Source organism: Thamnophis elegans, chromosome 3 (genome assembly GCF_009769535.1).
Source record: "Thamnophis elegans isolate rThaEle1 chromosome 3, rThaEle1.pri, whole genome shotgun sequence".
Classification (NCBI taxonomy): Eukaryota; Metazoa; Chordata; class Lepidosauria; order Squamata; family Colubridae; genus Thamnophis; species Thamnophis elegans.
This window is the reverse complement of record NC_045543.1, coordinates 42,986,382-43,058,470: the sequence shown is the minus strand read 5'-3', so window position 1 is coordinate 43,058,470 and position 72,089 is coordinate 42,986,382. Positions and strand designations below refer to the sequence as shown.

Here is a 72,089-nt window from a genome sequence, read left to right as displayed (position 1 = left end):
TTTTTTTTCAACTACTTTACATAAATAACTTCCTTTTGTTACCTGGACACTGCTGCGACTCTTGGGAGAGGTATCAAATAATGAGCATTAATCTGTAAACAGGCTCCAAGGGATGGAGAGAGGTAAGAATTTGCAAAATGCACATGCATTTTGACTTGACCTATAAGAATCTGAGCCTTATTCTGACTGATTCTGTGAAGCTGAAATGAATCCTGAAATCATCAAGTCCAAATGTTGATTACATGTGGAATCAACCTAAACATGTAGATAATGATATATAAGTAGCAAAACAGAGTTGATGACGGTGATGCTAAATTAGGCACAACATAAATGACTCTAGATTATCCACAAAGGCAAGTAACTCAGTAATTGCTATCATTCAAAAGATGATAATATGCCTTAACATAAAAAAGTAAACAACCTAGCCCTCTCATACAAGTAAGATGGAAGATTAAAAAAAGACGTCAGCTGGGAGAATCTTGGGTGAAGTTTAGGTTGCTGTTACTTCAATTAGGTGTAATTTAATATGATTCTGCTGTGATTTTGTTGCAGCAATAAACACGCAAGCCCAGGTAGTCCACTGGAAAAAAGCTTCCTTCTCCTCTTTCACATCATTTCCTTCTTCCACCTCAAACAAATGTTGAGAAACTGTAATACAAAACTGAATAAGAGAACTTTCTGGCATCTTAACAAATTATAAATTTATTATGGCCTCAGCTTTCATGGGCTGTGCAAGGCTGTGAAAGGTATAATAAATAGTAAGGTGTAACAAATAATAAGATATTATAAATAATAAGGTATAGCAATTTAAAATCTTTAAAGTTTCATAAAGTTTTCTTGCAATAGATTAATGGCTCTACAGAAAGAGCAGATCCTTCTCTGGAGCTAAAGGGGCTAAAAGACTAGATTTTCTCTGGAGTTCAAGAGATCAATACTGGAAGGAGAAAGACAACATTGAATTTTCATTCCCATCTTTTGACCAGTCTCTGGGGAAAAAAGAATAAATCATATTTATTTATACAAGCAAGCTGGGGCAGGACTGAGGGACTGCTGGATCCTATATCTCGGTTTCAACTCTGTTATTCTATAATTGTTGTTAGTTGCAAAGTTGTGTCCAACCCATCGCGACCCCATGGACAACATTCCTGTCTTCTATCAACCTCTGGAGTCTGCTTCAGTGACTCCATGCAGCCACCTCATTTTTTGTCGTCCCCTTCTTCTTTTGCCCTCAATCTTTCCCAGCATTAGGCTCTTCTCCATTGAGTCCGTCCTTCTTATTAGGTGGCCAAAGTACTTGAGTTTCACCTTCAGGATCTGGCCTTCTAAAGAGCAGTCAGGGTTAATCTCCTCTAGGACTGACCGGCTGGATTGCCTTGCAGTCCAAGGGACTCGCAGGAATCTTCTCCAGCACCATAGTTAAAGGGCCTCAATTCTTTGGCACTCAGCCTTTCTTATGGTCCAACTTTCACAGCCATACATTGCAACTGAGAAAACTATAGTCTCGATTATACATACTTTTGTTGGCAGGGTGATGTCTCTGCTTTTTAGTATGTAGTCTAGATTTGCCATTTTATGATACAATGACCATATATCCATTGTTATAAAGGACCACTATTTATTTCAGAAAGCTGTCCTTTAGATGTATTTATTTTTCAATAACTCACTTTTGTCCTTTATTTTGGTCATTTAACTTTTATGGTACAAATGGCAGCACTTAAAGCAGCTTTTCATATTCATGTGAAAAATATGTAAATTGAATTGTCTTATTAAAATAAATCTCTATATATTGTTTCATATTTAGACATCTTTATTAAAATATGCATTTTTCTAAAGGTTTTGCTCCTGAATTAAAGCAAAATTATAAACATAAAAAATTGCAATTCTATGAACTTCTTTATTTGTCTCTTTTTCAAGTTTGTCTTTTATTTTTTCAAGAAAATATGATTGCTGTACATACTGAGCATAAGGTTGAAATGAGTTTTTGTCATTTTGGATTAATAATTTATATAAATAATCTTCCTTCCTCACTGTCTAAATAAGTTGCATGATTCTAAGAGTCTTCCAAAAGATTTGTATGAGTGTAAGAGCCTTCCAAAAGATTTTTTTAAAAGAATAACAAGCATTTACCCAAGAAGCAAATCTAAAAATAATAATAATAATAATAATAATAATAATAATAATAATAATAATAATAATAACAACTGATATTCATGACACAACTAAAGACACTATAGTAGAACTCCCAGAAGAAGCTCTCGGGGAGGAAATAACATCACCACCACTAGAACCAGTTATCATTGAACCAACTGATGAACTAACTCAAAAACAAAAAGAATTGAAGGATAAGATCATGGAGCATTTTCTGCTTAATGAGGAAAGGCAACGTTTACCATCACTAAAAACTGTGCCTAAGAAAATTTTGGCCCCTATCATGAAAATGGTTAATGCAGTGTTTTCAACAATTGAACCGGGATCCATCTTGGAAACAAACCAGTTAATGTACAGCGCAGCTGTAATAGTCACTAATGAACTAGGCATTAAAATTAAAGTACCTAGTCACACAACAGAAAAAGCATCAAAGCCAAAGTGGAAAATCCGTTTAGAACAAAAAATCAAAAAATTAAGGGCAGATGCTAGTAACTTAAAGAACATGCATGAGCAACGGCTTAAAAACAACAAAATCATAGATCGGCTAATCAGAAGATATAGATTGGATACAAGAAACATCAATGAAGCTGTAGAGATTGTAAAACAGCAGATAACAGCAACAGCTAGAAAAATTGAAAGATATGAGGCACGAATCATCCAATATAAACAAAATCAGCAATTTCGATCAGACCAACGGTGTTTTCATCAAAGTCTTAATGTGAATCGTGACACCAAAAGTGAAAAACCAGAAAAACAGGCCACAGTTGAATTCTGGAAAGAATTGTGGGAAAATGCAAAGGACTACAACAAGGAAGCAAAGTGGATACATGACTTTGAGAAAAGCATTGGCAACAAACAAATGCAAGTATTAGAAATAACAACTGAGATGATCAAAAATCGAGTTAAAAAGGTAAAGAATTGGACATCACCTGGAAAGGACCAATTACATGGTTTCTGGCTCAAATATCTGACCAGTTTACATGCAATATTAGCCAGGCAACTGAATGAAATTTTACAAAAGGGCCAAATTGATGTATGGTTGACAACTGGAAAAACATACTTGATTCAGAAAGATCCAACTAAAGGAACAACACCTGAAAACTATAGACCAATAACATGCTTGCCAACAACCTTCAAATTACTCACAGGCATTATTGCAGATAACATGATGGATTATTTGGAAACAAACAACATCTTGCCAGTAGAGCAAAAAGGCAACAAAAGAAGGAGCAGGGGCACAAAAGATCAGCTTCTAATTGATAAAATGATATTAGAAAATTGTAAGAACAGAAAAACGAACTTGAATATGGTCTGGATTGATTACAAAAAGGCATTTGACTCACTGCCACATAGTTGGATCATAAAATGCTTAGAAACAACTGGCATTAGCAAAAATATTACATCCTTTACTGAAAGGCAATGAAACAATGGAGAACTGAGTTGGCAGTAGGGAATGAGATCTACGGAATGGTTAATATCAAGCGAGGAATTTTCCAGGGTGATTCACTTTCACCTCTTCTCTTCATCATCGCAATGATCCCACTATCAGTAATCTTAAAAAAAATGAAATTAGGCTACCAAACAGCCAAAAAAGCTGAAAAAATTTCGCATTTACTATATATGGATGATTTGAAACTCTATGGAAAGTCAGAAATAGAAATCCAATCATTGACAAATACAGTCCGAGTATTCAGCACCGATATTTCAATGCAGTTTGGCATGGAAAAATGCGCCACTGTATCCATAAAAAGAGGCAAAATCACTGCATCTGAGGGAATTGAAATGCCCAATGGCCAACTAATTAAATGCAAAGAAAATGAAGCCTACAAATACTTAGGCATTCTGCAGTTGGATAACATCAAGCATGGAGAAGTAAAAACTATTGTCAGGCGAGAGTACACCAACAGAGTTAGGAAAATTTTGAAATCTAAATTGAATGGTGGAAATACAATCAAGGCCATAAATACCTGGGCAATACCAGTTATAAGATACACAGCTGGCATAGTTAACTGGACACAAGCTGATTTGGACCTTTTGGACCGAAAAAACCAGGAAACTAATGACAATGCACTACAGTTTACATCCACGTGGTGATACTGATAGACTGTACCTGCCCCGAAAATCAGGTGGCAGAGGATTATTACAAGTGAAGCAAACAGTTGAAGAGGAAAAACATGCACTGGCTGATTATTTAAAAGAAAGTCAAGAACATCTATTAATCGAAGTAAAGAACAAAAATCTACTGAAGGCCCAACAGACAAAACAAGAATACAGAAAAGATGTGATAAAATCAAGAATGGAGAGTTGGCAGAACAAAGCACTGCATGGTCAATTTCTGGAAAAAATAAAAGATAAAGTGGACAGTGAACAAACTTGGTTATGGTTAAAAACAGGTACATTAAAGAAAGAAACAGAGTCACTAATCCTGGCTGCGCAAGAACAAGCTATCCGCACAAATGCCATTAAGGCCAAAATCGAAAAATCCTCTGATGATGCCAAATGCAGACTTTGCAAAGAAGCTGATGAAACTGTTGATCACATACTCAGCTGCTGTAAAAAAATCGCGCAGACTGATTATAAATTGTGGCACAATTCAGTAGCACAAATGATCCATTGGAATTTGTGCAAAAATTATAATATTAAAACAGCAACAAACTGGTGGGAACATCAGCCTGAAAAAGTCACCGAAAATCAGATGGTCAAGATCTTGTGGGATTTCCGTATACAAACTGACAAAATACTGGCGCATAATACACCAGACATCACACTGGTTGAGAAAAATAAGGTCACAATCATAGACATCGCAATACCAGGTGATAGCAGGGTTGCCGAGAAGGAACATGAAAAAATCGCAAGATACCAGGACTTAAAAATCGAAATTCAACGACTATGGCACAAACCAGCAGTGGTAATTCCAGTGGTAATTGGCACACTGGGTGCTATTCCAAAAGCACTGGAATTACATTTAAAACAGTTAAAAATTGACAAAATCACCATCAGTCAAATGCAAAAAGCCGCACTGCTTGGATCTGCACGCATATTATGAAAATACGTTACGACGTCCTAGGCCCCTGGGTGGGGCCCGACTAGTAACCAATGCCAAATCCGGCGAAACAACTGGCCGCTGTGATACAATTGTACAATAATAATAATAATAATAATAATAATAATAATAATAATAATAATAATAATAATAATAATAATAATAATACAACTCCGCCGTTGCCGGTCCCAAGCCCGGATGAGAAAGGAGGAAGGTTGGGGTCAGGTTGGCATCTGGTCCCGTAAAAAAAAAACCGCCAACCCATACAATATGGTGAAAAAAACAAATAAGAATTCCATACCGCATCGGTCGTCGTGCGGGTTAACAAGGGCCGCAGCGGATGTTGCGGTCCCTGGACATCCGTCGACAAGTGGACTACAAGTGGACCAGCCAACAAAACGTCAAAAATATAGTGCAGATTAAAACCGTGCCATAATGGCCTGTTACTACAACTCAGAGCCAGAAAAAAGAGGCTATTTAAAGCAAATGCATGAATTATGGAAACAACAATATCCAGATTCAAATGTTAGTGAACAACGACTAGCAGATCAAAGGCGATTTATTATACGGAATAAAGTGTTTAGTGAAGTTGAACATGAGGAAATTCAGGCAAATTGCAAAACCCAAAAAACAATATCACAAGCGGAAATAACTGATATTCAAGACACAACTAAAGACATTATAGTAGAACTCCCAGAAGAAGCTCTCGGGGAGGAAATAACATCACCACCACTAGAACCAGTTATCACTGAACCAACTGATGAACTAACTCAAAAACAAAAAGAATTGAAGGATAAGATCATGGAGCATTTTCTGCTTAATGAGGAAAGGCAACGTTTACCATCACTAAAAACTGTGCCTAAGAAAATTTTGGCCCCTATCATGAAAATGGTTGATGCAGTGTTTTCAACAATTGAACCGGGATCCATCTTGGAAAGAAACCAGTTAATGTACAGCGCAGCTGTAATAGTCACTAATGAACTAGGCATTAAAATTAAAGTACCTAGTCACACAACAGAAAAAGCATCAAAGCCAAAGTGGAAAATCCGTTTAGAACAAAAAATCAAAAAATTAAGGGCAGATGCTAGTAACTTAAAGAACATGCATGAGCAACGGCTTAAAAACAACAAAATCATAGATCGGCTAATCAGAAGATATAGATTGGATACAAGAAACATCAATGAAGCTGTAGAGATTGTAAAACAGCAGATAACAGCAACAGCTAGAAAAATTGAAAGATATGAGGCACGAATCATCCAATATAAATAAAATCAGCAATTTCGATCAGACCAACGGCGTTTTTATCAAAGTCTACCAAACCGCCAAAGAAGCTGAAAAAATTTCGCATTTACTATATATGGATGATTTGAAACTCTATGGAAAGTCAGAAATAGAAATCCAATCGTTGACAAACACAGTCCGAGTATTCAGCACTGATATTTCAATGCAGTTTGGCATGGAAAAATGTGCCACTGTATCCATAAAAAGGGGCAAAATCACTGCATGTGAGGGAATTGAAATGCCCAATGGCCAATTAATTAAATGCAAAGAAAATGAAGCCTACAAATACTTAGGCATTCTGCAGTTGGATAACATCAAGCATGGAGAAGTAAAAACTATTGTCAGGGGAGAGTACACCAACAGAGTTAGGAAAATTTTGAAATCTAAATTGAATGGTGGAAATACAATTAAGGCCATAAATACCTGGGCAATATCAGTTATAAGATACACAGCTGGTATAGTTAACTGGACACAAGCTGATTTGGACCTTTTGGACCGAAAAACCAGGAAACTAATGACAATGCACTACAGTTTACATCCACGTGGTGATACTGATAGACTGTACCTGCCCCGAAAATCAGGTGGCAGAGGATTATTACAAGTGAAGCAAACAGTTGAAGAAGAAAAACATGCACTGGCTGATTATTTAAAAGAAAGTCAAGAACATCTATTAATCGAAGTAAAGAACAAAAATCTACTGAAGGCCCAACAGACGAAACAAGAATACAGAAAAGATGTGATAAAATCAAGAATGGAGAGTTGGCAGAACAAAGCACTGCATGGTCAATTTCTGGAAAAAATAAAAGATAAAGCGGACAGTGAACAAACTTGATTATGGTTAACAACAGGTACATTAAAGAAAGAAACAGAGTCACTAATCCTGGCTGCGCAAGAACAAGCTATCCGCACAAATGCCATTAAGGCCAAAATCTAAAAATCCTCTGATGATGCCAAATGCAGACTTTGCAAAGAAGTTGATGAAACTGTTGATCACATACTCAGCTGCTGTAAAAAAATCGCGCAGACTGATTATAAATTGCGGCATAATTCAGTAGCACAAATGATCCATTGGAATTTGTGCAAAAATTATAATATTAAAACAGCAACAAACTGGTGGGAAGATCAGCCTGAAAAAGTCACCGAAAATCAGATGGTCAAGATCTTGTGGGATTTCCGTATACAAACGGACAAAATGCTGGTGCATAATACACCAGACATCACACTCGTTGAGAAAAATAACGCCACAATCATAGACATCGCAATACAAGATGATAGCAGGGTCGCCGAGAAGGAACATGAAAAAATCGCAAAATGCCAGGACTTAAAAATCGAAATTCAACGACTATGGCACAAACCAGCAGTGGTAATTCCAGTGGTAATTGGCACACTGGGTGCTATTCCAAAAGCACTGGAATTACATTTAAAACAGTTAAAAATTGACAAAATCACCATCAGTCAAATGCAAAAAGCCGCGCTGCTTGGATCTGCACGCATATTATGAAAATACGTTACGACGTCCTAGGCCCCTGGGTGGGGCCCGACTAGTAACCAATGCCAAATCCGGCGAAACAACTGGCCGCTGTGATACAATTGTATAATAATAATAATAATAATAATAATAATAATAATAATAATAATAATAATAATAATAGCAATAGCAGTAGACTTATATACCGCTTCATAGGGCTTTCAGCCCTCTCTAAGTGGTTTACAGAGAGTCAGCATATTGCCCCCAACAATCCGGGTCCTCATTTTACCCACCTCGGAAGGATGGAAGGCTGAGTCAACCCTGAGCCGGTGAGATTTGAACCGCTGAACTGCTGATCTAGCAGTAGCCTGCAGTGCTGCATTTAACCACTGCGCCACCTCGGCTCTTAATAATAATGTGAATGGTGACACCAAAAGTGAAAAACCAGAAAAGCAGGCCACAGTTGAATTCTGGAAAGAATTGTGGGAAAATGCAAAGGACTACAATAAGGAAGCAAAGTGGATACATGACTTTGAGAAAAGCATTGGCAACAAACAAATGCAAGTATTAGAAATAACAACTGAGATGGTCAAAAATCAAGTAAAAAAAGGTAAAGAATTGGATATCACCTGGAAAGGACAAATTACATGGTTTCTGGCTCAAATATCTGACCAGTTTACATGCAATATAGGCCAGGCAACTGAATGAAATTTTACAAAAGGGCCAAATTGATGAATATGCACACATATTACGAAAATACGTTACGATGTCCTAGGCCCCTGGGTGGGGTCCGACTAGTAACCAATGCCAAATCCGGCTAAACAACTGGCCACTGTGATACAATTGTATAATAATAATACAGAAAATAGATAGATATGTTCAAGAAGGTTCAATAGATTTATTCTGAATATTTTCATTTTATGGAACATGGACAGCAAACAAAGATAATTCAATGTTTTAAAAAATCATTTTGATCAAGGATATTGTTTATGCACATACTTGGGGATTACCGCACTAGGAGATATTTGAAACTTTCTAATTAAGGCTCCTGAGTACTACTGAATGAAATGATAATGCAGCAAAGGTTTGTTTTTTGAACTTTTTAAACAACGTGTGTCCTCTATGCAAGTTAGACATAAATGCTGATTTTCTTAAACAAAGCCTACTGTTAATAGCTTTAACATATTATAGATAGAATCATAGAATCCTAGAGCTGGAAGTTTCTTCCCAGGTCTTATAGACCAATCCTCTACTCAAGGCAGAAGCCTTATACCATTCCAGTCAAATGGTTGTCCAATCTATTTTTGAAAATCTTCAGCGATGAACTGCGGTGGGCTGCTATTGGATTTGCCTGGGTTCCGGAGAACCCATAGCAGTGGTGGGTTGCAGGCAGTACACCCCAGTATGGGCGTACCGGAGCCGGCCCGGTGCACTGGGTACCGTTCCGGTACAGTGCTCTGGAGGGGCCCCCGCCCGCCCCCGCTCCTTACCTGTTTTTAAAGTCTTCTGCGCTTCTGTGCATGCGCAGTGTGCATACAGTACCTGCACAATGCTCTGCCAAGCAGCTGGAGCATTGAAGATCTTTGCGGAGGTATTGTTGGATAGTAAGACGCATGCGCGGCTGCGCATGTCCATGTGAATGACGTACCGGTTGGAACAGGATCCGAAACCCACCACTGACCCATAGCTAACATTATGGCCAGTTTGGAGAACCTCCAAATCTCATGCCCAGCTGGCTGGCCCCGCCCACCCCTCCCCTCCTCTCCAGGAGTCTCCATACGGCCTGCTTTGGATGTGATATAAGTGCAGGGGCTGCGCGGAGGCTTGGAGGGGGGAACGGGCCTATCGGAAGTTCCAGAAGGCCGGAAACAGGCCTGTTTCTAGCCGAAGGGAGGGCCTCCAGATCCTGGGGGACCCCCCCAGAGGCTTAAAGAAAGTTTCTGGAGTCTGGGAAAGCTGAATAAAGAAGCACACCCGTGGTGATGAAGCATCCACAACTCAGGAGGCAAGCTATTCGATTAATTGTTCTGTCAGAAAATTTCTCCTTACTTTAGGTTGGATCTCTTTAACAAGGTTCCACCCATTACTTGTCTTGCCTTCAGGTGCCCTCAAGAATAAATCAATCCTCTCTATTTTGTGACAGTTGCCATCCTTCCCCCCACTCCTTCGCTTTGATACCTAGATTCTTCAACTGTTCATAGGATTTAGCTTCCAGACCCTTTATCATCTTTGTTGCTCTTTGCACACTTTCCAGAGACCCAACATCTTTTTTGAACCATGGTGACCAGAACTATATGCAGTATTCTAAGTATAGTCTTACCACTTCTCATTGTCTTGACTCTATCCCCCTGTTGATGCAGCCTAGGACTGCAGTGGCTTTTTGGCAGCTTGTAGCACACTGCTGGCTTATTAGGTGATCCACTAGGGCAGTGCCAAAATTGCTATTGCCCCCACGTGTGTGCCCACTCAATCCTCCTTGCCCACCCGCGCATGCACGCGTGACCCCTCACCAGGCTCCGGAAGCTTTCCAGAAGCCTAGAAAGGGTGAAAACGGCAGCCTCTGCTCCCCTGGAGGCCCTCCAGAAGCCGGCAATGGATTGTTTCCAAACTTCTAATATGGCCTTTCGTTTTTCGCCCTCCCCAGCCTTCTGAGGCCTTTCTAAAACTAGGGATGGTGAAAACAGCCTCCCAAGGCCCTCCGAAAGGGTGAAAAATCATCTGAGCTGACAGCTAGCGTGCCACCAAATATGGCTTCACATGCCACCTGTGGCATGCATGCCATAGGTTCACCATCATGGCACTAGGGTATCTAGATTCCTCTAACAGTTACAGCTAAAATAGGCATTGCCTATTTTAAACAAACTCGTTTTTCCTGTCTAAAGTACAGGACCTTACTTTTCTCACCACTGAACTGCATTTTGTTGGCTTGGGCCCAATGTGCAGGTTTATCTTTGAGGTACCCTTCTGCATGTTCCCTCCATTAGCTGTAGCTCCATTGGGGTCTATCCAGAATTCAGTAGGGCAGCCAATTATAAATCAATCTATAGCAATAGCAGTTAGACTTATATACCGCTTCATAGGGCTTTCAGCCCTCCCTAAGCGGTTTACAGAGTCAGCATATCGCCCCCAACAACAATCCGGGTTCTCATTTTACCCACCTCGGAAGGAAGGAAGGCTGAGTCAACCCTGAGCCGGTGAGATTTGAACAGCCGAACTGCAGTCAGCTGAAGTAGCCTGCAGTGCTGCATTTAACCACTGCGCCACCTCGGCTCTTAATCTGATGGTGGTACAATCTGATGGTGGTACTGTCTACCCCAAGTTGTTCTCTCTTACCAAGAAGTAGGTTGTGGTCAAATGCCTTGCTGAAGTCCAAGTAAATTAGATCCACCGCATTTTGCTGATCCATTAATTTATTTTGTCAAAAAAGGTAATAAGGCTGGTTTGATATGATGTTTTTAACGACCCATGCTGGCTTCTAGTAATCATCTTCTTTGTTTCTAGGTGCTATCCTATCCTCCACTTCACTTTCCTTCAGAAAGTACTCAGATGTGTTTGGCTGTTAAGATTCTCCAAATCTCATGTGTGAAATTGTGAGAAAGCTTGTTCAAGTCACACCAGTAAAATATATACGAATACTCACCAAAAAAAAACCCAATTGCATCATACAGAAAACATTGGATAAAGATCTGAGATTTAATATGAGATTTGTATTTAAAATGTACATATTGCTAAAAATTATGATGTAACATATATACAAATAGATAGCTATTTCTAAAGAGCTCAAATACACTAGGCTTTTTCATTGTTACTAGTGGCATTCAGAATACGCCCTGGCTTAGTTGTAAAGTTCAATCAATTGAAGGTTTTGAAATGGCTTGTGCAACATAGCAAAGCCTTTGGAAAATTGCTAACTCCTTAGCAATCAAATTATATGTGAAATCTTAACATGATTGTTGTAACTTTCTGATTTAGACCGCAATATGTTTTGTAGTATAAAATTATAAATTTATTTTGATTGAATCTCAAATTTTATTAAATGCTTTCAGCAAAGTGTAAAAAAATGTCTACATTAATATGACACAAAAGAGTAAGAACGTGCAACTTCAAACAAAATGAACTCAGAAAAACCTTTCTACAAATTAAAACAATTGTTTGTACTTATATTAGCTTAATTCACTATAAATAATTAAATTGTTGTGAACAAAAGGGATTAACAATATGTTCCCTTTAGACTCATCTCCCCTGAGAGCTAGTGATTGTTAAAACAATAGTTCTTCTAAGGCAAATCTTGATAAGCTTCAAGAGATTTACAATGTGATTTATATACATATCTTTCTACTTACTTCAATAAATCATATTTCCATTTAAAAATGGAAGCCTGAAATTTAGCTCAAAGCTGCTCCAAATTTACATTACATTGGACATCTTCTGACTTAATTTAAGATCTCAGCTCAATGTGCCGTTTTTTCTGGATTATGTTACTTTCGACTTGATTGTTGCCTTACTTTAAAAAAAAATCACCATTGATAAAATGGTGTATCTCCAAAGGCTGAATGATAGAAAGACGACTGAGCTGAAACTATGTATTTTATTCCTGTTAGGCAGCAAGCTTATATTCTAATTAATGAATATTCTGAAACATAATTTCCTGGCAGAATCCAGGAAAAAAGACCAACGCCATTGTTCCAAATATCCTGGTACCCCATTAATTACATCATAGATGAAGTGAGCCATGGTGCAGGTTCTTGTCTAGCCATGCAATCCTTGGGCTTGATTGTTTGCTTCATTTATTTTGTGTTATTGTTTCATAGTTGTTTTATTACCAGACTGGGTAACATCTTCAATCATTTCTTGTCCAAATCAATGTCCAAACTAATTCAAGTCCTTGTCTAATCACTTGGAGAAACTATAAGATCTATGCCACTAGAGAAATTACTAAACTACAAATAACCCCCTAAGGAATTTCTTTAGCTAATACTTCATTTGAGAGAATATGAAACCAGAATATTAAGGCATGAAATGAAATTACTTTTCAAACACCCTAAAGCAGCATAGATCAGTTTTATACATGTGCAAATTGTATTTTCACAGACATATAGTGCAAAATTCTACAAAGGAAATACATAAAACCATAAGTAATCAAAACTCGTTCAGTTCATCACAGTGATATGACAAATCTCCAACTTCAGCTTGAAGAGGTAGCTTCTGAACTTCATCCTTGGATAAAAAAAGTTCCTCCCCATTTCTTCTTTAGAAATCTTTCCCTCGCCCCAAGTCTGAGTTCAGAGTTCAGAGTGGTTCAGAGCGGGCAGAGAGGCATCTTCTGGGTTTGAAACCAATTTAAGTGGCACCTTCCCAATCCAACATTTAATTGGCCTCTGAAGGTATGTCTGAAAAGACTCTCATAGTTTTCTTTTCTCAAGCTCAACCAAGGGAAAGATCATTCGTAGCAGGCATAGATCCTTCAGGAATCCTTGGCCATTGTGACAAACCTTAAAATACAACGGGAAATTCCTGAGTTGCCAGACATCTGTGCATAGAAAATGCATTTTTGTTATGGAATGAGAATCAAGCCAGCTTATTCTTGAAGGCCAGAGCCAAATTTGGGCAATAGTAGATCAAGCAGGAATCAGACTGACAATGCCTGAAAACTGTCTGCATCATTCTTTGATGCGACATAGTTCAGGTGAATATACAAAGTCAATTGAAAGGCAAATATGACCAGCTAGAACAGTCTCTCACTGCTCCTGCTACAAATGAATTGGAGTAATTTTCCACTCAGCTGCTGGAAAGGCAGTAAGTCATTAATTTGCTTTAAGTGATGAAATATTGGCTTTTTCCTTCTGGAGTAAAGTTTCAAGTGATAGCTAAAGATAAATTAATAAAGCACTTGCTTTGTTTCACTTTATATTTGGAAGAATGATATTTTCAAGTTGGATCTGTAGGAAAGGCCATCACTTTGGAAGTAGAGACTATGAAAAAATCTTTTGAAACATTTCACTAAAATTAATTGCAGTTATTTTTGGCTGAGTAAAAATGTTTAATAATTACTTTGTATTCTACCTTAAACAAATCTTGATGCCTTCTCAAGGAAACACAATACTTTTGGAAAGTTCACCTATTAAGGTGACTTAAAGTTAGGGTTTTAGTTAATTAGGGTTTTATTTTTAGATTTCCTCTTAAGGAAAATTCTGGTCCTATATAATAGCTGTCAAACAGGTCAAGAGTAGTAACAGGCTTGATTCCAAGTCAGCAAGAATAAACAGAAGAGGCTGTATATTAATACAATTAAGTTAGTAAACCTTTTCGTTATTCCTCTCCCCAAGGGAAACATTAGCAGAATTCAATTCAGCCAAGAAAAGAAATCCTATCATAGTGACTACAAAACTTGAACCTGGGATAAAATTCCATGTCACCTATTTAACTTAAAGTGCACTGGAGTCCTATATAAAAAACCAGTAACTTTTTTTTCAGTCCTTTTGGTGGAACAATGGGAAAGCAATAAAATGATGCTCCATAACAAGGGAAGTTTAAGATTCATCCTGAATCCTGATATCACTGCCCCCAGATCCCACCAACTACTGGAAAAATTTGTGAAGCAGCACAAAGCACCAGTAATGTGACCAGTCATTCAACAGGCATATCAGAAGTGATAGATCTCTTCTTCCAAAGCATGATTGACTTCCCCACGAAGGTGGCTGAAGGTGTTGTTCCGCAGGATTTGCCAACCACGGTGGAAGCTACTTAGAGTGGAGCTTCGTGAGACAGATGGAGATGGAGTTTCTTTCTTGAATTGGAAAGGTTCAGGTTGGTATAGTTTCCCAGAATACTTATCAAAAACCTCTTTGTCTTGGTTTCTAAATGCCTCTGCATAGCGTAACATCTTGTGCTTGCTGATATCCAGACGCTCTTCCACCCTGTGGAAAAGAGAGCAAATAAACGTAATGATGACTCATTTGTTTATTTTAGAGACCACCCAATTCCAGGTGACCCTGAGGGGGTAACGTTATAAAATAAAAACAGAAAGTAATGAAAAAATCCTAAAAGAACAAATGCCACACACTGCCCACTAAAAACATCATGAAAAAACATGCCAGGTTTAGCCAAGATTCCTCATTATGAAAACAGGTTCAAGGCCAGAACTAATCAATCTAACTCTCCAACAAGCGTTAGACGCAACAGTCAGATTCCAGATTCTGCTGCGATTGATAAAGCTCTCTATTATTTAGCTCTCCAGGCTTTGAGCCACAAAAATTCTGGTTTGAACCAAGGACTCGGTTTTGATAACATGGGAATGGGTGTACACCTGGCTGTAGGGCATGTAAATCTGGACTTGGTAATAGTTAGGCAACTTGAATCCCGCAAAGTAGAAAGCAGTAATAGAATTACTGGACCAGGTTTGTATTATTATCCTTTGACTTCACATTTGAATGCCAATCTCAGATTCTGTCCTTAATTAGAAAACATAATTTTCAACTTGATATTTGCAAATAAGAAACAAAAAGCCTGTGTTTAAAAAGCTGGATATCAATTTAGCAGGAATTAAACAGGCTAGTGTTCTGTATCTGCTTGGTATAAACAGCTTTTTATTTTTCGGAGTATAAGACTCACCAAGGTTTTGAAGAGGCAATTTTTTTAAAAAAAAGTTTTTGTACTCTGCAAACCTCCCAAAAATGGGCCATTTTTCATGAAAATGGGCCCTTTAAAAAAAAAAGGGGGGGCATGAATAGCCCTTAGGTGGCTTGTAGAGTGTTCCTAGGGACCGGAGGGGGGATTTTTTGCTCATTTCTGTCCTCCCCAGTCCCCAGGAGCTCTCTGAAAGCCTTCTACAGGCTCTGCATGGCCATTTTGGTGAAAGGGGGGGGGTGTCAGGAGGCACAAAAAAGGCTGTATTCAGTGTATAAGATGCACCCAAATTTTCAGCCTCTTTTTTGAGGGAAAATGTGCGTCTTATACTCTGAAAAATACGGTAATTGTATTAACTATACTGGAGACTATTCCTGTAGGCCATACACAACTAGGTAAAAGGAGTTCACCTGAGAAACCACTTGTCTCCTAACCCATATTCTTGGCCACAAATACCAGACCGAGGCCAAAGACATCGTGGGAGTTTCCGTTCAAGCATGACTGTAGTAGCAACCACCTGCATGAAAGCAAACAGATTAGTTCAATCATGCCACAAAACCAGGTAAACGTTTGTATTCAAAAACAAAATAGAAAATTGTTCAAATACATCATTAGGTTTATAAGAATTCACTAAGTGGAACCAAAGTGGGGGGGAAAAAGACCCATACAAATGGGACCAGACACAAAATCAAAAGCAACCATCTATTTTATAGTGCAATCTTCTGCTACAGTTAGAGATAGACAAGTACTCAAGATGGTTTATTTGGGAGTCTTGATCATCATCTGACTAGGTGATTTTTTTCCCATGCTCTATAAGGCGCCAGCCTCTGGATCAATCTGAGGCAGCAACTGGTCCACAATGTGACAATAAGATTTTTGGTGGGCAGTCCATCCTTGCACAATAACGCCTCTCCTAAAATGGCCTCTGGACTCAGTTCAAAATGTTGATAATGACTTACATAACCTTAGCTATGTAGCTCTAAGTCTTACCAGGCACTGCTTTGTCTGAATTAAATCCATCCATCCTGTGGGAGGACTGGAGTTAGGGGACATGCACAAGAAGCAATTCTACATCCCCATAAGTTTATAAAGCTCTCTCCCTATGGGATTTTTAAGATGACTAGAGATAGTACATTTTACTAATTCTTCAATTGTACTAAATGCTAATGGTGTTGAGAGTCTTTTGATTTAATAAGGAATAAAACTGTTTTTTTAAATAACAAATTCTCTACTGTGGTGGAGGCTTCATGTGAATATAAACAATTCAGCTTTCATAAAGGAAAGCCGGATTTTGAGAGAAATTCCCATAATGCAATCTGCTCACAGCAGGTACAGCCAAGTGCACATGGCTTAAGGGGGCTCCTTCCACATCCCAATCATGTTCAGTGGCAAATGTGGTTATGCTTGAATTAGTTTATCTATTATCTCTGTGAAGTAGCTCTATCTTTATATATTTCATACAGTTCTTCAGATTTGTTTAATTTTGCATGCACTGGTACTCAGTTAAAACCACAAGCTAGCAAGTTATGTAAAATAAAGTTTCATGTATAAGAATTCTCCCTGACATAATTAGATTGTAGGCATGTGATTTCAAACTGTTCAGATTTCAGCTCAACAGCCATAGGCAAGAACATCCTGAACATAAAATAATCATTTTGTATGTTCCAAACTAACAAGATACTCCATGTTTTGAAGTTCCGTCTCGAGTGAAAGAATGATTTGTGATTGGTTAGTTTCTTTTTAAAAATCCTCCAAACAAAGAGGTCTGGGAAGCTAATACAGCAAAGGCTGCACCCCTGTTGTCTTTATCTAGAACTGGTTCAGGAGGGAAAGGGAGAAGTGAGGGAGAATTAGTTAGACAATGTTCTGAGATTAAGTTACAGTACACGTTATCCTATAGCAAAATTAATTGGTTGTTGGTTAGTAATAGAGTGCTATTGCTCTGGGTTGTCTTAGCATGTGCTACTGTACTATTTAGCTGTCAGGTTGCCAAATGGAAAAATTAGGTTGCCTTGATATTTGAGATTTACAATGGGTACCAAGGGCAAAATGTATACATTGCTCATGTGCATTAGGTTGTGTGTGTGTGTGTGTGTGTGTCTTACCCACTGAAATATGTTTTTTCCTTTGTTAATGCTGTTCATAGGCTTTGTTGACACTAATTTATTTCTCTTGCTTCCTTTCTTGAATCATTTCTGTGGCTGTTTGTGCAAGGGAGTCACAGCCTGCACAGTCATACTTACTAGGTGATTCTGTTAGGTGCTATGAGAGGGTTTTTTTAAAAAAAAAAAATTAAGTGGCCAATTTTTCTGTAGCCTTGATGATAGGCACTCAGCGTGAATTACTCTGCTATCCAAATGAGTGTTTCCAAGATGAAAAATACGGGATAGAAGAGTTTGCTTTGAGTTTCTTTGTTCCTTATGGTAGAACACCCAAACTGATTATTGGTTTTTGAACATAGCCCTCTTAAGCATACTGATAGAACATTCTTATAAAAAATGTTTCATCTTCTCAAAACAATTTCTCCCCTTTCATGCATAGGACAAGAAATCAAATGATTTTCTAACATAAAATAATTCTCCATATTTAGGGTGGGGGGGACCCAATTTTTTTGATGGGAGGGGAATAAGATAGATTAGACTTTATTTTCTGGATAGTTAATTAATCTGTAGCAGAAAAGAATTTGACTGACAAGAGCATGCTACAACAGGAAGTGGCATTTGCAGTTTGTAGAGTACAACATTAGTGCATTGGCAGGAATGAGAAAAAGGATATGGGGGAATAATCACAGTTGCATGTAAGTATCTTTCAAATTGTTGTACCTTATTTTTAGCTTTAACTATTCAAAAATAACCTCAACATTATATTGTGTTGTTATGAGCAATTCGAAAAGACTTTCCAGCTATTAAAACTGCACATTACCTATAATCAAAAGGGAAATGGATTGAATGTGATATAACATGTTTACATAGAGGTGAGTCCCACCAGGTTTGTTGTGAGCTCAATGTTTTACACAGGTTGCAGCCTTGATTCTAGAAACTAATTGTGAGGCCTTTACATTGTCTCTGGACTCAGTTCTTTAAACATGAGTACATTGTCATTTCTTCCTTCACTAGCCATGCACAGCAGATCTGAATCTGTAAATTTTTCATTCATATCTGCAAGCCCATATGCTGAAAAGTATGCATTCATTAAATGAACTGGAATGAATTAGAATTACATATTAATTTAGCAACTGCTTCTAGCTGAGTGTGATGATGGTATTGTCAATAGTGGAAAATATAATTATTTGGAAAGAGTTAACGTTAAATTAGCACCCAGCTAATAGTAGTGAAATCGATAACAAAACTTTACAGCATAAGGGCATATCAGTATTATAATTTTATTTTATCTGTTGCCGTTCTACCGAATAAATAGCTGTTCTCTTACCTCAGCTGCCTCACGCCTCTTCAATTAATAACGAACTTAACACTGGGAACTAAATCAGTTGTAAAGTGATCTAAATTTCCACTGCACACATGTCCAAAGCAGCAAAAATAGATGACTTCTCAACAGACTGCACTGCAGGACTATAATCTCACCTGTGCTCGCCAAAGCTCATCCCGTTCATTGGCTACTCTCCAATGAGTGTCACCCATCATGGCAATGAGCAGGTTGAGCATGAGCAAAGCAGCAATGATAGCAAACGCAGCATACACCACACAGAACACGAATGGAAGATCCACATCATAGTTGGCTGGTCCATCTATAATGGTGAGGAAGAGCTCAAACGTACTGAAGAGAGACATGGGATAATTGTAGAACTGTCCCAGATTGCTTGGATTTTCTGTCTGAAAGATGATGTAGAAAGCTGTTGATGAAACAAAAACGAGCAGTCAGCTACATATACATAGTATATACACTCACACACGTACAACCAGATAATGGCATCCTCATCTTATGCTCTTCCTTTCAACTACTCTGCCACAAGAATCTTAATTCTTTATCTCTCTTTCTGCTGAGGTTTTCTCTATTAGTTTACTTGTCCTGAAGGTTAAGATTTTTCTCATGAAAAATCTAAGGCTGGCATGTAAATTCTTTTCTTCCATAACGTGAATAACTGGATACTGATATTCAATGTTACGGAAGTCCCACAAAAGCAGATGAGAAGCAGGCAATTTTAAACATGTGATATGCAGTTATGGATGAAAAGTTGCAAAATCAGTCATTAGGTGTGTTCGATAGGCAACAATGTGAAATAATATATTTTATAAAAAAATATATGGGGAAGCCAGAATAACAGAAGGCTCAGGGTAAACCATCATCTAAAATAATGGCTTTTAGACTTTGTATCTTAAGAACATTCTGTTCTTAAAAGGTTGCACAAGAAACCTCAGTACATTTCCTATAGAATTTCCAAACATAAGACTCATGCTAGATTAGAGCAAAGGATCTGTTCTTCTCTGTTTTAACAATGGCCATAAGACTGATAACAATTTATTCTATTTATTCCTCCATTTCTTCCACTAATATTTAGGAGCACATTGCCCCCAAATAATTACACATTTTGGATGAATTCATTTTAACAAGGGCTCCCAACAGACTGATAACAACATTTCCTGCTATTTATTCCTCCATTTTTCCAATAATATTTAGGCGCATACTGCCTCCCTCTCCAAATTATAAGCATTTTATTCGAAGAAGACACCAGTCAATATTGCTAAGCTGGTATACTGGTCACATTCACTGAACATATGTCTAGCACTCCCACGTGCATGACAGTGAAATACCAAATAATTTATGTTTTAGACTGCATTATCTGTTAATATTATTTTCTTGCTATGGCACTCCTTAAAATCCCAAGGTTTTTAGGAAAGCCATTGCTAATACAAAAACATGGGTACATTTTTTTTTTTAAAAAAATGGAAATATAGAGGATTTTTCCCCCCCACTGGAGAAATGATTCTCAGACTGCATATGCAAAGAATACTGGAATAATCTTGGAAGTTCACATCTTCCTCTAGAGCTTACCTGAGGCAAAGCCAAGTATGACAACAGCCATTAGACCACAAAAACGTATAAGGTCACCAAATATCATCTGTAGATAAGATAAAACAACAATATTATTATGTCTAACTTTTCTCCAGCTCTCCTTTGCCCTCTATTGTCTGACCTTTAAATTCTCAGTTCCAATTATCAGAAAAGGTGTACTTCTGAGAAAAATCCAAGTAGCTCTCAATTTACAACTAGTCATTTAACAACTATTCAAAATTACAATGGAGCCACCCAAAAGCTACTTACAACCTTTGAAGTTACAATAGCCACACACAAACACCCTTGCAGTCATGTGATTGCGTTTTGGCTGCTTAGCAACCAGCTCGGTTTTATAGCCATATGCAGCATTCCTTGCCATTGTGACATTTCTTGCGAGTTTCTGGTGTTGAATTCCAGTTTCTGACAAATCCCCACCCACTCACTGGGGGAAATTGATTGGTTTAATCACTGTGACATTTGCTTAACAAGTACCACACAAACTATTGCAAAATCGATTCGTTCATGCAATGACTTGACTTATGACTGCATCACATCCGTTAATTGTAGGCTCACTTATAGTTGTAAGTTGAGGGCTACCTGTGGAATTCTTTCTCAGTTTGACTTCAGTTTTTAGCTTCACTTTCCTTACCTTCTGTATCATGATGGTGAAAGGCCCAAGCATCTGAAATCCTCGTGCAAAGTACATGACGTTGCACCAGCCTAACACCAGGGCAATGGACATGGGGACCACTTCTCCTTCTGTGCTGGTCAGTCGCATTACCATGGTTACCAGAATCACACAGGCATAGGTGATGCTGTAAATGGACAATATAACTAAGTGAGAATGAGTAATTAATACAACATAAAATTAATGAAGACAGAATTGAGCCCTAAACATACATGAGCAGACAATGCATGTAAATATATGCTGATGTGCATTCATAGAAAATTATGTCTCTTTGTTCCCTTTTGCTGGAACAAGGGATTTCTTGTGAAAAATTGTTTGTTATCAATTTTAATGCATCTCAAGTTGAAACATCTCAGGAATTTCCATTTTTTTCAGGAGATTTAGCAGTCAAACACCCCCCCCCCACCAGACAGAACATAAACAGATGTTAAGAGAGACAAATCTGCAAAGAAAGAAATCTAGGTTTGAAGCAAATAGAAGTGGAAGAGAAAAATGGTGAAAGGAAGATCATAATGGCAGAGTATACATAAGAAAAAAAAGAGCATTTGTGAGTTTTGGAACTGTAGAGTCTCACATTATTATGTGAAAAGGTCCTCCCAGGATAGTTTGTCCAAAGTACTTTGTGGCTCCAACTCTTAGAATATCTGGAATCTATTAAAAAATGAAATATGTGTCAAAAGTTTATAACCAACTGAGGACTGAATTCACCAATGTGCTGAGTCTACCTCTAGAAATTGACTCAACAATACAGAGAGTTCACAACGTATTTTGTGCCCAAGTCAAGGAAAACAAGCCGTTATGAGGATAATGCTGTTAATTGTCCTTATGATCACAACTGAGCTCAAAATTTATGTTGTTAAGTGAGACATTTGCTAAGTGAATTTTGCCCCATTGTATGACCTTCCTTATTATGGTTGTTAAATGAATCACTGATAAGTTAGTAACCCAGTTGTTAACTGAATCTGGCTTCCCCATTGACTTTGCTTGTCAGAAGGTCCTAAAGAGTGATCATATGACCTTGGGACATACCAACGGTCATAATATGAACCAGTTACCATTACCTAAATTTTGATCATTGTGATCATGGGAATGTTGCAAAGGGCATAATTGTAAAAAACGTTCGTAAGTCACATTTTTTCAGTGCCACTGTAACTGAATGGTCACTAAACAAACCGTTGTAAGTCAAGGACTACCTGTACTTGACATGATTTTATAAAGAGAAACCTATACACTGCAACTATTAGCAATCAAAAATGTCGTCTAGTAGCAACACCTTGATAAGTCAACAATCTAAACCACTTCATGTTAGAGTAGTAATTTTGCAGAATAAAGATATTAAAAAAATATTTTAATATTAGTGATTAAGCAAGCAAAATGTGAAAAGATGTTAAAATGCTCCAAACTGGGTACAATTTAAAATATGAAATGCCTTAAGCCTGTAAAATTTAGTAAGACAGGGATTTAAAGAAATTGATTCAAATTGTAATATTGATCAATTATTTTATTACAGTATATGCAGGTCCTGCTAACAATTACTGGCTATATTCATCCACAATCAGCTCATCTATTACTTTAACTATTTCCAAAAAAAAAATTAACTCTGGATACTTCCCAACAGGGAAGTCAGAAGTACAGGTAGCATAGGTAACATCGTGTTTTTCAAGACAATTATATTGATTTCAGATAACATATGATTGCTTAGGTATACAGTGTCTCTCCAATGGCAGATAGAACTGCCAATCTGATGTTGGTAAATTTTAATGAAGATCAGTTTAATATAACTTTATTATTTTGCCCTTACCTCTAGGAGTAAAATTGCCATGGCTCCAATCACTGTAATTAACTCTCCCACAAGCCTGAGTTGATCCTCATATGTCAGATATGATTCCTAAAAACAGGAAAATATCCTAATTAAGGAGATGATAGAGATCTGAAAAACCTGGAACTTGTGTCAAGACGTTTAATTTATTTAGTGTATTATAATTTAATTATTTCTCTTTTGGCAATACTGATTTGATAGTGAAACTGTTATTGGAAAGATGAGCCAATAGATGACTTTGCAACAAGTAACATTCATTACCAAATATTTCCTGAACATAGAAACCAAATACTGTAGGCCAGTGAAAGAACAAGAGTAGAATATTTCCCCTGGTACCTTGCTTTTATAGCAGGGAGTGTTGTAAAAAAATGCTAATTTCCATTTACAGATTGAAGAGATACAGTTGAATCCAAGGTAAGATCTTTCATTTTTTAATCTTTCATCTAAGAAATGTGGATTATTTGTCCTTGGATCAGGTGAGAATGACTCATTCAAGAGAGGCTAGTGAAAGCCAGAGCCTTGCTGGCAAATTCAGTGATTTCTTCTTATCTTTAAGCTGTTCTCACAGTTGTGGCAGCCTTTTTCTTCACGGCCTCTTGGAGCACTTTCAAAAAGAGATTTTGCAAAGTTTAACATTTTATTTAACTGTGTTGTTGATTCTTCTGCACTGCATTATGAAAAGTTATTTTACAATTTGCCTAGATTCACAGAGAAGCCTGTAGTTATACACCAATATACCTGCAATGTTTTCTGCACAATGATGGTGTTATCCCGCTTGTGTGTTTGATTCTCTGAGCGACTTTTCAGTGGTCTATAAACGCAGCACATGGTGAAGCAAATCATATAGAGGACATAAAACAGAGCCAGGAAACAGAAATAAGGACGCCCGTATGTATTCCACTTCAGGTTCACAAGCTCCTTCACAGGAGTAATATCTAGTATACGGCGAGCCTGGAAAGAAGAGGCAGGAAGAAAAAAAAACCTAGGAATTAACTCTAAAAGTCCCATATTTCAAAAATTAGCCACTGGTGTGGTCCTAATAAAATATTCTTACAAATGTATCTTTATTTTATATATTGGGGGCACTTATATACTTTCTTTCACAAAGAACTGCAAGGCAGTATTCCAAGAAAAATAAAAATAAGATTAAAAACAGGAGAAAGACATGTGAACTTTCAAAAGAAAGGGCATTCCCTAATTGGAGAGCAGTTAGAGAGGGGAGGGGAGTTCTTCATGCACTCCTGAGAAAACTATGCATCTTCTTTCAAAAGGCCTCTACTGCATAATCAGCAGGTTTATACATTGTTATATGTTCCTCATTCGTCAGGCACTCTCACTGTTTTATTTAAGTTAATATATATTTAAGGTCTCTCCCTTTGTTCAAATCAACTGCATGACTATATATTGCATTGATTAGCCAATGATAAATAAGGGGATTTTTTTTAAGAATCAAATACTTTATTTGATCAAGTGTGGTTAGATACACAAGGAATCTGGCCTTTGGTAAGATTAGATTGAACAATCTTGGCAGGCCTGGGCCAGATAGCTAGCTCCTCTAAACTCTCACAATTTATTTAAAAGATTAGATACAATTTATGTCCTGAGTCTCATTCTGTCTCTGCCTCCCAATCAGAATTTATTCTTATTATTTTCTTTTGCATTCAAATGTCTATCTATTTGTGTTTCGATTCATATAACTTTCAAGATGGGTAATATTGTAGGGCCCAGAGTTTAAAATTTGTAAATTGCAATCACAGATTACTTAGTATGATCCATTATTACATTATTCCAGGACTCCTGAGGGATTAGCCAGGATTGGGACATACCCAAGTTAATGTCCCTCAGGGGGTCACTATTGGTCCTGGGCTCCTCATGCGCTACCACCTGTTGTAACACCCTACGACCAAATGCCGCATCAGCCGATGCAAACGCGTCTAACCTGTAGTGCCTGATAAAGGGAGATGGGGAGCTCACGTAGCTGCCCCGCAAATCTCCACTATAGGCGCCTGTGTGGCCCAGGCCACCGAAGTAGCCGCAATCCTGGTGGAGTATGCTGTGATGCCCTGGGGTACCGGAAGGTGCTGAACCTCATAGGCCAATGTGATGGCCAGTTTGATCCACCTCCCTATAGCCGAGGAGGGCACCCTCTTCCCCAGGGAAGAAGGATAAAAAGAAACAAAGAGTGCCTCAGACTTCCTGAGGCTCTCCATGTGCCTCAGGTAAATGCACAAGACACGCCTGACATCCAGCCGGTGCCAAAGGTGCTCCCTATCATGAGACGGGTCCAGACAAAAATCCGGTAATACCACCTCCTGTGATATGTGGAAAAGGGAATTAACCTTGGGAATAAAGGTTGGATCCAGACGACTCGATTATTGTGGAATGTGGAAAGAGCCGACCTGGAGGACAACGCTCCCAGTTCAGAGATGCGATGGGCTGAGGTGACCGCCACAAGGAACACTACCTTAAGGGTTATGAACTTCAGGTCAACCGTCCTCAGAGGGTCGAATGGTGCTCCTGTCATTGCTTGGAGAACCGTAGTGAGGCTCCATGTCGGAAAACTGTGGACAACCGGGGGATGGAGATTCCCTGCACCCTTCAAAAACCTCTTAATTAACAGGACCTGGGAAAGTGGAAGGAGCTCCTCCCCCCGAATAATCATGGAGAGGGCTGCCACCTGTCTCCTGAGGGTGTCATGTGAGAGCCCCTATCCAATCTGAAACCTTGCAAAGATTCGCTCCCAAGATCCGGTACCACTCTGCAAAGACCCACCAGGTAGAATCATAAATCCTAGTGGTGGAACCCTTGCGTGAAGCCTCAATTGTGGAGATCACCCTCTGTGAAAGCTGGGCAGCCCTTAGATGCTCCCGCTCAATCTCCACATGGCTAGTTGCAGCCACTGTGGCTCAGAATGCACCAGGTTCCCCTGTCTGAGGTCCACATCCCTCCCCGGAATCCTCCATGGGTGTGACACTGACAGGCACATTAGGTCCGCAAACTACGCCTGGCGCGGCCAGTAGGGTGCCACTAAGATGAGCTCCGCCTTCTCTGATATCACTTTCCAAACTACCCCAGGGAGAAGGTGAAGGGGAGGGAAGGCGTAGAGCAGGTTCTCTGGCCATGGAATCCGAAGCTGTTGACTCCCTCCGTCCCCCGAGCCAGGAACTGAGAGAAGAACCGATCCACCTGAGCGTTCTGCGGTGTGGCAAACAGGTCCACCTTCAAATGGCCGAACCTGGAGCAGATAGCCTGGAACAGTTTTGGAGAAAGGCTCCACTCCCCATTGTCGACTATGGCCTGACTGAGCCAGTCGGCTTGATGATTGTTCACTCCTGTGATGTGCTCTGCCCTGAGCAATTGAAGATGCTTCTCCGCCCAGGCGCCGAGTGCCATCACCTCAGTTCGAAGAGCCCTAGAGTGTGTGCCACCCTGTCGGTTGACGTGGGCCTTTGCCGCCACGTTGCCAAGACATCTTGATCCTGAACATGATCCTTGAAGTGCCACAATGACAAGTGAATCACTCACAGTTCCAGCCAATTTATATTATGTTGGAGATCCAACCAGGTTCAATGCCTCTGCGCCATCCAGGAGTCCAAGAGAGCTCCCCACCCATACAAGCTGGCATCCATTGTCAGGATGAGGCGCTCCGGCTCCCTAAACTCGCAGCCCTCGGATAGCGCTGGGGAGAGCCACCACCTCAATGACAGCTGCACCTGTGGTATCACTGGAACCTTTTCCTTGAAATTGCTGGAGTTTGACCTCTGATGCGGCAGGAGATGCCACTGGAGCGGCCTCGCGTGTAGACGAGCCCAAGGTACCATGTCTATGCAAGAAATGAATTTCCCCAGCAAGCTGGAGAGCACTACTACAGGAACAAAACATTGACTTCTAACTTGTCTAACTAAGGCTAACAAACTATCTTTATGGTCATGGAACAGAAACACCTTCCCCAGCTTAGAGTCTATGATGGTCCCCAGGTGAGGAATCCTGGTGGCGGGAATGAGGGAACTCTTATCTAGGTTAACCGAAAAAACTAACTGCTGTAGTGTGAATGCCACCAACGAAAGATCCTTCCTCACCTGCTCAAATGATGCTGCTTGGACTAAGATGTCATCAAGATAGCATTGAACCCTTACAGAGCGCTCACAGAGGTAAGCCGCCACTGCAGCTAGGACCTTAGTGAAGGTCCGAGGCGCCGACGTCAAGCCAAACGGTAGGGCCCTATACTGGTAGTGGCTACCTAAATAGGAGTACCTGAGATACTTTTATGGCCAGGGAAGATGGGGATATGGATGTAAGCCTCTGTCAGGTCGATGGAGGCCATGAAGTCATTAGATTTAGATTTAGATTTTAATAGCATTTATAGGCCGCCCTTTTCCCTGAGGGGACTCAGGGCGGCTTACAATAACAAGGAAGGGGAGTGAAGACAAAACATAAAAAGAAATGTGCAATAACTGAAAAATACTAAAAACACAACATTCTCTCAGCATTCGGGAGGGGCGGAAGAGTTTATCCCCAGGCCTGACGGGCTAGCCAGATCTTGAGGGCTGTACGGAAGGCCTGGACTGTGGTCAGGGTACGAATCTCCACGGGGAGATTGTTCCATAGCGTCGGAGCAGCAACTGAGAAGGCTCTCCTCCGGGTAGTCGCCAGTCGGCACTGACTGGCGGATGGAATACGGAGGAGGCCCGCTCTATGCGATCTGATGGGACGCAGGGAGGTTATTGGCAGAAGGCGGTCTCTCAAATAGTCAGATCCACTACCATGGAGCGCTTTATGGGTGGTAAGTAAGACCTTGAATTGCACCCGGAGATCCACAGGCAGCCAGCGCAGCTCGCGGAGGATAGGTGTTATGTGGGCGAACCGAGGTGCGCCCACAATCACTCGCGCGGCCGCATTCTGTACTAGCTGAAGTCTCCGGGTGCTCTTCAAGGGCAGCCCCATGTAGAGCACGTTGCAGTATTCCAGCTTAGAGATCACAAGGGCTCGAGTGACTGTCATGAGAGCCTCCCGATTCAGGTAGGGCCGCAACTGGCGCACCAGGCGAACCTGGGCAAATGCCCCCCTGGTCACAGCCGATAGATGGTGATCAAAACTCAGCTGTGGATCCAGGAGGACTCCCAAGTTGCGGACCCTATCTGAGGGGTATAAATTTTGTCCCCCCAGCCTGATTGATGGTACGGTGGTCAAATTATTGGGAGGAAAACACAACAGCCACATCTGACCCCTGCCAAGATGGATTTAAGCGATGCCATCTTGAATCTTCTATAGACTAAGTGAAAATTTAGCAGTTTAAGATCCAGAATCGCCCTCCATCTTTACTCTTGGTGACCGAAAACGTCCCAAGTGGTTTGGCAGAATGGAGAGAAACTCTAGGCGCAGGCCAAATCTGATGGTATTCAGAACCCAGGCATCAGTTGTAATCTCAGCCCAGGCATCGGCAAACAGAAGCAGTCTGCCGCCTATGGGTGGGGTCGCTATTGACCTATCTGCCCCAGTGGTAGGGATGGCCACCTCCCCCGAAAGGGCCTCTTCCCCTGGGGTTGGAACCTAGGCCTATCCCTGGTGTAGTGCCTATCCGACTGCCTATCCAATCTCGGAAAATACCTGCTGTGCTGCGCCTCCTGATCTGACTGAGGATAGGACTGCTTACGAAAGTAAGGCGCAGATTTTTGCTCCGACTTCTTTGCGGGGGTAGGCATGACCTTCTTTTTATTCTTGTCCTCAATGAAGAGGTACCCAATGGGGTACCCAACAGGGTACCAAAAGGGATCCCACGGAATAAGGTGATGATGCCAGGTGCCACTTTGCGTTGTTCTCTGCTTGCCACTCCCTCAGCCACGGAGACGTCGGGAGGTCACCAAGGCCTCCATTGCCCGTGAAGCATACTTCATGGCATGCAAAGTGGCGTCTGCAGAGAATTGAGCAACAGCAAGCAGCTTGTTGAGATCTTGATGAGTATGCACCTCCTCAGGTGGAATCCTTTCCTGCATCTGTTGTAGCCAAAGGATAGCCGTGCGGCTGAAGAACAATGCAGAGGCAGCTGCCTTGATGGCCCACGTGGAAGACTGGAATGTTTTACAAAGGGTCAGCTCCGCCTTCTTGTCCTCAGCCTTCAAGTAATCAGCCACATCACCGGACACCACCGTTGACATGGACGCCAATGCCACCATTGAAGAGTCCACTGTGGGCACCTGCAATGCCTCAGAGAAACTAGATTCCATGTTAAAGAACCTCCTATCACTGCTGCTGGGGTTGGGAAATGTTCCTGGCTTTTCCCACTGCTTCTTAACTACCTCTAGGAACAACTTAGGGGCAGGGATGTCTTCCTTTGCTGGAGGAGGCTCTGAGTAAACTCGATCCTCCAGCTTTTTCCCCGGACCACTCTCCTTGGCACCTGACTTGGTGCCCTCTGTCTCACCCAGTTGCGCAACAGTGACTTGAATAAATCCGGAGGAAACAGACCAGAGAATGCTGGTGCCTCAGGTTTTGAGGGATCCTCATCATCAGACATATCTACCTCTCTCTAAACCTAATCCCCCGCCATGGAACCCTCGCTAGCCAGAGAAGGAGAAACAGGCCGGCGCACGTCCAAGGGGGAAGGCCTCAGCCTTGCCTGAGCAGTGGCACACACACCCCAGGGACCTTTGTCACCATTGCGGGTCGCACAGACCCCTTCTATAACCCAGCAGAAATTCCAGGTGAAATTGCAGAGGAGATAAACCTCTGAAAGCTTGCTGGAAGCTGCTCCATGTCTCTAATGAAGGAATCCTCCTCCTCCTCTTGTGCACAGCCTTCAGACTGTGAAGCCAATGATGGCCTAATGGGACTACCCTGGCCCCTTGCACTGAAAAGGATCCCTTAGATAGGGGCCCTGTTCCACCATGGAGAGGGGGGGGAGGTGAAATGTCTCTGAGATACACTGGGGAATCCCCCGTGAGGAGACCTAGACCTGGATCTAATGAGCAATCTAGATCTCAAGGGAGAACTAGACCTACCCCTCTGGACACCTGCTTCCAGAACCCTGTGCCTCCTTTCCTCATCCTTCTGCAAGGCCTTGGAGGATTTTCCAGCTGCTGCAGTTTTTCGCAGTCCCACAGAGTCTGTGGGCCTCCTATCGTTGATCTGGGCCTGCAGGGCCTTGCCGCTGCCACCGCTGTAGAAAGGATGGCCACCCAGGAAGTCAGGGATGAAAGCGAGACTTCATAGTAGCCTCTGTCCCAGCCCATGCGGCCTGCAGGAATTGAGGCCCCAAAATGGCCACCGTAGTGGCGTCCTGCCTCTAAAGTCCCAAGAAGCAACTTTTAAATCCCTTACCGGTGGCCGGGAGCGAGCCACACCAAGGGGAAGCTTCCAGGTATCAGATGGAGGCAAGGGGAAGAAGGTAGGGAGAAGAAATTTGCAGGATGGCACTGGATTGTTTTTGGCTTCAAATTAACTCTGTCTTGAGACCAATTGGACATCACAATACCCAATCCTTGCTAATCCTGCAAAATTCCTCTGGAAAATGTGTATTATTTGCCTGATATAAGAAGAAGGGGTAAACTGATTCTATTTTAAACACACTAATTAATAAATTTGCCTGCTTCCTTTAAAATATTAAAGAATATATGCTGCTAACTTCACACATATGCTAAGGAATGTTTTTTTTAAGTAAGCTGAGTTGAAATAAACCAAGGCTTATGGCAATCTATGAGTCTAACCAGTGTAGAGTTACACTCGTCAATGGACAGTATCTGAGATCTGTAATGACACTCAATGATCAGTCCTAAACCTGAAATTGACAGAAGGCGAGAAAGATTAAAAATTCTTTAAGATGTGGAATGAAACCCAGTGCAGTGTGTGTGTGTGTGTGTGTGTTTATATATATTTATTTATTTATCAGCACAAATACTACACAAATGTAACAAAAGCAACAATAAAATATTAGGCTTTCTGTCTGGATGGTCTCTTGTGACAAGCCGATGGACAGAGAATGGAAGCAGTTAGCTTCCTCCCATAATTGGGGCATACCAGAGGTTGTGACTTTAAATATATACCTTTCTCCCTGGCTCAGCTGATAATGGATCAGAGCCTGTGGCTTAGTGGTTAACACATCTGCCTAATATGTAATATAGCCCACGTTCGAATCCCAGTAAGGATATGGCTAGCTGATGAGAGCTAAATAGCTTGAAATAGATCTATACTAGTCTCCCTTTATTTATTTATCAGCATAAATATAACATACATACATACATACATACATACATACATACATACATACATATGTATATATATAAATAATTGTCTCATTACTCAGAGAGCTGTCATCTGTAAATATGATTTTAACTAAATGCAGTTACTTTTTTTCTGATTATGTTTATGGTTCAAAGAAGTCAAAAGTTGTCAAATGTCATATATAATCTTCACAAAAGTTGGAAATTGGTGTTGTAAAGTCAATGATGATCATAGGTTGTGTAAAAAAAAAAAACCTTCCCATACACCTCACAAGTTATTAAATTTAACATGATGACAGCCAGATAGCACATGCAAAATCCAGTAAGGTTAACAAGGTCTTATAGTAGGCAAATAATGTATCTTTCCAGGACAATTGACCTGTTTTGTCAGTTACAACCAGAGGTGGAACAAACAATTACAAGGTGGCAAAGTTGACTAAAAATGGCTTACTAAAATTTGAGAAAGCATAATCCTCAATGGTATCTCCATCATGCCAGGAATTAAAACCAAGAACTTTTGAATTCGAAGTAAATTATCTATCTCTGAGCTGCAGCCCTTGCCTTAACAATAAATAGAGGGGGCTACAATGCTTAAGTTATTACCAAACAAACTATAAAATAATGGCAGGATATAAATCTCTTCACTGTCTACAGTTCCATAAAAACTTGTGAAGATTTTTCTATTTTGGAAATTACATTTCAGAGACTAAAACTCTTTATTGTACAGATGCATCTCTTACATCCTTAAGTACAAGGCAAATTCAGAAAGTGACACAGGTGGGAATGGAGGAACACCAGAAGGTCAAAAGGTAAATTGCAACTTTGTAATGAGAAGTTAACCACAAGAAATAAATAAACTTGGCTTGTCTGTGTGTGTGTGAAGTAAGGCTAAATAATGGAACAAATTCCAGATTAATCTTTATCATATCACTAACTCCATTACAAACAGTAATACTGTTAATGTTTTATATACTTCCTGGGCCCTTAAATAAATTCAGCTTAATCGTAGCCACCCAAGTTCCGTGGAACTCTGCAACCTAGAGACAGGTTCAAGTCCACATTGAACTAGGGAACTGGGTGCACTGAGCCAGTCCTTGTTTTTCAGCCCAACCTACGTCAAAAGGTTGTTCTGAAGGAAAAAAAATCCGTAGGAGGAAACATTGTGTAAATCACCTTCAGCTCCAGGAAGAAAGCTGCTATATAAACAAAATGAACCAATTCACTATATTTTATTTGAAGGAAATTTTGAACTTTCTGGGATCATTTTCAGAGCTGAATGAAAAATAAAATTAGAAAACAAATAGAAGCCTATGCAACAAATCAACTTTCTATCAATCAAAGAATGATATAGTGGGCTCTTCTAAATTGTTATTTTTTTAAACATCATATAACATTCTGTAAATACAGGAGAAACAAATTTTCAAATAGTTGATTTATGTTATGAATATTTTGACTACGGTCTAATTCTTTATTTGAATGAAAAAATGTAACAAGAGTGCAGGAAATTTTGCTTATTCAATCAAATTCTCCACCTGTTGAATTAGTAATTACACAATTTGCATTGAAAGACTTTTCTCTTAAGACTGTGATGTGAATTCTATTATCAGAATCTCAGCAATCTTTGCTTCTTCATCAGCTGGACAAAAACTTCATAGATAATGCAATATATATGAACATCTAGGACAGGGGTGTCAAACTGGCAGCCCGCAGGTCAGATGAGTCACATGCAGGCCACACCCACCCCAGCTCCGCAAAGGGAAAAAAACGTCATGAAATGTCATGTGATGGCAACGTGATGCTTTGAGTTTGACACCCATGATCTAGGAGAACATTTGAATTCCTTGTTCAATAATAGAAGCAGTCATCATTCTACAAAGATTAAAAGTATCTGAGCTCCATAGTACCTCTCTTTTCTTTGTTGATACAACAAGTTCCAAAAAAGACTGGTCTTCACCCCAGGAATCAATTTCTGTAAGGTCATAGAGAATGGTAGTAATAGGTCCCAAAGACCACATTATTTGTTTACGCTTTTGCAAAAGATGCTGGAACATCTGAAAAAGAAAAAACAGCACAGGATTGTTTGCATTAGGTTGCTGATAAGATTCAGTACTAGAATGTATTAAATATGGCATTGCATTTCAAAATAATTCAACTCTGGATGCTGGAATTGGATGAAAGTGTAGAAATTCTGAAATACAGCCTGAATGGTTCAAAGACTATAAGCTTTTAGGATCCAGAACTTTATCCATCGGGATCCTGATTTATCCATTAGGATCCTGATTAAAGACTGATCTAGAAACCAGGAGCCTGTTTTCTAGATCTACCAAAACTGTTAGTCTTGCTTTAGATATGAAGTCAATGATATGACCTTGAGCCAGTCATTCTGTTCTCTTTAACCTCTAGGAACAAGGCAATAGCAAAATCATTTCTGAAAAACCATGCCTGAAGGGACCTAGTCCATCCACATAGTTGCCAGGAGTCAAGACTGAAACAACACCCAAAAGAAAAAGAAAAATCACATTTCCAATTAAGAGAAAGATGTTCATACTAAAAATAAATTTTAATTATATCAGAAGATAATCTGAAGGAAAAAGATTTGCTTATACTAGCATGAGTATCCTATTCATACTTAAATAAATACCAAGTATGTCATCATATATATGAGACTTGGTTGTATATTTTCCTTCCATTCCTAAGTAAAACATGAATCACATACATGGAACTTTAAATTTTGTTGCTTTGTATATGAAGAAAAAAGAAGGATCTAAATTATGACCCCAGCACCAAACAATAATCCCTAACAATCCAAGATTTAACTTCTGAATCTGGCTTTTGGTCTAATTAGTATTTAATGTCAGGGAGCCCAATATAAATATTTAGGACTTTTCTGAGGACAAAACAAGATATCAAAACTAATTATATTTTTAAAATTCTCCCTCCCCTCCCCCCAAAATATTCACATAGAGATCAACTGGGCCATGTGCTCACCACAATGTTACCCTCAACTCCAGCAAGTTTGAATGGAGTAAGACCTTCATTGTTGGGAATCAAGTCTAATGCTTCCAAGTTCCCTTCTTGTTTATCATAGGAAAGGATGAGATTATACATCTGGCATGCAAATGTCCTGTTTGGCTGAAGAACTAGAATGTGAAGAACCGTGTTTCCTGGAGATGAAACAAACAAGAAGAAAAATAAAACACCAAAAAATTCCTAGGAATTAAAGGTTATTAAAAATATATTAAATGCTGTCATATAATTTGTACGTAAGTGCCAAGTGTTTGATTACTCAATGGTCTACCTAATTCAAACCAGATATAGTTCCTCATTGTTTCTACCAAAAACAATCCATATTGTTACAAGTTGACTGTAGGCACCTTACCTAGAGAATCTTGTGCCCTGATATCGGCTCCATTTTCAATTAATAGACGAACAATTTCCTCATTGCCCACAGAGGCTGCAAAAGATAAAACATGCTCCCCTATGGAAGAATTTGTGAGGGAAAACAAAATTAAAACAAAGTTTCGGTAATGAAATAAAAAACTATTCTGAGACTCATAATTAGGCTTCACTATTTAGCTGATTCCATTTATGTTGGAGGATCAATGAACAAGTTGCCCTTGATTAATCAGTTTTCATTTAATAGTTTTCTTTTGTTTTGTACTTTTAGTATGACAGCAGCTGCCTATTTAGGAAAGCCATGCCTCTGCATACATGAGCTAAATAAAATAATCTGTAGGGCTCATGGTAGTGGGATTTAAGATGTTATTTCAAGGATCCTTCTTTAGTTACATGTTATCCTCAACTTTAAAAATTTAAATTAGGACATTCTTTGTAACTTAATAGTGATTTGTTTCCAATTATAAAATGCTAAGAAACCAACCATCATTTTAGATTTGTTTTTCAAATGGGAATTTAGAAAGAACATCTTTCATATTCTGCAAAACTTTTCTAACTTACAAGATCCAATACAAAGTTCAAACACTCAGATGGAAATGAAAGCCAAAGTTCCTGTATGATTAAATATTGATTCATCCCATTATATTTACTCACTTGCAGATAAAACTAGTCTAAGATTTCTTTACTAAAGTGACAGATCCAGCAGTAACAGGAGGGATAGAAAAGAACTTTTGAGGAGCAGAGCTAACTCTGCGGAGTACTGCCTTTCTTCTGCTAATCAAATTATCTCTGTCCTCTGGAGCAATCAATGGAATCATACCAAAATAGGAGCGATGTGAGGAGTTACGCCTGAAGAAGTGTCCTGTAGCTCGAGGAGTAGAAATGTGAGCCCTCTTCTTCAGCAGACATTTCACTAAGTGAACATTTTGATTAACTGATGCAATGTGGAGTGCTGTTTGTCCTGCAATTAATATTTTTGAAAATTCAAATTAGGATATTCTTTATAACCCGATAGTAGCTTGTTTCCAATTATGGAATGCTAAGAAACCAACCACCATTTTAGATTTGTTTTTCAACAGGAAATTTAGAAAGAACATCTTTCATATTCTGCAAAACTTTCCTAACTTACAAGATCCAATACAAAGTTCAAACACTCAGATGGAAATGAAAGCCAAAGCTCCAGTTATACTAGATATGTCATTAATGACATCTGTGAATCCTATGATTAGGATTCCCCCCCCCTTTTAAATTCACTGCATCTGAGACTGTAGGTAGAATTAATGGCTTTTTAAGCATTCCCTTCTTTACCATCTTCCCACTGAAAATCCACTTCCTAATATGGTCACTCTTTGCTACAAAACATAGGATTTAGCAGCAAATTTCAACTCTGATGCTTTAGCTTTTCAGACAGTAAATAGTTCAGAAAAAAAGATAAAAAGCCCCATTCTTACTACACACAAAACACTTTGTTTCTATTATCATTCAGTTTTCTGATTTGAGATCATGAATATTTGCAACAATAGCAAGTGTTGCATCAAGTGTTAAATCGTGTGTTACAATGTTTATTCATTAAACAATTTTTAAATTTTGTTTAATAAACTTACATCTAACTCACACATAGATGATTGCAGGTGGTTTACAACATTAAAAATCCACAACATAAAAACCCATTAACGCTACCCACCCCTTGGCAGCAGCAACAGAGTCAAATATTCCACTGGATTGGCTCCATATTCATTTGTGGTCCCAAGGCCTGCTGACAAAACCATGTCTTCATGGTCTTTCAGAAAAAATAACAGGGTGGGGGGTAATCATACCTTGGGGGGAATGATGTTCCATAAAGAAAAGAGCTAAATCATTATGTTGCATCATAAGCTCCACTTCTAACATATTTTTGTATCATGTGACACAAGGGTAAAAAAGCAGAGCTTATATCATAACATTGCTGTGGTGACACAGTGGTTAGAATGCAGTATTGCAGGCTAATTGTGCTGACTGCCGGCAGTTCTATTCTCACTGGCTCAAGGTTGACTCAGCCTACCATCCTTCCGAAGTTGGTAAAATGAGGACCCAGATTACTGAGGCAATATGCTTATTTTGTAAACCACTTAGAGGGGGGGTATAAAGCACTATGAAGAGGTATATAAGTCTTATTGCTATTGTATTATATGTCATTTGGGCATTGGACTTAGGTATGGAAGATCTCAATAACTATAATTAATTAACTAACACACACAAACACACACACACAAACACACAAACACACACACACAAACACACAAACACACACACACACACACACACACACACACACACACATATATATATATATATATATATATATATATATATATATATATACCGTATTTTCACGACCAAAAGCCGCACCGGATTATAAGCCGCAGTATCAGTTAACGTTAATTTTTCAAACTTTTTCCATATATAAAGCGCACCGGGTTATAAGCCGCACGTTTCCCGACGCTTCTGGACATCTGTTGCAGTCGCAAGGAGCGGAGAAGAGCGCGAAGGTTCTTGGCGCTCCAGGAAGCCGCGAAAGCAGCTGGGAGAGGCGCACGGCTTGGTTTATCCTCCCTGGACGTCGCAGCAGCAGCCCCAAGCACACCAATCTCTGTGTTTTTCGCATCGGGGCATGCTGCAAGAGAGAGTAAGTGAAGACCTTTCCGGATTGCTGGTGGTGGAGGTGCGGGCCCGTCGCCCTGTGCTCAGCAAAAAAAGTCCGGGGGAGTCCTTTGCGCTGGCTGGAAAAGGTTTTCACTCTTCACTCATTCCCTCTTGCAGCACACCCCGATGCGAAAAACACTGAGATCAGTGAGTTTGGGGCTGCTACTGCGACATCCAGGGAGGATAAACCAAACCGCGCGCCTCTCCCACTTCCCGGAGCGCCAAGAACCTTCGCGCTCTTCTCCACACTCTCCTCGGCTCCTCACAACTGCAATAGACGTCCAGAAGCGGCAGGGGCTATCGAGCTGGAAATCCAATCCCCATTAGCCCCAAAAGCCGCTTCTGGACATCTATTGCAATCCCGAGGAGAATGCGGAGAAGAGAGCGAAGGTTAGGGTTACTGGGCAACGTGGGGGTGGGGGAGGCTGGAGCAGTTTCGTTCTGAATGGAGGGAGAGGAAAAAAGTTGCGATTCTCCCTGCTGCAGCCTTTAAATGGCAGAGAGAAGCCGAACTCTTTCCCCTCCATTCACAGAGAAGCTGCGGCTCCCTTTATGCCCCTCTGGCTGGCCCCCTCCCTCCCAGGGGGGGTCAAAGTACCTGAAAGGGGCATGCAGGCTGCTATAGCTCCTCTGAGAAGACATTTCTGAGAAGAGAAAGGGCTCTGGTCAGGCTGCACCCAAGCTGATGGAGTGCTCGCAACCGCCCGCCTATCGCCAGGGAGACAGCCAGTGCAGGTGAGCCGCGCGATTGCTCCGATCGCAAGGGCGCTTCACCAGCTCGGGTGCAGCCAGACCAGAGAACTTTCGGTGGTGCACCGATTCCAGCAGCTGCGTTTTTCCTTGAAATTTGCTGTCCCGGCAACCCGAAGTGGACATTCTCCCAGCGGCGTCTCAGACACTCCCACCCTTAACCAGGACGAAGTGAGGATGGCTGGGCGCAGTTTGGTGCCTCCCGGCTAAGGAGGGAGGGAGAGACCCAAGGGACGTGTGCGTGCCTGCTCGCGGTCATTTGCTTGCGAGTTTCAAGTTTGAGCGTAAAATCGGGAGGGAGAGATTTTTTTTATCTTTTTCCATATATAAAGCGCACCGGGTTATAAGCCGCACTGCCGGTTTTTGATCAAATTTTAGGATTTTCAGTGCGGCTTATAGTCGTGAAAATACGGTATGTGTATGTGTGTATCCCTTTATTTATTTATCAGCACAAATAAAAAAAAACATATATATACATACATACATACATACATACATACATACATACATACATATATATATATATATATATATATGCGCTATTGATATAAACTTTGGAATTTAAAGAAAAAATCCTAGATCAGTTCCTTAATATAATCACCTTCATAAAGTGTTGATGTCATTTTCTCATTGATGAGTTCTGGAGCAACTTCCAGAAGAAAATCAGCAGCCTCTGTACAATCATGGAGGGTGGCTACATGGAGAGCCGTCTCCCCAATCGCTCCTGCACAGAACAATTAAAAAAAACATAGGTCACTTAACAATGAGTTTACAACCAAGCCTTGTGGTTGATTCAGACATCTGTCCCATACACATGAAAGATAAACAAAAATGCATGTTATCAACCCCAACAGCTAAATCGATCAACTACAGAATGAAAGTTTTTTTTTTTCTTGAGGGTTATGGACTACCATATCAAACCAAATCATACCCATGTATGATTTGATTGCTTATTTAGTAACCTATGACTATCACTATGTGTTGTATCTTATGATTCTTGATGAATATATTTTATTTTTCTTTATGTAAACTGAGAGCATACGCCCCAAAAACAAATTCTTTGTGTGCCCAATCACACTTGGCCAATAAAGAATTCAATTCAATTCAATTCAATTCAATTCATTTCATTGCAGGTTGACAGATATGTAAGTTGAGAAACATCTATCTATTGTCTTGTCTTTTAAAATGAAAGGGAAAGAGAAAAAAATGGCTTGCCTCACTTCTGGATATCTTTTAATATAAAATTTAGAGCTTTGCAAAGAAGACCAAAACAGAAGTAGGGCTCTGTGATGGCAAGGTAACTATTCCATCTTGCTATGTACTATAAGTCAGGGCACTATAGCTTGACTGTAAATTGTACACCATTCTTCTATCTTGGCATCTTCTCTTCTCATCCAATTGCAATAAGCATACACCTGGGTGTTTCACTAGTCTTGGGTATATACTAAAGAGTTGCAAAATGTTAAGTCACAGAACATTCCGACCCTGGAATGGACTGTTCCAAGTAATCTAGAAATGTTCTGCTTCAAAATATTGTTTTTATACCAAAATGTTTCTTGATGGCAGTTTTGGAACCCACCCTCACCCCTAGTGTAATGTTTCTCAATCTCAGCAACTTTAGGACCTGTAGACTTCAATCCCCAGAACTTCCCAGCCAGCATGTAACAACCACATAATGTGAAAGAAGAGTCACATTACTATATACATCTGCACATATGTACTGCAGATGATCAGAGAATGGAGAAAAAAATGCATGTAATTTTAATGCAGAACTTGATAGTTCAAGAAAATACTCTCTTCATAGTAGGTTTAATTACCTCTTTGATAAATGTCACAAGAACCATCTTCAATTAATTTCCTAAGACCCTGAACATTGTTCTCCTTGGCAGCCAAGAGAAGAGGAGATTCCCAGATCCTGCAGGAAAAAAAAAAGCCCAATAAGAAAATTACTCTTGAGGAACAAAATAACCCATGTCAACGACAAACAGAATTTTAATGAAAAGATAGGAAATGCATCGCCAGGAAATATTGTATGTTTGAGGACTCTGACAAAAAAAGGAAAATTAGTATCAAACTAAGAGTATCAAGATAGCAATAGCTATATACAGCTTCACAGTGTTTTACAGCCTCTCTATAAGCAGTTTACAGAGCCAGCATATTGCCCCATCATCTATTTGTTCCCTTGGAAATGGATCTTCCCTCTTTCTGTCATCTGCCATCCTCTATACTCTCCATATACAGTATTATATTTTAGTAAATATATGAATTAAACTGTTCTGCTTTTTACATGTCTCCTCTGATAAGTTTATTTTATTAGTACAGATAAATCCATGGACAAAACTAATATAAATAACTATCAACTTAACAAAGAAAGTTCCAACAATCGCTGTTCCTCAAAATTATTATTATTATTATTATTATTATTATTATTATTATTATTATTATTATTATTATTATTATACAATTGTATCACAGCGGCCAGTTGTTTCGCCGGATTTGGCACTGGTTACTAGTCGGGCCCCACCCAGGGGCCTAGGACATCGTAACGTATTTTCGTAATATGCGTACAGATCCAAGCAGTGCGGCTTTTTGCACTTGACTGATGGTGATTTTGTCAATTTTTAACTGTTTTAAATGTAATTCCAGTGCTTTTGGAATAGCACCCAGTGTGCCAATTACCACTGGAATTACCACTGCTGGTTTGTGCCATAGTCGTTGAATTTCGATTTTTAAGTCCTGGCATTTTGCGATTTTTTCATGTTCCTTCTCGGCGACCCTGCTATCATCTTGTATTGCGATGTCTATGATTGTGGCGTTATTTTTCTCAACGAGTGTGATGTCTGGTGTATTATGCACCAGCATTTTGTCCGTTTGTATACGGAAATCCCACAAGATCTTGACCATCTGATTTTCGGTGACTTTTTCAGGCTGATCTTCCCACCAGTTTGTTGCTGTTTTAATATTATAATTTTTGCACAAATTCCAATGGATCATTTGTGCTACTGAATTGTGCCACAATTTATAATCAGTCTGCGCAATTTTTTTACAGCAGCTGAGGATGTGATCAACAGTTTCATCAGCTTCTTTGCAAAGTCTGCATTTGGCATCATCAGAGGATTTTTCAATTTTGGCCTTAATGGAATTTGTGCAGATAGCTTGTTCTTGCGCAGCCAGGATTAGTGACTCTGTTTCTTTCTTTAATGTACCTGCTGTTAACCATAACCAAGTTTTTTCACTGTCCACTTTATCTTTTTTTTTTTCAAGAAATTGGCCATGCAATGCTTTGTTCTGCCAACTCTCCATTCTTGATTTTATCACATCTTTTCTGTATTCTTGTTTCATCTGTTGGGCCTTCAGTAGATTTTTGTTCTTTACTTCAATTAATAGATGTTCTTGACTTTCTTTTAAATAATCAGCCAGTGCGTGTTTTTCTTCTTCAACTGTTTGATTTACTTGTAATAATCCTCTGCACCCTGATTTTCGGGGCAGATATAGTCTATCAGTATCACCCCGTGGATGTAAACTGTAGTGCATTGTCATTAGTTTCCTGGTTTTTCGGTCCAAAATGTCCAAATCAGCTTGTGTCTAGTTAACTATACCAGCTGTGTATCTTATAACTGGTATTGCCCAGGTATTTATGGCCTTGATTGTATTTCCACCATTCAATTTAGATTTCAAAATTTTCCTAACTCTGTTGGTGTACTCTTGCCTGACAATAGTTTTTGCTTCTCCATGCTTGATGTTATCCAACTTCCTAAGTATTTGTAGGCTTCATTTTCATTGCATTTAATTATTAGTTGGCCATTGAGCATTTCAATTCCCTCACATGCAGTGATTTTGCCCCTTTTTATGGATACAGTGGCGCATTTTTCCATGCCAAACTGCATTGAAATATCGGTGCTGAATACTCAGACTGTGTTTGTCAGTGATTGGATTTCTATTTCTCACTTTCCATAGAGTTTCAAATCATCCATATATAATAAATGCAAATTTTTTTCAGCTTCTTTGGCTGTTTGGTAGCCTAATTTCATTTTTTTTTAAGATTACTGATAGTGGGATCATGGCGATGATGAAGAGAAGAGGTGAAAGTGAATCACCCTGGAAAATTCCTTGCTTGATATTAACCATTCGGTAGTTCTCATTCCCTATTGCCAACTCAATTCTCCATTGTTTCATCTCCTTTTCAGTAAAGGATGTAATATTTTTGCTAATGCCAATTATTGCTAAGGATTTTATGATCCAACTATGTGGCAATGAGTCGAATGCCTCTTTGTTCGTTCAAGTTCGTTTTTCTGTTCTTACAATTTTCTAATATCATTTTATCAATTAGGAGCTGATCTTTTGTGCCCCTGCTCCTTCTTTTGTTGCCTTTTTGCTCTACTGGCAAGATGTTGTTTGTTTCCAAATAATCCATCATGTTATCTTCAATAATGCCTGTGAGTAATTTGAAGGTTGTTGGCAAGCATGTTATTGGTCTGTAGTTTTCAGGTGTTGTTCCTTTAGTTGCATCTTTCTGAATCAAGTATGTTTTTCCAGTTGTCAACCATTCATCAATTTGGCCCTTTTGTAAAATTTCATTCAATTGCCTGGCCAATATTGCATGTAAACTGGTCAGATATTTGAGCCAGAAACCATGTAATTGGTCCTTTCCAGGTGATGTCCAATTCTTTACCTTCTTTACTCGATTTTTGACCATCTCAGTTGTTATTTCTAATACTCGCATTTGTTTGTTGCCAATGCTTTTCTTAAAGTCATGTATCCACTTTGCTTCCTTATTGTAGTCCTTTGCATTTTCCCACAATTTTTTCCAGAATTCAACTGTGGCCTGCTTTTCTGGTTTTTCACTTTTGGTGTCACCATTCACATTAAGACTTTGATAAAAACACCGTTGGTCTGATCAAAATTGCTGATTTTGTTTATATTGGATGATTCGTGCCTCATATCTTTCAATTTTTCTAGCTGTTGCTGTTATCTGCTGTTTTACAATCTCTACAGCTTCATTGATGTTTCTTGTATCCAATCTATATCTTCTGATTAGCCGATCTATGATTTTGTTGTTTTTAAGCCGTTGCTCGTGCATGTTCTTTAAGTTACTAGCATCTGCCCTTAATTTTTTGACTTTTTGTTCTAATCGGATTTTCCACTTTGGCTTTGATGCTTTTTCTGTTGTGTAACTAAGTACTTTGATTTTAATGCCTAGTTCATTAGTGACTATTACAGCTGCGCTGTACATTAACTGGTTCGTTTCCAAGATGGATCTCGATTCAATTGTTGAAAACACTGCATTAACCATTTTCATGAAAGGGGCCAAAATTTTCTTAGGCACAGTTTTTAGTGATGGTAAACGTTGCCTTTCCTCATTAAGCAGAAAATGTTCCATGATCTTATCCTTCAATTCTTTTTGTTTTTGAGTTACTTCATCAGTTGGTTCAGTAATAACTGGTTCTAGTGGTAGTGTTGTTATTTCCTCCCCGACAGCTTCTTCTGGGAGTTCTACTATAATGTCTTTAGTTGTGTCTTGAATATCAGTTATTTCCACTTGTGATATTGTTTTTTTGGTTTTCCACTTTGCCTGAATTTCCTCAAGTTCAACTTCACTAAACACTTTATTCCGTACAATAAATCGCCTTTGATCTGCTAGTCGTTGTTCACTAACATTTGAATCTGGATATTGTTGTTTCCATAATTCATACATTCGCTTTAAATAACCTCTTTTTTCTGGCTCTGAGTTGTAGTAACAGGCCATTATGGCACGGTTTTCATCTGCACTATATTTTTGTCGTTTTGTTGACTGGTCCACTTGTAGCCCACTTGTCGACGGATGTCCAGGGACCCCAACATTCGCCACGGCCCTTGTTAACCCGCGCGACGACCGATGTAGTTTTTGTTGTTGTTGTTGTTGCTGTTGTTGTTATTATTTGGTTAATCTTTGGTAAGATTCACAGCCTTTGGGGCTGGTTGGTAGCTCAACAGCTCGAGGACCTAGGAACTGTTAAAGCAATGTCGGAGGTTAGAAGCTGTTCCAAGTAGTTTGGGTTTTTGTAGAATCAGAATTTTCAAATCTGATAAATTTAAAATTTCCAAATAGCGAGGTAGCCCTTTAGGTATTGCTCCAAGGGCTCCAATTAAAATCGGGACAACAGACAATTTCTTTTTCCACAGTCGCTCAACGTCAATTTGCAAGTCCCGGTACTTTGTGATTTTTTCTTGCTGTTTATTTTCAATTCGTGCATCTCCAGATATTGCAATGACAATGAACCATACTTTTTTCTTTTCAACTATTGTTATGTCAGGTGTGTTGTGGACCAAGTGCCTGTCAGTCTGAATTCTGAAGTCCCACAAGTTTCATTGCTTATTTATAAGTCTCCTTTTTGTCTTTCTTCTTGCTTGCTACCCATGCTCCTTCCATTTTTTCTTCTCTCCTGTATGTCAACCAAAAGCTGCTGTGGTGGCCCAGGAAGGCAGTGATGGGTATGTCCCAATATAATTAGATTCCTCCAAAATTTTTGGAGCTCCATTGGTCACCAATGGGCTTCCCAATAAGATTCAAGGTACCGGTCATCATGGCTTCAGGCCTGGTTATTTGACATTCCTCTCCTATCCAACTAACTCTCAGAGAGTCAAATGCAGGGCATCTGGGCAAGATTATCATCTGACGGACCTCAGAGGCAAGTTTTATACAAAGTTGTTGAATTTTGGCCTATTTAATCTGTCCTTTATTTCAGAAACTTGGAATTTTTTCCCCTTTAAGTTGACACAGTAGGAAGCTGCTTTATAATATGCATCATTCATGATTTATTTATATAGTTTCTGTTTTTGCATGCACGTGGAAGGGTGTGTTTGCTAACTTGCTTAGTTAGCCACAGAAAGCCTGTAAGAATGGCTGGTAAAAAAGGAGAGTAAATAAGCACACAGACTCCTATTTTACCTTGGCAATGGTCAAGGACCATTTGCATCCTATTATGTTAAGAGCCTAAAAGGAACAAATACTGCAGAGGTACAATGAAACGTATTTGCTACCACATTTTAATGGTAAGTGAAGAACATTATTTAAATAATGGATTTGTTTATTTGAAAAGTAGTTTATACTTGCATTTAAAAGTATAAAAGACTGTTTGGGAAAGGTAGCATTTCAAAAACTAGAGCTCTGAATCAAAACATGTCACTTTTTTTTTGGACTCTTGGTGACTTCTTGAATACAGCCAGTGAACAAGTGTTTTGCCACCATCTTCTTCTGGAATGGTCCCTCCCCCCACACTGCCAATCTATTTATGCATTTATTTGCTAGATTCATATCCTGCCCTTTCTCCTGGAGGCAGTTTATAAAGAATATCCTTTCATTTTATTCCTACAACTGCAGGTTTTGAGGAAGGTTAGAATGCAAGTGATTGATTGACATAAAGTTATTTTGATAGTGTTCAGGATAGAACTGAATCTGGATTGCCCTACTTCTAGTCCAACATCTTAAACACTACAACCAACTAGTACAAACTGGTGGCATTTCCTACTCTCCAGTCTGTGAAAATCCAACCTTGTTTAGCTTTTTCAGTTCAGCCACAATGAACTAGAATTGCTATCTAGAGCTGGACAATTTAAAAGAAGAGTAAAGACTATATACAAGATACTTGGCATTACTTGGAATATTTCACTTTACGGTAATATGTTCTTAGAGAAAGATTTCTTCTGCATACTCCCAAGAGGCTTCTCCTGTTTAACTTTCTGGCTTATGGCCAGATAAACTCTATAAGCATCACATATAAATCAGGTGTTTGGTTTATAATGTGACATTCTTCCTGGAACAATTAAAATCACATTTCCAGATGTCAGAAGTCAGGTGAACAAGTTCAAGAAAACAAAAGAATCATCAAGTGCACTGAGAGAATTGACAGTCTTTGATCCACTAAAGATCATTTAGAGCAGGGGTGTCAAACACAAGGCCTATAGATCAGATCCTGCCTACAATGTGGTCGGATCCAGCCCAAAGGGCCGTCTAGGAAAATGTAAGGGGCCAGCCCGTGTCGCTTCAGCCCGCTCTACCCAATGCAAAGAGGAAACATTGGGCCAGCATGGCTTTGGCTCAGTCTACCCACGGCGAAGAGGAAACATGCCGGCAGTTTGAGGAGCGGCATCAAACTGGCCACGCCCACCTAGTTGGCCACACCTAATGAGTGGAATCAAGCTGGCCATACCCACCCAGTTGACAACACACACCCAGTTGGTCATGTCCGGCCATCCCCGACCTCCCAAGATTAGCCACAGTCCTGATGAATCCTCAATGAAATTGAGTTTGACGCCCCTGATTTGGAGAAATATTTTATATAAGTCTCCACAAACTTTTTCCTCTGTAAAATCTCATTTCCTAAAATATTAAGAGATAGAGAATATGTTGGGGAAAGATAGTTTAAGTATTAGAATAGGATAGAGACTCCGTGACAAACAATCTTCCCACAGAGAACTTTAACTCCTTGTGGACTTAATGAGATTTAAAATATTAGACCTGTCTATTTTTTTGTGGAAGATTTGGCTACAGATCCTAATCTGGTGTTCATTTCTAGACATCCTATCAAAGATTACTATTTGTATTCAAGGCAATAATAATCTCTATGACATTGGAATAGTTATGAAAAGTGTGGAAGCAATTAAGTCTGAATTGAATAAAATAGTAGAAATAAAAACTTTTACCTTGACTCAACCTGTCACTAAGAGATTTGATTCTAACACTGAAAAGATAAATTGATGGTCCAAATTATTGAAGAATGAATGTTACAAAAGATTTATGAACAACCGATATAGCTTTATATGCATATAGAAATGTAACCGAGGAAGACAGTGAGATTCAATTTTCCCTTTCTTCTTTTTCTGTTCTCTTTAAATAAAAGTGAAAACAACAACATATTCAAACTCTTAACAAATAATACCTCGTAAAAATAGAGGGGAATTTATAGATCAGAAATGGATTTATAAAACAGTGATATGCAGTAGAGTCATTTTAGTTTAGGGGTTTAGAAAATGGGATCTGAGTTCTAGTTCTGCCTTAGGTAAGATGCAAGCTAGTTGACCTCTCAGCTCTGGGAAGAAGGTAATTTAATTGAGAAGGTAGAAAAAAAGAGCTTGATCTTAAAACATACCAACTACTTTATATAGGGAAGAGGACTACCTGTATATAGAGAAGGTTCCACTGCATGGAAGTGTCTTCCTCTAAATGAGGCCACCATAACCTTATTTTAGCATTAAAAATAGGAGGGCAGTTGCACATTATACATTCAAGGGAAGAAGAATTCCAGCATCAAACAAGAATTGTCCATAGTTTCTGTAATTAGTAACTCATCAGTGCAATCACTGATTTATTTGAGGTTTTATGGCTATTCTAACTAGTTGTCATGGTCAGCTAGTGGAAGTTTTGAGAACTTTCTTTCTAACATATGCAGAGATGACCAGGATGTAATAATAGGTGGGAGTTCTACACTAAACCAAACTATGCTGTATAATTCTAAAATGAAAGAACTCATCAACATCAATTCTTTCTAGTATGTGTAATTTGCAACCCAGGAAGGAACTACATCAAGCTCCTTGTATTACATTGTCCACTCCTGCTAGCAATTTGGTAGGTCACAGGACTTCTCTGCCCTTAAAATAAACTCTATCAAGATCTTTATTAGCCTTAGAAATAACCCTAAACATCTAAGGTGGCCCCACAGATTCTTATCGTGTAGTATTTCAAAAGCATCTTTGAAATAAAATTGGTAACTAGTTAGAATAGCCATAAAACCTCAAATAAATCAGTGATTGCACTGATGAGTTACTAATTACAGAAACTATGGACAATTCTTGTTTGATGCTGGAATTCTTCTTCCCTTCCCCAGAGACAATCCATAACCAGACTTATGAACAATAATTGCACCTGAAAGCCCTCTACTGCTTTAATTATCTTGTCTGGGGAAAAATAAGATTGGTCATTTGCAAGATCTTTCAAATAAAGGGTTGGAATATCATATACTCACATTCAAAGGCTAAGAATCTAAAAGAATCTTAAGTATGTTTGTAAACTCTTAAAATGGAATTAATTCAGCTAAAGAGTTCCCCTTCCCCCCTGTTTACAAAATACCCCAGAGAAAGCTTAGAAAGGCAGACTTCCAGGAAAGAAATAGTGAACTGAAGACAGCTCCATAAAAAGTAGAGCTGACAACCATGGCGGAATGAAGAATCAGGAGGTAGACCAGCTGTTTGTAATTCCTCCCTGAATAACGAGGACTTGAAATCACTCACAACTGTTCCTTGTGAGGAGACTGCAAGATGGAGGCCACTAGGTTTAGAACCCCAGGAGACAAGGAAATAACCATCTTGCTCAAACCATGGTCAGTGCTTTTGAAAGGCACTTGGTTCACATAGTTCCTTTTCTAATTGCTTTCATAAATTGGTTGTTAATTGCTTTTTAGCTATAATGAACCTTTTGGATAAGTCTAAAAATGCCTGGTGAATTTTCTTCAACCCTCAGTGAAAAAAAAGGTTTGAAATACCAGTTTAAGAGGTCAATGTGTTATTATATATTGAAAATTGGGAGTTTGCTTTGTTATAATGGAAAGATAGTACAGTTCTAGATTTACTCTCTTGGACTGATACGGGATTGTTCTTTAATTATAAACAATCTCTGTGGTGACATAAAGGAAAGACTGATCAACATTATTCCATGTTGTTAAGGTTTATTACTATGTTTAAAACCGAGCTGTTTTATATGTATTATATCATGTATTTATTTTGCTTTGTTTGTTTTTTTCATTTTTTATACCAGCTTGGTTTTTTTCCATTTTTGTTACTAAAGTAACAAACATCTGTTTAAAAATGGGGTAACTAAAATCCAGCATCATCTCATATAAAGCAATTATTTACAACTATGTATTAGTGGTGATATGGCTTGTATTGAAATGCCTATACAAAACAATGTTAATTCTTATGAATCTTGCACTAGCAGCATTTCTCAAGTAACATGACATCGCTACATATATATATATTTTTAATTTTTTATTTCTCATATATACATTCACAATTATATGATCTCATAACTGTTATTAATAATATGTATTTGTAACAATTTTTCTCCCCTACAGTTGACAATATACTTGAAATTGCTTTCTTACCATCCCATAAACCCATCTTATCTTACAACAATCCTACTTTCTTCTCTCCTTCTCTCCTTCCTTCCCTCCTTCCTTCCCTCCCTCCTTTCTTCTCTCCTTCCCTCCTTCCTTCCCTCCTTCCTTCTCTCCTTCTCTCCTTCCTTCCCCCCTTCCTTCCCTCCTTTCTTCTCTCCTTCCCTCCTTCCTTCCCTCCTTCCTTCCCTCCTTCCTTCTCTCCTTCCTTTCCTCCTTCCTTTCCTCCTTCCTTCCCCCCTTCCTTCCCCCCTTCCTTCCCTCCTTTCTTCTCTCCTTCCTTCCCTCCTTCCTTCCCTCCTTCCTTCCCTTTCTTCTCTCCTTCTCTCCTTCCTTCCCCCCTTCCTTCCCTCCCTCCTTCCTTCCCTCCTTTCTTCTCTTTCTTCTCTCCTTCCTTCCTTCCTCCTCTCGACATCGCTACATATATGTGTGTATGTGTGTGTGTGTTTGTGTTTGTGTGTGTGTGTGTGTGTGTGTGTAGCCTTAGTTGATGAGAAAAGGAAAGGAAACAACTGAATTTTGAATATCAGTACATGAAGTTTAGTAGCTCATAGTTGCTCCCATTCTGGAGATATTGATGAGAACTTTTTAGAAACCCATTCTAGAACTTATATCTAGACTCTATGACTGGGTACCTTTCATGAGTTGGCCTTGCATTTCCCAACATTTATTATCCTTACACACTGGGAAGTGCCACATTCGAGAGGATTGTTCTATAAAGGTAGCACTTGCTTAGCAACCACAAGTGGGATTGGCAACTTGGTTGTTAAGTAAAGCAGTTGCTAACTGAAATAGCAACTGTGCTTATGAGATCTTACTTCAGCTTTACTTTACAGACCTGAGAAGGTCATAAATGCAAGAATTACAAATGATTGCTAAACAAGGCAACACTTAGTAAGGCCTAAGCAAGTATAATTGTTTGCACTCTTCAAATCAAAGGAGACAAAAAACCATAAAACAGTATAGACAAAATGAGGAGTAAATAGGATATACTATATGTAACCTGGTTTTGGATACAGAAGTGTAGTTCCTCAGTGAAGTATATGAATCATGTAGTTTTTGCTATTTTTATACATTGCTTGCAAGTAACACTAGTTTAAATGAACTTTATTGAATCTGCAAGGCATAGGATGTATTTAGGTCATTGAACAGGGCATGGCTAACTCGTGTTAGTTAATCCTGAATTGCACCTTAAATGAGATTTCTAGTAAAAAATAAATCAATTTTGGAATCTCACCACAAATAGAACAATAATATGATTAATATTTTGACTGAAATTATCCCTAATAGAAGAGGTAATGTGTGATGATTGAAAAGACCTAGATCAAAAACGCCTACCAGATATTCTTGTTTGGAAGGTTTGCAAAATCTTACTAGAGAGAAGCACACATTACATTAGAACAGAATATCTGTAGCTCAGGCTTGAACAATACAGTTCTCAGATAAATAACTATAACAACGTAAGTAGCAACTTTAGCAGCTACAGATTTCACCACATCTTTCAGAAGGAAAGCAGAATTACTAGTTCAGAGAGACATGGGATTATAATCATTTCCAAATCCACATTTTTCTATTGGGCAATATAATTACTTTCAACAGCTTTACCATATAAACACAATGTAAATATATAGTAAGACTCACAAGTTTAAATCTCATTCCCTCAAGCGCCATCAGTTTTTATCTCCTCGTAATAATTATCACTGCAGGCTAAACTGAATTTACTGAATTACAAATAAAAGGATCTCTGTTTTTCTAGGTAAATTCCAGGCTAATCTAGCTCTAAAGATTAAAGCAGTTGACTGTGCTTGCAATTAACCTTGTAAACAATTCAAATGGAAACAAAAAGCACAACCAAATCTAAAGAGGAGAATAGTCCTATATCAAAATCCTTGTAAACTAATTCAAATACATTGTATGGGCAGGTAGTCTACATTTATAGGTAAGTAATTATTTTATTGCCCCAAGTGTGGAGTTAACTGCATACCTCTTGGCTTTGGGTTGCATTAGGCAGTTAATCCCAAACTCACAATAATACAATTCAAACAGCATATTATAGTGCTGTACTGTATATACTGAACATTGATATGAGAGATAGAGAAAGAGAGAGAATACATACAGTATATCTTTGAACATGATATAGTATTTTAGAAGAGATTAATCTGTAAGCAAAGAAGACAGTGGATTCATGGCCTTTGGTACTGTAGTTTATGAATCAGGGTATTAAGAATCTCCTTGCTCATGCTTCCCTAATTCAGTAATTAAATTTGGAATCTGCTTTAGGCAGCCAATTATCCTAGTTGCACTGAAATCAAGAATATAAACTTTGCAGTTCCTATCAAGTAATGACTCCTTATTCATTGCTTAACCGATTATTATGCCTAGACATTTTTACACCTGAAAAGAAATGCAAATTTAAATTTTCACTAATTACAAAACAGTCAATTCCAAAATGATTTTATAATCCATAGAAATTATTTCAAAAGCCAAAGTATGCACTGCACTAATTCTAGTATTTCTAATAGGTATAAGCTTCGCTGAGTTTTCCACAATTGTTCCCTTACCTATATATTGCATTTATGGCAATTTTTCCGCATTTAAAATCTAATCAACATCATTCTACCCCAGCTGTAGGATAAATGGAAATTTTCAATGAAATAAATACTTTGGATGCTTTCTGTAAAATAAACAACTCTTCAATAAATCCTCTGTCTGAAAAACCCCAACAGCCTATGTACTCATAGATGGTAACTCAGGTGCAATGGCCACCACATCTTTAAACAGAGATGTGGTGTCATATATTGCTTTTCTAAGGCCTGAAGCAGCCTTCCCCAAACTGTGTTTTTGAATTGTGTGAGACAATTCTTTCCTAATTCTCAATTAATGTTGGCCATGAAGGACCATTAAGTTTGGAATGGCTGAGGTAATTGGTTTTATTCATATTTAAGTTTCTAACATGACTCTAAAGATACTTTCACAAGAGGTTTAAACGTGAATTTCATCTACTTTCTGAGACGATTCCATCAAGTACAGAAGATTTCATTCATATTCAATTCAAAGTAAGTTTTCCTCCATCCTCTCTTTTTGCATTATATTTACACCAATCAGCTGAGGAGGAAGTGAAAAACCATAATTACGCAGTATTCTTTTATATAAATCAGTTTACTGAGGTTTGGGAACTATGCAAGACACATCCCTAGAAGAGATATGTACCTAGGTTAGGGCTGCTTTTTAAAGTGTAAATAACATTCATGAAGTGCCTGTGATACCCTTAAAAACATTACATACAATAAATACTTTGAAATCCAGAACTGTCTACCAATTCTTTATGAATAACCACTGGCATCACTATAAAACTTTGACCACAAAGCAAAGGGTCGCTCCGGCGATTACAAACTTGTTTTATAAAAATGTTGATAAACCAGTCCAGAGCTCATTTTTTTTAATTAAGCAACAGTAAGAAAGTCATCTAAGGCAACTGATTTGGGGTAACATTAAGCAGTTATTCAGTTCTGACTTCTTTGATACAGTGACTGTAATCCAAGGTGATCTGAAAGTAGGCATTAATAAGGTCAGTGGGGCTTATTCCCAGACAGACATGTATCAGATTGCTCCTAAAGTATTTGTACACAGGAAAATATTTCTGATGAAGTCGCAGCACATCATCAGGAAGAGGAAGACATTGCTGCAAAATCAAGACTTGGCGACAACTTCTTCCAGGTGGCAAAAATCCTTGCCGTTGCAAACAATTTAATGTTACAAGACTCTTTCCCTGGTTTAAAAACGACCTGCCTTCAGGGATGCAACTATGCCCCTTGAGCTAGAGCAAACAGGGGCCTGAGAAGGACTTATCCAGATCCAAGAAGGAAGAGCAGAAGCAGAATCCTGACTCGAACAGTTTGCAAAGAGAGAGGATGCCGTTTCTGAGCGCTCCCCCAGGGACCAACCAAGAAACAAGCCAGCCTACAAGGAATTTTTTAAAATTATTGTTACCGTTTTCTCCTATGCTAGCTAGCTTTCCTGCTGCATGACGATGCCGTGATTGAATCTTCATCAGTGGAAGAGGCGCGTGCGCCTGCAAGCATCGGATCCTGCAGCCTGGAGTAAACTATCCCGCCCAGCTGTTCGCTTGCCGGCAAAGGGCTGATTTCTAAGACCCAAAGGCAGCAGCAGCCCAATCCGAAACCCGCCTTTACCTTTTCAGATGCAGCAGGTGTATCTCGTCCCAGCTCTGCCGCCCGTCCTTGGTTTGAATAAGGAGTCGTAAGCCGGGATTCAGCCTCTTCCACAGAGCGCCCAGGCGGCCGTTGGCACCCGGCACGGGCACCCCCATGGCTCTCCTTCCCCCCTCCTGGTTGGCAGCGCGCCTGAAGCAGCAGAAGCCGCCCCCTAGACAGCAACCAGGTGCCAGAGTGTCTTGTGTTGCCCACTCGCTCAAACTAATGGCGCTTGTCCAGAGCTGCGATGGCGACTTCCCCGGAGAAAGAAGAAAGGAGCGGCGTGCGTGCGCGCAAAAGACCGGTCCTAGCTAGCGCGGCTTATCCCACGCGCCAGGTCCTCCTTTCCCACTCTTGGCGTCAGATTCTCCGCCCGAGCCACGCTTTTAGCAGCGATCCTGGGCGAGGGAAATATAGGGACAAGCGCTGGAGAAGGCGGGGCAAATCGTGACGCGCACCACACCCCTCCTTCCCCAGAGTGGCCCTAGGTCGAAGAGTTCCTCTGGTCCGTTGGCGCCTGGGGATCGCAAATATCGGAGGTGGCCTGGCTGCCCCCTCGCAGGCCCTGGAGGACATTTAGTAACCGCAGCTAAGAAGAACTTCTTCACTTTTCACAAGGTGCACAGTTGATCTGGTACTTTCTCCAGCTGCTTCCAGAATAAAAGGTTAGGCTGAATTGAGCTATAAAAATCCCAAGGACTACCAAAGTTGTCTGCCTTTTCTTTAGGCTATCTAGGTTTTTGCAGCCCAGATATAGATCCCTGCTTGGGTGATCTTCAGCTTCACCTCACTCCTCTGGGTCCAAATCTTTCTGGAATAGAGGAAGAGGGTGTGGGAAGCCCCTCCCCCTTCTAGAAGAATGAAATATTTAGGGGGATATTAAAAGAGGCAGAATATTATGTTTCCCCAAAAGAGAAATGGAGAAACATGTTCTTAAAGGCAGAAATAGTTCCCCTCCGCCCAATTCTGAGAACAGGACTTGACCTTTAGGACATAATAGAATTAATGTACTCACTACATTGCACAACCTCTGCAGCATTTCAGAAACTGTATAAAAACCCTTATACTCATCAAGCTAATTTTGTCAGCTGTCCCAGAACTGCATGCTCTGTTCTGCTCTTCAATAAACTGAATCCTTCTTTCCATTTTATTTCCAGCACCTTTCTTCTGACTTGGAACTGGACCGGATTTTTCTTCCTACAGGGAGATCAGGAAAGAGAGAAAGACAACTTGCAGGAAGTTGGGAAATATTAAAAGATGCAGAATATCATATTTCCCCAAAAGAGAAATGGAGAAACATATTCTTAAAGGCAGAAATAGTTTGTGCCCATTAAGAAAGACTGGCCCAGGAAGTTCTACCTTGAGAAATGGTAGGAAAATCTACCTTGCAGGAAAATCTATCTTGAGAAATGGGAGCCAAATTCTATATGCAGCAGCAAAGCTGATGGCTTCTTCCAAGAGCAACCACTACTTCAGCCTAATAATATGCTTACGTCCTTCTCCAGACTATTAGACCCTACAAAATATAGTCCACTGTATGGGCTGAATTTATACATTTTTACAAAGTTAGAAGACTTCTAATCTTATTTGCAACAATTACATACAGAATACTGGTTCTTCCCTCCTGAATTACATAACATCTTTCAGTCCACTTCCCAGAGGGAGAGAATGGATGAACGAGTCAGTGACAGCACTGGCTGTTTTTCGTAGTTTTCCTGTTTTTGCCTAATTATTTGCTTTTTCACTGTCTATTCCTCTTTTTCAAGTTTGCATTGTACAATCTTATTTTCACCAGATAGCTGAAGCAACAAAGGGCAGCTATGAGCCATTGTCATAACACAGTTTACTATCTCAGTAATCTATGAATGGTAATAAAAAGTTTGCTTTCTCTTAGTTACTTGTTGAACCTGGCTCTAGGCTTCCTTAGAAACTTTAATTTATAATAATGTCTATGGTTAGAATTTTAGAAACTTGCAAGTAAATTAAGCACATTGTACAGTACATGCTTGTGTCCTCAGGCTATGCCTATACACTGCAGAGTCTTAGTTGGTAAGGTGTGTAATTTATGATGGCTTGAAAGGTGGTCTCTAGATTAGTAATCTTAGCTGGTATAGAATACTGCTCGGGATAAACATGAACTTTGAGTTTGTGGCATACTAGTCAGGATCTGACAAAAATGACAGCATGGTGACAACCAAGGGTGGTAATATAGACTACATTTAATATAGACTACCTTTCACTTTAGAAAACAAGTACCAGTGTTGCTGACCAAAGCCACAATGAGTAACAGAAGTTGGTATACTTTATCTGTTGTTGAGTATAGTTTATTTCTAATGTATTACCTTAAGTCCTTGCCTTCAAAAATTCTTGGAATGAAGACTTTGTTATTCTAAAGCACTATCTGTACATTGAACGCTACCCTATTTCAAAAATCTCTTAGAAAAGAAACACAAATAGGTGGGTTAGGCTGCAACTTTTTTTCTGTTAGGGTTTTTGCTTTTAGAAATAGTTTGTTTTTGTTTTATTTTACATGTTGAAGGGCATTCAAGATTACTATTTCCCAACTCTAAAGTTTGAAGTTATACAACCTACTCTAGTCTACAACTTCTCACATCTGCCATTTCTTAGAACTACACGTGTGACTGGAGTCCCAAATTCCTTCCAGACTGATAGAACAATTCTTTATAGCAGGCAGTTTTATTATATGGATACTCCAACCGTGGCTGAATGGAATTAGAAGGACACTGAGACCATTGAACTTGCTTCTGAATAAATATGCCTAAAATATGCTATGAATTTGCCTGATTGTCTATCATCTCCTCTACTCCTGCAACCTAGCCCAGGTATGCATCACAGATTTGGGGATTCATTCATTCATTAATTTTTATCTATTTCATCTCCACAAGTGATGGCTTTAATATTATTTCTGTGCTCTAAGATAAGGCTATGGACATATGGGAAAATGTTCTAAAGCTATTTGTACAAAACTGAAAGAAACTTTCAATGACCTGCTATCTTCTAAAAAGTTAGTCTACCATCCCCTTCATCCAATCAGTCAAAATCTGGCAGTACTGGGAATTGTAGGATATCATCTGGGAAAGATTGCTTTGAAAGGCATCTTTATTCATCCCCAAATTGATTTATTTGAACCTATCAAAGGATAGGTTGGAAACAGATTTTAATACCTCAAAGGAACTGAAAAATAATACAATGAATGCATAAAAAGGCTGAGTTTTTCACATAGAAAATAGAATGGCAATGTACTGGTGGAAACTGGAGAATATGTGGTTTAACATCAGTACTTGTAAGACAGACATTGGAATTATAGTTCATTATAAACTAAATGTGAGTCCTCTGCATGAGATGACTACAACAAAAAAAAGGCAAATTCACTTTTGGGTTGCCTCAACCAATTTTGCACCCAATATCACTTCTACTTTTAGGCACCCTACTTAAGTTATATTAAGCCAATATATACAGTAGGGTCTGAGACTTGAGCCATGGGGACTTGAGAGGAGCCATGGAGATTAAATGCATTGAAGGATCTGAATATATTTGGTCTTGAGATGAGCAGATTAGATGTGACATACTGTAATTAGAAGCATTCACACAGAGAAGTTCTCTTTCTCTCATATGGCAGAACACAAAATAACAAATTCTAGGAAGACAAATTCTGACTGAATATTATGATCAAACATCCTTAAAGTAAGAGGAAGTGTGATTACCACAAGACCTAGTGGGATTCCATTTATTCGCTATGTAGAAGCAAACATTGGACAGTTATGGAAAGGGATGTTTTGACTTGAATTCCTGCAGAGAACACCATGATCATTCCAGCTAACATTTATGGATGTGAAGTATGGCACTTATATCAGATGCAACAAATGTTTGAGTCATGCAACATGCAGTGGGGAAATGAATGCTAATGATCTTGCTCAGATATCAAATCAGAAATTCAACAACAGTCTAGCTTCAAATATGTCATTAAATTAGGATTAAAACAAAAATATAAATTGGCAGGGCGCATTACATGTTTACCTGACAATAAGTGGACACAAATAGTGATATGTTGGTGGTCTTCCTACATGATGGAGAGATACACTATGAAAAAATTTGGTCCCAGAAGAAACACTATACAAAATACCAAATGAAATAGAAATACATATTAAGAGAGCCAGTTTGATCTACCTGTTAGGCCACCAAGCTAGAAAATGGGAAAACTTGAGTCCAAGTCCCGCCTTAGCCAGGAAAGCCAGCTGGGTAACCTTGGGCCAGTCACTCTCTCTCAGCCTAACTCACGTCTCAGGGTTGTTATTGTGGGGAAAATGGAAGGATGAAGGTGTATTGGATATGTTCACTACCTTGAGCTATTTGTAAAAAAAACAAAGGCTGGATAAAAATTAAATAATTACCTGTTGATGTTGGTGGTTCTTCTAACTTTCTGATTCTAAACACAACTTTAAACCTCATTGATATAGTTGGCTGCAAGGCCAGCAGAGAAAAATGTGCTGATTCTGAAAAACAAAATGCCCCTGTACCTATTGATCATAGAGAAAGAGTCCTAAGACCACTGGTTTAAAACTAGATAAGCTCCTGAAATATTCATTGTTGAATCTGCCTTATAAATACCTGAGCCAGATAGGTAAGTAGATAAATTCCTGCACTGTAAACTTGCAGTCCTCACCCTCCCAGTTGGGCTTTCTGGCTCTAAGAGCATAAGCCCTATATTCTTGCTGTCTTTGGATGGCATTGTCAGATCTTTGATCTGAACAATCACAAGTTATCCAATGTGTAAATGCTACACCTGCAATTTAAATAGTGAGACTATAGAGTAAGATACTTTTGTTGACCACTGATTGATTAAAAAAAAAGGAATGCTGGTCAAGCATTATGTTGAGGAATATGGAAGAAAGAGATGCCATGTAGGAAGGGAATTTCCACTAAGGTTGTGTACTAACTAGAAAATTCAGATGTTTTGGAAAATAGTCTTACTTTGAATACAGACTCCCCATCCACTTTCTCTAGGAAATGCCTCATATCTCATAACCTTTTATACTATTGACAAAGATTCTTTGTGTTGCCAAATCCTTCCCCATTAATCAGGTAGGCAGTATGAGATGTAAAGTAAGAGACAGAAAACAAGAAAAAGAGAAAGGAAAAGGAAAAGGGAAAACTAGCTACACCTCCCACCTTCTTTCTATTGAGTCATTATCATCTTATTCTCTTCCCCATCCTTTTTGGCCCTTTAGTTTCTCCCAATCCAGAAACCATCAATTTGATCTTTTCTTTTCTCAGTAAAAAGGTTTCCAGTCTTAAAAGGGGGGGACCTCCCTCACTCCAGACTGCTCAGTCATTTCTGCATGTTCACTTAATTTTATAATCCAATCTTCCACTGTAAGTACTTCATTACCTTTCTAACTATTTATTTATTTGTATTCTGCCTTTATTATTTTTAGAAACAACCCTAAATGGTAAATGTATCCCAGTTGGCTTTCATGGCTAAGGTGGGACTTGAACTCACATGGTTTTTTTCTTTCTTTCTAGCCTGGTGCCTTAACCCCTAGACCAAAGCAATCATGCTGTTGGTGGGGTTAGTTTAATCGAATACATGATTGGAACATTTTGGGATTCTACTGACCCCTCTGGAGATTAGTTCATTGGATCAATTGTCCTCCATTGAGATAGACCAATACCTTCATATCCCCTACCCCCCACCCCACACACATGGAGTCTGTAAGCAACTTGAACAACAGGCCAATGCAGAACACAGTATTTATTGAGTTTACCTGATAATAGATTTTGTTTTTCCTATGAATTAATAGAATCATTGTATATTCCCTAATAAAAATAGAAGATGCTGTTGATAATTAAAGAATGAACAAGAGGTAGAATTAGTTCTTGATTAGGCATTTGCAATGTTTGGGTGGATCCCTTGGAAAATTAGAGAGAAGTTAAGTTGTTGCTAATGAGGGTCAACCTGACAGGTGAATTTAACTCTTTTTGAACAACCTAAATATTCTCTCCCTCCCTCCCAGTCTCTCCCTCCCTCCCTCCCTCCCTCCCTCCTTCTCTCTCTCTCTCTTCTCTCTCTCTCTCTCTCTCTCCTTTTGCTTTGCTGTCTAGTTAGGTTTTCTCTTGCCTCATTTCTTTCCCCTTCTTTTTCTTTTCCAGTCAACACTTCATTTCCTCCATCTCATCTTCAGCCTGTCCCTTTTTTCTTTTCTGCCATTTTTGCTGGAACAGACAACAAAAATAGGCAAGGGTTTCTATACTTCTGTGTAAGAGTACGAATAGTTGTATGTGTGAATAGATGATTAAATAATTATTGACATAACTTTATTTTACAGCCAATTAGACTGGTTTCACCTAAACCTGAAAATTCTAGGTTGTCAAAGTGCAGAAAGTAGACTTTGCATAGGACTTTTGTCTATTTAGAAAATTATAATTATATATACAATGATGTGAAAACAGCAGTTCTTTAGCTGGTGTTGGCCTTCATCTCCATTGTGTTCTTCCTGAGAACCTAGGATGTTATAATGCATTGGCACAGTACAGATCCAAACTCTGTGACCTTTTGTAGTTGGCAGATGGAAATTTTCTCAATGTGCAGATTTTCTAAGGGACATTTTTTGGTATGGCATCCAATGTGATGATGGAACCACTACAGCTGGTTCATGCCATAATCTTTCAACTTTACTGTTCAGATCTTTTTTTATATTAATTTTTTTATTTTTTATTTTCAAAACAAACACAACACATAAAATCTTCCTTCTTTACATACTGTAGAAAGTGTATCATTTGGTTACAAAAGGCTTTCGTGCATCTCTTCCACAGTCATCAAGCATAATTCATATTAACTCAAGTATTTTAACTCAGATATTTATGCATGTTACTCTTATCATACATCCATTTTTATTTGACTACAATTGTTTAAACGTCCTTCATCATAAAATATACCAAGATTTAATACATAACCACATACTGGCATTTCATTTAATATTTCTAAAATCCTCCAATAACACTGAATCCTTATGTCCTATTCTAGCTAAACATCCATAATATTTAATAACAAAGTTTTCTAATCCTCCTTTCCAAATCACTGTTTACATCTCATTTCCTTATGTTGTACCCATACATATATATACATTATTATCATTATCCCTCCTTTATTTGACTATATCCTGCATCATATCATTTTCCCCCAATGATCAAAACTTAACTGTATCTAACTTAGTTCTTTTTTATTAACCTTTGTATCTAATCCAAAAGGATTTCTAATCTTCCTTTCATGGGTACCATTCAATATTCATAGCCAATTATTACTTATCATAACACTACACATTGTATACATTATTATCATTATCAATTATTTATTTAACTATATCTATTATCACTAAATTACACTAAGTTTAACTAGTTTTAAGTTCTACCCTTCCATCTATCAACCTGTATCTTTCCAATAACAAAACAATCTCATATCTTCTGCCATTTGTGGTACCAATCCTCTAATCATCTTCTTGATCAGCTTTGTATGGACTTCTCTTAGCAGCTCCTTGCTTATAAGATCTCTCATATAATCTTGATGCCCTCTTTCTGTTTCCTTATTCAGCTTGTCTTTGATTGTCAGCAGTGTTATTGATGCTTTTGCTAATAGAATTTCTTTCTTTAAGTCCACAGATTCTTTAATTTTATCTTCTTCTATAGCTTGACCTTTGGAATAGATTTCCTCTCCATTTAATTCCTCTTTCAGTATTCCATTCTTTCCATTTTCAGGAACAAACCAATCACCATAGATATCAGCAGGTTTAATCTCTTTATATTCATTTTCCACTTCAGTTTTTTCAATCACCGCATTTTGCATTTGATGAACATCATCAATTTTTTCATCATATTTTGTTGTTATGTTCTCTAGGTATTCAAGTTTATTCTCTACTATATTTGATAATTTCCATAGTTCTGAAAATATATTTTGCAAAGTTAAGACCTCTATTTTCTCTTGACGTTGTGCCATTCTCACAAACACAGCTGCTCTAGCTTGGAAGGTTAATAAAATTAAAGCATAGATTCACATAGAACGTTGTTTTCACTTTTCTCTGATTGAATATATACTTCAAAGAGACATCTGTGTGTTTCCCTTCTTATCACTCTGTCGCTAAACAGTGAAACCTTGTGGTGCCAAGTCAAAGCAATCCGTGAAAAAAAAATCCGTTAAAGAGTTTCTTTTTGTATCTTTTTTTGTATTTCAAGTTAGAAAAAGAGGTCCAATCTTTAAATGAATTAGAAAAGTACCCACAGCAATAAAAGAGGAAAACTTTAGTCTATAGATTACAGAGAGTCACAAAGAGAAGGTAGAAGAAGAAAACTTAATCCATCCATTTCAAAAGGTTTGCATAGATTTGATCCATGAAAATAGCATTTAAAAAGTAAGATAACCACTGTCCAAAACCATTCCAAATTTAATTCCGCTGCTTGATTCTTCTATTCTTCAATTTAAATTGATTTTTAAGTTTTTATAGGCAGTCTTTTTCTAAAACAATAAAAATTCCTCACCAGCTGGAACACTTTTTCTTTCCATATCCTTCCATTTTGGAACCACCCCGACTTTGTCAGCCTTGGCTGGATTTTTTGTCGCCAGCTTGAAGAACTTCTCTTGCTTCTTTCAGGGATTTTGCGATATCCCCAAGATCAGCAAGATGCATTCTTCCTGTTCACCGTCTCTTCGGGATGGTTTAGGTCCATTTGGACCACCCAGCGGCAAAAGTGTTGGCTGTGGTCTCAGAGCATTGAGACCACACAACCATATTGTCGCAACATTGGCTCCTCCTCCCTTTACTGTTCAGATCTTGATGCTTTATGATCTTCACCAATTCTTTGTCTTCTAATTACTATCTCCCGCCACATCAATTATACACACTTTTCCCTTTTCAACCATAGTTAAAGTTGATGTATTACAAGCCAAGACTTTAGTAGCTTGTATTCAGAAATCCAATAATATTTTAACATGCTAATTCTCAAATACTTTTTCAATTATAAGTTCCTACCAATCTTTTACTGCTGACACAATTTTTTTATGGATGTTCCAGTGAATCATTATGGTCATTATTGTTTATAATCAGTTTGTGCAATCTTACTGCACAAGCTGAGTGTACGATCTATATTTTCCCTCTGGTCATTTGTAGAAATTGACCATATAATGCTTACGATTATTATGACTTGTTGCAGTTAGCCAGACGTTTAAATTGGATTTGGCAATTCTATCCACCTATCAAGACCTTCCAAAGGACCTGAGTGGGATAGGAAAATGTTATTTGATGGTGTTACAGGTGTTATCACAGAATGTAAAAGTACTGCCACCTTTTGCAATTGACTGATGATGATTTTGTCAATGCCAATGGTGTTCACTTAAGGCATTTATTGCTATTTGCATTATATCTGCTTTCTTTTGTCACGGTTCTTATTTCTATTTGCAGGTTTTGTATTTTGTGATTTCCTCTAGTTTTTTTCTGTTTATTATAGATTGCTTAAATTTGAAATTGCACTTCTTTTGAAATAAATAAGACAATGTTTAAATTGTTTTCATTGTTTAAATTGCAAGGAGATAATAAGCCAATCAGAATCAAGCTGTCATTAAAAAATGGCAATTTCTCATATTTTTTCTGGAGGATTTTTTTGGAAAAAAAAAGATAAAGAAAATCTATTGTGATCAAAAGAGATATTATGGCATTAATGTGCCTATGTATTTTTCTAGGATAATTTGAGTCTGCAATAATGGTACATACTTTTAAAGAAATAAAATCAACCCTAAGTGTTCATTTGAGGCACAAATGATCAGGGTTAAATGTTCCTCTTTTGGTCATTTTATGTGAAATCCTTGTTCTCGGAGAAGATTCTAATGCTGGGGAAGACTCTAATGTAAGGAAAGAAAAGAATAGGATGATGACTGGACTCAATTACAATGACAACGAGTGTGCTATGGAAAGGATTGAAGGACCATGTTAGGGATAGATTGTCATAGACAAAATCCACCTACTGTACATGGCCACTAAGGTTCTATAATGACTTGATGCTGCATAATCATCATCATAAAGGACTTTTTCAAAGTTGAGTCATATTATTGAAAGATATATTTACTGAATACTTATAAGGCTACTTGAAGGACCATCTCCAGGCTACTTGAAGGATATCACTCCCCTGGGATTGGCCTTCCCCAACATGCCAGCAGAGGATCCATGCTGCAGGCCCCATCGGCCATAGTATTCTGGTTGGAGGGACAGTCCAGGAGAAGGCCCTTCTCTGCCATTGCACTTGCCCTTTAGAACATCTCCCCGCACCCCACCCCACCCCAAGTGAGGTCAGCTCCAACCCTCCTTACCTTTTGTGAGACCTGGTTCTGCCAGTTGGTTTAAGGCTCCAACAAGGGAATTTCACACTGAAGGTAGCTGCTCAAGTAACAACAGATCCACCCCCCCCCCCTTCTCTTCATAGTCCCTCCATCCCTCTCCATCTTTTTAGCTAGGTTGATTTTTATCGTACTGCATTTACTGTATATCATTAGGTTTTGTACAGTTTTATCTTTTAATGTTGTAAGTCACCCAGAGTTACCATGTGGTAATATGGGCAGCTAATAAATTTTACAAGAGATTGGACAACCATTTTTTTTGAAATGGTATAGGATTTTCTGCTTGAGTAGCGGGGTGGAATAGATGACCTCCAAGGTCCCTTCCAATTCTGTAAAAAACCTAGTTGGCAAAAATTGAACAATAGGTTTATGCTTAAACTACATGTGTTTCATTTATGGGAGATTGTAGGAAAATTCCTATATAATGATAGGTCAAGTACAATTAAAGTGCAATATTATGTTGAAAATTCTTTGCCTGAGGATGCATAGACTGCGAATAACCCCTCCTCTATTACACTTTCTTGCTATAACAGAACAGCAGAGATGGTTTAGCCATTCTTAATGTGCAGCTATTAACATTTTTATATGTTGTGTGTAATTTAATCATTGCCAGTGTGTCACTCATCATGTCACCTTGACCTCATTATTCTGAGATTGCTGTTATTATTATTATTTTTATATTGTCTCATCCCATCTTCATTCATAGCACACATTCTGTCAAGTTAAAAATGTATAGCTGCAATAAAACAAGACATTTACAATTGGGCCTAAAGCAGCGTTTGATTCTTGACATCAGTCTTTCCTTAAGCTTCTTCCAAAGACCCATCCAAATAATCAATGAGGCTTCACCGCCCACAACTTTACAAACAAGATCATTTGCTATGAATTGCAAATTATGCCACAAAGGAAAAACATAACAGAAAATGTAGCAAGTACTAACTGCTCAGCCTCACCCTGGGCTGTTTGGATTAAACTTTGAGCTTCTCAGCCCTAAGGATGGATTTTAAAATTCTTTTGTCATTTCACATTTGTCCTTCAACATCATGAATTCCTCAAAAGAACAGCAAGAGTCATAAGTACATGTTACACAGAAGTCATTCATGTTTCCTTTATTGGATAGATTAATGAATCATTTGCCCTTAAAATATGAATATAATTTAATGAAGTTTTTGTTATGTTTCTAGCTATATGTCAAAAATACAGTGTTTTGGTTTCGTTTGATTCTGGATAAATACAAGAAACTGTATTAACCTTTTCAATATGCAATTGGTCAAAGTTGGCAGTCCATTTGTCATATTCATTATTATTTGTTCTGACATTTCTTCTGTTTATCTGATCTTCAGCATTCTGCAATTCCCTTAAGTCATTTGTCTGAGAAGGGCAGACAGGAAACAAAGAGTTATTAGATAACACTTTTTGTCTGAAATCTGCCTTAGGGACAATTTCGTATTTTTTCAAAATGAAGAGAAACGTTCTGTGGGAAGTTATCATCCAGCCCTCTTCCAGAAAAATGAAATATCCTAGGAAATATTGAAAAGGCAGAATATTTCTCTGGATGTGAAAATAAAGAAACATGCTTTAAAAGACAGAATAGTTGCCTGTAGCTTCCTGCCCATCCCCACTTTGTCAATAGGCCATTGAGAAGGCCAGGCTAGCCCACTTTACATAATAAACACTTCTCCACTGCAGCCCCAGGGGGTGATGGGAGTAAAGGCATGATAATGTTGGAACTTTACTCAACTGACCACAAGGCATCTGAGAACTTATCACAGCCTAGAGAGTAGCCCCTGCATGGCCCCATGGGAGTCTGACAACCAATCAGAATACATTTCTTACACAGGAACAGGAAACAGAGAGGTGGGACTAAACAGGGTATAAAAAGCCTAGCAAGCTCCTCCTTCAGCCCTTCTCTCCTTCTCCACCAACATTGCAGCATGTGATCACCTTTTCTGTTCAGGGCTCAAGCCATGTGGCCCTGTCCAACAATAAGCCATCTTTCCAAGCAGCCTCCATGTCTCCAGTGTCTTTTTCCCCACTTGGAGCTGAACCCAGAAGGACATTTCTTTCAACAGTTCCATAAGCATTTTGTGATAAGAAACTACAGAGGAGAATCACTGCTGCTGAACATTTTTTATCCGTGATGGAGGAGATGATCTGTGTTTTATTTTAGGTGAAAACCTTTTTACAGGGTTGATAAATTATAGCAAAAGCATTTAGATTCACATCCGCCCCTTAGTGCTTTACAGCACTCTCTAGGCAGTTTATAAGATCAGCATTATTTGCATATTGCTTCCAACAATCTGGGTTCTCATTTTACCGATTTTGAAAAGATGTAAGTTGAGTCAACTTTGGGGCCCGGCAGGATTGAACTCTAGGCTATGGGCAGACTTTGCCTGTAATACTGCATGCTAACCAGTGTATCACCAGGGCTCCTTATAAGATAACAAGATGGTGATTATTCATGGTGACTACCTGGATACATTTTCTCCAGACAGATCTATCTCAATTTTCAAGGCTCCTTCTGATGCACCCATCACTAAGGTGACCAGATTTTCAGATTGGTAAAGAGGAACACCATTGACCGGGGCGGGGGGAGGAGGAAGCTAGGCCGCGGCAGTTACTGCCAGCCCGCAGCCTCACTAGGGACATCTGGTTACCTTAATTATACATATGCTCTCTCTCTCTATCCATCCATCTGTCTGTCTGTCTATCTGCCTGCCTATCTGTCTATCTAGTTATGGTATCTCCCTGTCTCTCTCTCTCTCTCCTTCTGTCTGTCTATCTGCCTGCCTGATCTATCTAATTAATATAATTATTTCTCCCTCTCTTTTTCACACTCTCTCTCTCCCACGCACACACGCAAATGCATAGGGCAGCCCACCTCACACACAGGTAACGCCGGGCGGCTTACAACATTATGATGCACACCCAAAGTGAATAGAGTCAGGTGCGTGTGATCCCAACCCTCCTTTCCCGAGGGGGGAGGGCCGTGGAATACTGCAAAACTCTTCTTGGTGGCGTCACTCTATGGGGCTTTCACTTTCACTTGTCCCCCCCCCCCCAACCTTTCCAAAGCCAAGCTTCATCCGATTCTAACCAATCCCAGCGCCTCTCACATCTCTCCTTTGCAAGCGTCACCCTGTGCAGAGGGCTGGGATGGGAGCTGGAGTCCGATGCCACTGGCGATCTGGAGCTGCTGTAAGCAGGCGCGGGGCTTCAGGGGAGGGGGGATGCACAAAGCCCCCTCCCCTAATGCTTCCGGCTCTTCTAAAGAAGGGGGTCAGGGGGGCTTGTGCAGACCCCCTCCCCCCATTCCTGCATCTCCTTGCAGGAACCCCCAATCGCCAGGGGCATCGGACTCCAATCCCATCGCAGCAGCCCCCAATGGCCAGTGTCTTAGGACTCCAAATCCCATCGCAGGAATCCCCATCCAGCGGGCCAAAAGCCTCTTTCTTGACAGCGCTTGACAGCGTTGTTGGGGCCTGCCGGCGAAAGAGAGCACTTTAATCAGTGGGCTGCGTGCAGGGAGGAATAAAGTGCCTTCTTTTGCCCGCGTCAGAGCTCGGGTGGGATGCAGGCAAAGGAAAGGACTTTTCTTTTGCCCGCATCAGAGCTCGGGCAGGTGAAAGCACGCACTTTAATCAGTGGGCTGCGCGCAGGGAGGAATCTCTCCTCTCCTCCCTGCACGCATCCCACTGAATAAAGTGCCTTCTTTTGCCCGCATCAGAGCTCGGGCGGGATGCAGGCGAAGGAAAGGATTTTTCTTTCGCTCGCATCAGAGCTTGCCCGCCCGAAAAATCAGGACCTTTTAAAACGCCCCGGGACACAGGACAAATTGTTATAAAGCGTGACTGTTCCGCTGAAATTGGGACGCCTGGTCACCTTACCCATCACCCCTACAATTGAGCCTATCCACTTTGCTCTGGGCCATCCACCTATCCTTCCTTGCATCTTTCCCAGCACTTTTTAGGGTTTGGATCAGGGCTGGGTTCCTACCGGTTCGCACCGGATCGCACGATCCGGTTCGTCGGTGAACCCGGAAGTAAGGAACTTCCGGGAACACCGGTCCTGGGCCCTGTCGCGCGCTCCCCCGCCCGTCTGGACTAAGCGCAGCCTGCCGTTCACTGTTTGGCTGGAGTCCAGCCAATCAGTGAGCGGGCTGGCTTCGTTTAAAAGTGTGGCGCCAACGGCTAACATTCCTCTTTTGAAAAGAATCTTTCTCTCAAAGAGTCTTTTCCAAAGGGTTTGTTTGTTGCCGAGACGCCTCGTTTCGCGCTTCACGCCTTCCCTTCGCCTTCCAGGAGCTTGCTGCTTTCCCCACAGGTAAGCAACCAAGCCCTGGCGGCAAGACTCGGGACGCTAGCGGCGGGACTTCGGGTGGGCGGTGGCGACGGCAGCGGTGGTAGCGGCGGTAGGAAGCTGGGGGGGGGATAGGGGTGGCAGCGGTAGCGGCCTAGGTTTCGCCAGGGAAGGCCTCCAGGCCTTCCCTCGTGAAAGCCGCGGCGTCGCGTAGGCCACGTGGCTGCCTCCGGGTGGTGGGGGCGGCGGCCTTGCTTGCGAAAGCCGCGGCCTCGAGTAGGCCACGTGGCCGCTTTCGGGTGGGGGGGCGCCGGTAGCCGCCTAGCTTTCGCGAGGGAAGTCCTCCAGGCCTTCCCTCGTGAAAGCTGCGGCGTCGCGTACTACGCGTGGCCGTCTTCTGGTCGTTGGGGGGGGCGGCCTCACTTTCGAAAGCCGCGGCCTCGCGTAGGCCGCGTGGCCGCCTCCGTGTGGTGCGGGCGGTGGCGGCGCCGCGGCGGCCTCGCTTGCGAAAGGGAAGTCCTCCAGGCCTTCCCTTGCGAAAGCCGCGGCCTCGCGTACTACGCGTGGCCGCCTCCGTGTGGTGCGGGCGGCGCCGCCGCCGCCGCGGCCTCGCTTGCGAAAGGGAAGTCCTCCAGGCCTTCCCCTGCAAAAGCCGCAGCCTCGCGTACTACGCGTGGCCGCCTCCGTGTGGTGCGGGCGGCGCCGGCGCCGCCGCGGCCTCGCTTGCGAAAGGGAAGTCCTCCAGGCCTTCCCCTGCAAAAGCCGCGGCCTCGCGTACTACGCGTGGCCGTGGCTGCGACCGTCTAGTTTTCGCTAGGGAAGCAAGCCCCCCACCTCCCCTCTACCCTCGCCTGGCTTGCTAAGCATGCCAGGCAACCTAAGTGACTTTACCTAGCCTTGTCCCTCCAGTCAGGTTTCTTACCTGTTCCTGCTGCCTGCCATCGCGACGAGGATCCATCCATCGCATCGGAGTGCTGCTGATTCTGCCTGCTGCTGGTAAGTGGCCCGGTTTTATTTAATTATTATTTTAATGTATTTTAAAATATTTTATTTAATGCATAGAATTTTTTATAATAGTTTTACATATAAGTATTGAGTGTAGAATACTTTAAAATGGTTTACTTTAATTTATTTTGGATATAATATTTTTTTAAATCGTCTTAGACGATTTAAAAAAAGATTCTATCCAAAATAAATTAAAATAAACCTTTTTAAAGTATTCTTCACTCAATACTTTGAAATGTATTGTGCATTGAATTTTTTATAATAGTTTTATTGTAACTTATTGTGTGTGGAATATTAGTAATGGTTTCATTTATGTTATTGTGTGTTGGCATAGTTTGAAATGAAATATGAATTATTGCTTGTGCTTTGAAATAATCCTAATGCATGAAACTAATTATGATTGAATAGTTTTACTGAAACCTTGGGATCTAACATCACAATTTTGATCGCGTGGCCATGAGAATGCTGCAACGGTCGCTAAGTGTGAAAATGGTCGCTAAGTGTGAAACATGGTCATCAGTCACTGTTTTCAATGCCATTGTAACTTTGGTCACTATACCACCTTTCTGGCCACAGTTCTTAAGTGAATAACTGCAGCTGACAAGTTACTAACATAAGTAAGTGAATCTGGTTTCCCCATTTGACTTTGTCAAAAGGTCACAAAAGGCAATTACAGGACCCCAGGACACTGAAAACAGCATAAATACGAATCTGTTGCCAAGCATCAAAATTTTGATCGCGTGGCCATGAGAATGCTGCAACGGTCGCTAAGTGTGAAAATGGTCGCTAAGTGTGAAACATGGTCATCAGTCACTGTTTTCAATGCCATTGTAACTTTGGTCACTATACCACCTTTCTGGCCACAGTTCTTAAGTGAATAACTGCAGCTGACAAGTTACTAACATAAGTAAGTGAATCTGGTTTCCCCATTTGACTTTGTCAAAAGGTCACAAAAGGCAATTACAGGACCCCAGGACACTGAAAACAGCATAAATACGAATCTGTTGCCAAGCATCAAAATTTTGATTGCGTGGCCATGAGAATGCTGCAACGGTCGCTAAGTGTGAAAATGGTCGCTAAGTGTGAAACATGGTCATCAGTCACTGTTTTCAATGCCATTGTAACTTTGGTCACTATACCACCTTTCTGGCCACAGTTCTTAAGTGAATAACTGCAGCTGACAAGTTACTAACATAAGTAAGTGAATCTGGTTTCCCCATTTGACTTTGTCAAATGGTCACAAAAGGCAATTACAGGACCCCAGGACACTGAAAACAGCATAAATACGAATCTGTTGCCAAGCATCAAAATTTTGATCGCGTGGCCATGAGAATGCTGCAACGGTCGCTAAGTGTGAAAATGGTCGCTAAGTGTGAAACATGGTCGCTAAGTGTGAAACATGGTCGCTAAGTGTATGTATCCTAGAAAATCAGATTTAGTGTGTTTCACCCTCATTGTTTAGGTAATTCTGAGGTGGTTGATGGTTCTGTGAATGCCTGTCCTTTAAAATTGCCCGCAATGCCTTGATGGTTTTTATTCCAGTGGCTTTGTCTTTCCTGTCCTTAGGCTTAGGGAAAAAAAACCTGGTTTCATTCGCAGTCTTGGGGGGGGGGGGGGGGGGTTGTTCTTATTTTTTTGTGTTTTCCATCATAGTTTGTGTGTGTGTGTGTGTGTGTGTAATGTCCCGCAGTTATCTACGCATTAATAATGATCTAGTAATATTTCCTTATACATTTTAGGGACCTTTCTTTACATAATTGGTCTTTTCTTTCATACTTTTGGCTTTCTAATTCCTGTTTCCGTTAGTTGGCAATAGCTAAAACCAATCCCACGTGAAAAAGTATTCAAAGCCTTCTTGATTTTAATTGTCAATTTATTTATTCCGGCACATTGTAATATTTATTCATTTACATATCTCTGTTTTTCCACTGTTGTGCAAACACATCCCACGTAATCTGCCACTCCCATCCGGTCACATGGGCGGCAAGCCACTCCCATCCGGTCACATGGGCGGCAAGCCACTCCCATCCGGTCACATGGGTGGCAAGCCACTCCCATCCGGTCACATGGGCGGCAAGCCACTCCCATCCGGTCACATGGGCGGCAAGCCACTCCCATCCGGTCACATGGGCGGCAAGCCACTCCCATCCGGTCACATGGGCGGCAAGCCACTCCCATCCGGTCACATGAGCGGCAAGCCACTCCCATCCGGTCACATGGGCGGCAAGCCACTCCCCAAAGGAGGCCACGCCCACGGAGGTGGTTCGAACAATTTTTGAAACCCACCCCTGGTTTGGATTTAAAATTTCAAACAGTAAAGAACATATTCTGTAACTAAGAATGTGCCCCTTAAAAAAAAGATGATCACTTTATCATCCCAGAAGAATGAAGATAGACGAGATAAATTTTTATGTTGTTTTAAAGTGACCAGATATGTTACATAACAAAGGATAGCCCTCTACTACAAAGGCTGTCAAGAGGCATTGGTGCATTTTCTGCCTATCCTCGGTCTCCTTTGATGATGTGCTTGTACCAAAAATATGTTTTTTTTAAAAAAAACTATTAAAATATTGAAATTAAAATGATTGCATGTGTCAATTCTTGCACTTTTTACACACAGTTCAGTAATGAAAAATAGTTGAACAAAGTAAATCTCAAAACCTGAGGGTTAAGCTGTATTTAATAAAACTTATTTAATATTAAGTAATGCACTAAATAATCTCAGTATTGTTTGCAAAGCAAAAGCAGCTGAGTTTGAGTCTAAAATTTGCAGGGCTATTACATTTTTCTATCAAAAATCTATGACAGATGCTACATATTCTAAAGGTGATGCAAAAGTGATGATTGAATTGCAACAGTTCATTTAGTGGCCAAAGTTACAATGGCACTGAAAAA

The 72,089-nt window shown here is 39.6% G+C and overlaps 1 protein-coding gene across 1 annotated transcript; it reads right to left on the bottom strand.

The window, feature by feature from the left end:
• Positions 1-14,583: 14,583 nt before the first annotated feature.
• Positions 14,584-53,607, bottom strand: LOC116505747 (transient receptor potential cation channel subfamily V member 6-like). The gene is made up of 15 exons (XM_032213119.1): positions 53,471-53,607; positions 39,948-40,045; positions 38,732-38,854; positions 35,519-35,659; positions 34,682-34,780; positions 34,291-34,466; positions 33,207-33,353; positions 23,825-24,037; positions 23,069-23,155; positions 21,842-21,918; positions 21,229-21,394; positions 20,577-20,643; positions 19,148-19,416; positions 15,977-16,083; positions 14,584-14,857 (listed from the first exon to the last, which is right to left on the bottom strand). Exons 1-15 carry the CDS (start codon positions 53,605-53,607, stop codon positions 14,584-14,586), a joined length of 2,181 nt encoding a protein of 726 aa, XP_032069010.1.
• Positions 53,608-72,089: the final 18,482 nt, after the last annotated feature.

What these genes read in the sequence shown, in the direction of transcription:
- LOC116505747 (XM_032213119.1), bottom strand. Translation starts at nt 53,607, where the DNA reads ATGGGGGTGCCCGTGCCGGGTGCCAACGGCCGCCTGGGCGCTCTGTGG. An exon ending in TCACCATCATGATACAGAAG is followed by an intron (nt 20,644 to 21,228) that starts GTAAGGAAAGTG and finishes TCTTATCTACAG; the next exon opens with ATGATATTTGGTGACCTTAT. An exon ending in CATACTTGGCTTTGCCTCAG is followed by an intron (nt 19,417 to 20,576) that starts GTAAGCTCTAGA and finishes TTTCATCAACAG; the next exon opens with CTTTCTACATCATCTTTCAG.